Source organism: Geotrypetes seraphini, chromosome 19, assembly GCF_902459505.1.
Source record: "Geotrypetes seraphini chromosome 19, aGeoSer1.1, whole genome shotgun sequence".
NCBI lineage: Eukaryota > Metazoa > Chordata > Amphibia > Gymnophiona > Dermophiidae > Geotrypetes > Geotrypetes seraphini.
Window position 1 is genome coordinate 13662903 of NC_047102.1, and position 71872 is coordinate 13734774.

The 71872-nt window shown below is 44.4% G+C and overlaps 2 protein-coding genes across 14 annotated transcripts in view; both read left to right on the forward strand.

The window, feature by feature from the left end:
• The first annotated feature begins 207 nt into the window (after window positions 1-207).
• On the forward strand, window positions 208-45976 carry NR1H3 (nuclear receptor subfamily 1 group H member 3). 6 transcript variants are annotated; one of them, XM_033928419.1, is made up of 10 exons: window positions 209-381; window positions 13967-14065; window positions 30484-30710; window positions 32182-32448; window positions 35585-35793; window positions 39121-39300; window positions 39599-39698; window positions 40676-40789; window positions 43573-43667; window positions 45319-45976. In XM_033928419.1, the coding sequence occupies exons 3-10, from the start codon at window positions 30560-30562 to the stop codon at window positions 45463-45465; spliced, it is 1263 nt and encodes a 420-aa protein (XP_033784310.1). In that variant the 5' UTR covers window positions 209-381; window positions 13967-14065; window positions 30484-30559; the 3' UTR covers window positions 45466-45976. The 6 variants fall into 6 exon arrangements, with proteins under 6 accessions (XP_033784315.1, XP_033784312.1, XP_033784310.1 ...); XM_033928424.1 differs by lacking the exon at window positions 40676-40789 and having other exon boundaries at window positions 208-381; XM_033928421.1 differs by lacking the exon at window positions 30484-30710 and having other exon boundaries at window positions 208-381.
• Window positions 45977-50709: 4733 nt separating this feature from the next.
• Window positions 50710-71872, forward strand: part of MADD (MAP kinase activating death domain) — a 122307-nt gene continuing 101144 nt past the window's right edge. The window contains exons 1-2 of one of the 8 annotated variants that reach the window (XM_033928650.1): window positions 50710-51210; window positions 71774-71872. The exon at window positions 71774-71872 is cut by the window's right edge and continues 94 nt beyond it. The gene's annotated coding sequence lies outside the window, so the exon portion shown is untranslated. Of the gene's footprint in view, window positions 51211-52084; window positions 52268-71773 lie in introns of those variants that run through there. The other 7 variants (XM_033928649.1, XM_033928652.1, XM_033928654.1 and 4 more) reach the window with 7 other exon arrangements.

The window sequence follows — 71872 nt, forward strand, 5'->3', positions numbered from 1 at the left end:
TGGGGAACAGCTTTGCAAGGAGAGAGCTGGAGTGGAGGAGGAGGAACTGTACAGGGGGGTGGAGTTTAGAGCAGGAAGTAGGGAAAGGGGTGGAGCAGAGAACTTGGGGTGGGCTTTCCAATAGGAAGGGAGGGGGGCCTTGGAGGTGGGGTTTTCGGTAGAAGGGGCGTGGCGCTGTTTGGGGGCGGGGTTTGCGGCAGGACTGACAGATTACGGCACGTGACGGCTGTTGCTGGTCGCATTACATCTGAGAAAGTTGGGGCAGCGAGTTTGGCGATTCGATTTCTTGTCTTTCGGTTCAGCTTCTTGATTGCTGGGGGTAGAGGCGGAAGATTAGGGACTATGGATCGCCCCTAAGCCGTCGGTCGCCATTCTGAGGAAGTGAGTGGAACTGGTAACGGATTGAAAATGTCATGACTTGCACCCACTGTTTTAAACCCCACGTTTAAGGAACTCCTGGATCTAGGAGCTCCATGCCCGTGAGAGCACTGGGAGATGGTCCCGGCTTTGCATAGAAATTGCCTCGTCTAGGAGGTCTCTGTAATGGGCAAGTGGAAATCCTGGCCACCTTCCGGGGTGGGTCTTTCTTGGCTGTCATCTACTGTATTGTTATAACGCTTCTGTGTGCTTACTGAGGGCAACGCCTCCAAATGGGTTGGTTTTTTTTTGTGCAAAACCGCAATAATGAACCTCGCAGCTAAGCCAAGGTATGTGGTGCAGGATCAGGTCTTAGTGCTAACGTGTGTGCATGCTTTCTATGTGCATGGAGATTAATACTACCACTGGGGTTTTTTTTTTAAAGCATAAATAGATGCCAACAGTGTTGTAATTGTACCCATACACCTAAGATACTGAACTGGGGCAATGCATTTGTACAAACATGCAGTTCAAACAAGTATATGAGAGTCTGGTATGGCAAACTCTGCTGGTCTGGGCATTCTGTATACATTGGCCTAGAGCCCCATCGCTGTCCCCAGGGATGATGCTAAAAAGCACCAGCAAAGAGATCCCTGGCTGTTGCCTAGCAGTGACTGCAGGAGTTCACTGCAAGAGCCGCCCAGCATGCGTCAAACTAGCTCATTTGGGGACATTGGCCCCCAAGGGACAAGCCGAGCAGAAGAAAGGGAATATGTACAATTTCACTATGGGCACGGAAGCAAATTCTGACAATGAATACCGAAAGAAATTCTCGAAAATTCTACGGTCACCTGCGTGCTCATCGCTCAAGATACTCGAGTTATTTAGAGTGAAAAACGTTGGGGGAATCTTTCCATCTGTGTGGAAGTAGGATTATTTCTCTGGAGCCACACCCTCTGTTTGAAATGGGGGGTGGGGGGTGGGGGGGGCAGCTTACTAGGAATATCTGAGCTATGCTCATAAAAATACCCAGAACCAAGGAGTTTTGGGTCTTGTTTTATGGGGTAGGGAGAAAATGAGGAATTTAGGATTTAACTCGCACTGAAATCTTGAAGGCAGTCCAAGTTTATTTAAAATTTGATAAAATCGCTTGAGCAGAATTTCAAAGGATGTGCAATAAGAAAAAGCTGGGGGACAGACAATTATTGGGAAACACTGACTTACAGAGAATGAGAGGAAAATAAAGGCAGGAACTACAATCAATATAGGACAGAGAACAAAAAAAGTAAAGTTACTTACCTGTAACGTGGGTTCTCCAAGGACAGCAGGATCAGTCAGATGGGCTTGTCAGATGACATCACCAATGTGTGGCTGACAGACTGCTTGTCCATGGAGAAGGGATAATACACTTGGGAGGACGGGCTAAATGAATGAATGAATAAATAACCCTGACCCCCCTCTTTCACGAAACTGCGATAACAGTTTCTAGCGCGGGGAGCCGCGCTGCTCCCGATGCTCATAGGAACTCATTTAGCGCGGCTCCCTGCGCTAGAAACTACTATCGCAGTTTCATAAAAGGAGGCCTATATGTCATGTCTGTCTGTCCAAGTTAGATTGTAAGCTCTTCTGAGCAGGGACCAGCTGTAAATGTCAAAGTGTACAGCCCTGCGTACGCCTTTCTGTGCTCTATAAGTGATCAGTAGTAACCTCGCAGCTAAGCCAAGGTATGTGGTATACGATTGAGCCTTAGTGCTAACGTGTGTGGGTGTGTGTGCACCTGCGCTGTTTGCATGGAGATTAACATTACCACCGAATGGATATACTTGCTGTTTTTATCCAGCCAGTAGAATTATTGATAAAAATAAGCCATTTATTGTTTTGACAGATTCAAAACAAATGCAAGAAAGTTCTTCTTCACTCAACGGGTGGTAGACACCTGGAACGCGCTTCCCGGAGAGGTGATAAGCCAGAGTACAATTCTGGGGTTCAAAAAGGGACTGGATGACTTCCTGGAAGTGAAGGGAATAACGGGGTACAGATAGAGGTTTACCTCACAGGACATTGAGCAAATAGGATATGGACTTTTTAGGTTAGGTAGGGAACATTTTCAGGTCATGGACCTGGAGGGCCGCCGCGGGAGCGGACTGCCGGGCGCGATGGACCCCTGGTCTGACCCGGCGGAGGCAATGCTTATGTTCTTATGTTCTTATGTACTATTGTGTCATTTATAGCCTGCTTTAAACCAAAGCAAGTCACAGTGGAACATACATAATATCTTCAGATGGCAGACTTCGGGGATATATTTCCACTTTTATTAGGAATATGTTGTAATTGGTGCATTCTTGTTAGAGTAAGTGGCCTCCACTATTAGCCTTTATTTATTATTTTCACCTGTAGATCAAGCCAAGTTAGATTCAGGTAAAGTTGCTCTTTTCCTATCCTCGGAGGGCTTGCAGTCTGAAGGCTAGATTTGCCCACATGTAATATGTTTATCTGTTCATCCAATTGTCTCTACTGTTCTCCCAAGGGAACTCAAAACATGAATTTATTCAGGCGTTTTTCCCTATCTGTCCCAGTGGGTTTACAATCTTATCTAACACATCTGGGGCAATGGGGGGGGGATTAAGTGACTTGCCCAGGGTCACAAGGAGTAGCATGGGTTTGAACCCACAATCTCAGGGGACTGAGGCTGTACCTTTAACCGCTGCACCACTCTAGAAATGTAGTCAAAGTGAACCAAATGTAGGACAATAAAGCCACTGTGACATCACTGATGAGGTTGACTCTTAGGCATTATGATGTCACAATACCAGCTCTAGTTATCAGAGGCTGAAACTTCTCACCATTTATTTATTCAGTTTTCCCAGGGGAGCTCAGAATGGTTTATATTAATTTATTCAGGTACTCAAACATTTTTCCATGTCTGTCCCAGTGGGCTCACAATCCCCGGGGACAGTGGGGGATTACGTGACTTGCCCATGATCACAAAGAGGAGCATGGGCTTGAACCCGCAATCTCAGGGGGCTGAGGCTGTAGCTTTAACCACTGAGCCACACTGTTAAAATAACCCTCTTGATATTAATTATAAATTGCATACATAAATAAGTAAATGATACATGTGAGTAAATATAGCCCTAAAGTCACAAAGAGTTTTATCAGGATTTGAACCCTGATTTCTCTGCTGGTTTGATTCCCACTTCAGCTCTTTGTGACTCTGGACAAATCACTTAACCCTTCACCCCCTTCCACTACCTCATGCATGTGCCTCTTCATCATAGCTCTTTAACATTCCCGGCGGCTCTTCCTCTGATGTCACTTCCTGGACCCGCAACTAGAAAGTGATGTTGGAGGAAGAGCCGACACGAGCAACAGGTTGAGGCATGCTGCTCATGCCAGGAACATTCAAGAGGTGCGGGGGAAGGGAAGGGGTGCATGGCAGGAGGGGGCGGGGAGGCTGAGAAGAGGGCGGGAGAGGGGTGCCGCCACCCCTGCCTGGTGCCTCGCACTCTCGCTGCGCCACTGTAGAAAGTACCTGCTTTTAGTTGTGGTACAGTGTTCCCCGCAAATTAAGTTCAGGGGGTTTGCCAGAGGATAAACTGCTGGACCTGGAAGTTGGGGTTTAGTGGAAGAAATACACTTCTCCCTCCCCATTCGCGGTTTCGATTATTCACGGTTTTTAGCTTGCTGGCTCCTCTCTCCCCCCCCCTCCAAAATTGCATAGAGAAATCGCTGATTCCAAGCGTTTATATAGAAAAATCACTGATTCCCAGCACTTTCTTCACCGTGTTTTGCCTCTCCTTCAGGAACAGGCCAGGTCTCCCGCCATGTTATTCGTAGTTTCACCATATCCACGATGGTTTTTAATAGAAAACGGCGAATAACACATGAAAAAGTTATTTGTGGTTTTTCTATGTTTGCGGTTCTGTTAATCCCCTATCACAGCGAATAAGGAGGGAGAAGCGTACTTGTCTGGGACTCTGGGACTGGTGGCTTGGTGGCGCTCTGGGGCACACACACTACTGGCCCTAGGCCTAGGCCTTAGTGGTGAGGGCAAGAAAAGAGCTGCTGGTCCCTAGGGTGTGATGGGGTTGGCAGGATTGGGAATATGGTTCCAGAGGGCTGGATTACAGTAACAAAGTCACAGTTTGTTTCTAGAAGATGGCAATGTCTTTCCAACCCGCCCGCCACCCCCCAATTGGCATTTTTATCCCAATTTTACTTTTGGCTTTCTTTTTCTTTACCTTCTTCCATTATTGCATCATGGCTAGGCTTTCAGAGCTCCTGGGCAGTGAAAGATTCTTGCAGTTCATTGGAAGTTGATTTAAGCTCAGACTTAATATGTGAAATCTGGTTTAAGCTCAGACTGTTAATGAAAGGAAAACCAACTTTGTCTCTGGAAAAGATTCTAAGAAGAAGCTAAGGGAATGATGGGGTTGTGCCATATTCTCACTGGGAAGAAAGAGAGAGGTGCAGAGTGATTTTCTTTCCTTCTAGTGAGCGATTTGTGTCCCACTGTTATGGGAATGGACGTTATCAGCTCTGAAGCTCCTCTGAAAGGTTAAAGTCAAGCTGTTTCTATCATTTTCTGTGGTACAAAGGCCAAAGCTGATGCATTCATCAGTCCTAGCTTCTGCTGAAGTTAGAGCCACGCTCCCGGGGTTACTTTAGTTTAAATTCAGTTCTGCCTTGGTTTATCTCTCTGCCCCATTCAGAGAGCGAGCAAGAGCCCCCCCAAGAGAGTCAGGCAGGTGGAGGGCTGAGGAGTGGAGAGGGAAAGCAGCGAGAAAAGAGGTCTCGTACACAGACGTAGGTGGATAGAGAGATGCAGGAATATTTATGCAGAAGAGAAGATGGTGGATACAGAAAGCGGCATGGGTATAGTTTCCAAGTTTATTAAAAAAAAAAAATGTGTTATACCTTCAAATCAAAACTTATGATTATAGAAGCTAGGGTGACTTCCCCATCTTATAAAAAACAGTAAATTTTGGATGACATGGGAACTAGAGATTGACACGGTGACAAAATTCATCACTGTTCCCGTCCCCGCGGATAACCACGGGAAACCATCTTCATGCCATTCTTTAAGGAGAGAGGGAAGAATCAGAGTATGAATGGCCACAACTACTGACCCTCAAGCTTTGCTTTGAAGAATGCTGGTGTAGAAGGACTGAGGTTGAAACAGACACTACAGAATGACAGTCTCTGGTATCCAGAGCAGATATTGTGATGTCATAATGCCTCATTCCACCAGTGCCTAAGAACCAATCACATCAGTGATGTCACAATGGCTTCATTATCCTTGGCTCACATAAGAATCAGAGTATGAATGGCCGCAACCACTGACCCGCAAGCTTTGCTTTGAAGAATTCTGGTGTAGAAGGACCGAGGTTGAAATAGACACTAGAAAATGACATGGGATTATTTCCCGCGGTTATCCGCGGGGACGGGAACGGTGATGAATTTTGTCACCGTGTCATTCTCTAATGGGAACCTTATAGGGCTCCTTTTACTAAGGTGCGCTAGCGTTTTTAGTGCGCGCTGCATTGCGCACGCTAACCCCACGCTACACGCCAAGAACTAATGCCAGCTCAACGCTGGCGTTAGCATCTAGCACGCGGGGCAATGCAGCACACGCGAAAACCGCTAGCGCCTCTTAGTTAAAAGGAGCCCAAATTCATCAGTCGGAGCACGCAGTTTTGTATTGAACTCATTACATTTGTAATGGGAAAGTGAAGCACTATTTGTTAGTAATATTTGGGAATGGGGTGAGTGGGGGGATGGGAAGGGGGAGGGGGTGTTGGGAGGTACTTTATTATGGTGATAATTGATTTCTTTGAATTTATATATCCACAATGTATTAACTGAGCTGAGAGAAATATTCTTTGTAAGACTTTTGTTATGTATATTTCATTCTTAAAACTCAATAAAAAATGATTGAACATAAAAGTGTATAACACAATGTAAGTAATAAGGCTAAAAAACATTAAAGGAAAACCAGCAAATTAGTAACAAAAACAGACAAAATTACAAAACAAAAGGTATTGAGGTAGAACTCCTTAATCGATAGGAAAGAAAGGACAAGGGAGGCAGATTACTACTTAGGTGCATTTAATCTAATCTCCATTGTTTTGTTGGTCCAGTCGTTCACTATATGATACATTTTTTTCCCCTCCCCCAGCTTTGCTCTGGCTTTCATAAAGTGCAGAAACGAACATCACATGACTTACTAGACCAGGGGTGGGCAACGAGGGCCGCAATCCAGTCGGGTTTTCAGGATTTCCCCCATGAATATGCATGAGATCCATTTGCGTACAATGGAAGGCAGTACATGCAAATAGATCTCATGCATATTCATGGGGGAAATCCTGAAAACCCGACTGGATTGCGGCCCTCGTTGCCCACCCCTGGTCTAGACCCTTTATTCAGCTGTACTGTAAACTCCAGATATGATTGTATTGGGATCTTATGTAGCTGTACTTAGGGCTTCTGATTTTAGGGGTTTAGAGAACATTAAGAGCTTTGGCAGGGTCAGAAAATTAGAGGTTTATTTGTATATTTTTTTTAAAATTTGGATGTAACTCTCACATTTTTTCAGTGACTGTAAAATTAGTTAGATTCGGGTAAACTATGTATTTCCCTCTCCTCTTACAGTCTAAGGCAGTGGTTCCCAACCCTGTCCTGGAGGACCACCAGGCCAATCGGGTTTTCAGGCTAGCCCTGATGAATATGCATGAGAGAGATCTGCATATAATGGAAGTGCCAGACATGCAAATCCGCTCCATGCATATTCATTAGGGCTATTCTGAAAACCCGACTGGCCTGGTGGTCCTCCAGGACAGGGTTGGGAACCACTGGTCTAAGGGGTCCTTTTATAACCCCCCCCTTTTTTTTTTTAAACAAAACTGTAGCACAGTTTTTAGCGCCGACCATGGTGGTAGCAGCTCTGACACTCATAGATGAATATCAGAGCTGTTGCTGCCATGGTGAAAGGGGTGGGGGGTGGTTAATGCGTAGCACAATAATGCCTGTTAGCCCCCCTTAACTTTAATAAAAGGGCATTTAAGTTGTAATAAAGGGTTAAAGATCTAATTCTATAAATGGTGCTGAAAAAAATCTGCGCTAAGCGTTATTTTATAAATTGAGTCTTGAGTTAGGCATGGGTTTATATGATCTGCGTAGTGCCCATTCCCTACAATTTAGATGCAGCCTTTACAGCAACTGAAACCTGGCGTAAATGCGCATGCCTAACTTAGGCGTGGATCAGGCATACTCTGTAACGGTACGTGTAACTTTATAGCACGGGTGTCCAAGTCCCTCCTCGAGGACCGTAACCCAGTCGGGTTTTCAGGATTTCCCCAATGAATACGCATGAGATCTATTAGCATACAATGAAAGCAGTGCATGCAAATAGATTTCATGCATATTCATTGGGGAAATCCTGAAAACCCGACTGGATTTTGGCCCTCGAGGAGGGACTTGGACACCCGTGCTTTATAGAAACATAGAAGATGACAGCAGATAAGGGCCATAGCCCATCAGGTCTGCCCACTCTACTGACCCACCCCCAAGTCTACTATCCTAGGGATCCCACACCTGGTGACAGGTTCCCTTGGCTTAACCCTCTAAGGGATCCCACATAGGCATCCCATTTGCTCTTAAATTCTTGCACGCTGTTTGCCTCGATCACCTGCACCGGGAGCTCGTTCCAAGGATCAACCACTCTCTCGGTGAAGAAATATTTCCTGGTGTCGCCATGAAATTTCCCGCCCCTGCGTTTGAGCGGATGCCCTCTTGTGGCTGAGGGTCCTTTGAGAAAGAGAATCTCTTCTTCCATCTCGATACAGCCGGTAATATACTTAAACGTCTCGATCATGTCTCCTCTCTCCCTACGTTCCTCGAGTGAGTACAGCCGCAAATTTTTCAGCCTTTCCTCGTACGATAGATCCTTGAGCCCCGAGACCATCCTGGTGGCCATCCCTTGCACCGACTCTACTCTCAGCACATCTTTTCAGTAGTGTGGTCTCCAGAATTGCACACAGTATTCCAGTATGCCCACGGCCTGCCCTGAGCCCTTTTTTTTTATTATTTTTTTTTTTTAATTAAGCCATGGTAGAGGTTTCTACCAAGGCCCAGAGTGCTAAATGCTTCAATGCTGTTTTGATGCTCATATGAGCGTCGGAGCAACACTTGGAGCATTTAGTGTCTCTGGGCTGCAATAGAAACCTCTACTGCAGCTTAGTAAAAAAAAAAAAAAAAAGGGGGGGAGGGGTTTAGTTTTTTTTTACATGGAGCAATGGAAGATTACGAGGGGCCACTGAAAAGTTCTCATCCCAACCAATAAAGTTGGGGCGATCTCTATCGAGGACTATGCGCTTAGTCCAGCGATTTTCCACTTTATTTGTTCCATATTTTTCCAACGGAACAAATAAAGTAGAAAATCACTGGGCTAAGTGTATAGCCCTGGATGGAGCCTTCCTCAGCTTTGTTGGTTAGGTTGAGAACTTTTCAGCGGCCCCTTGTAAGCGACTTGGTTGGCAACACTGCCACATTTCCAATTCCTGCAAGAACATTATCTCCCCTTTTTTGGATAAAATTCACCCTTCTTGTAACTCGAAATATCTCGATTTGGAAGCTTGTAGAACATCTCTGAATATAAATTTGGAGGACAATATGTAGTCCACGGGGGTGGGTTGAAGGTTTATTTTTTCAAGCACTAATTGATTTAGGCCTGAATACTTGGTGTCCGCAGCTGTCTGAGTGCATGCGCTGACTTTCTAGGTGGTGGGGATAAAGCAAATAGTGCCATACCCAGATAGCTAGCTGGGCACAATTAAAGAAGCATTGTAATTTAGATTTAGCTCGTAGGTTTTCAGTACCAGCTTGAGGTTTTACCTCGGGCAGTGAAGGGCTTAAGGAGCTGTCCAAAATCAGAAGGAGCGGCGCCATTTTTTGCTCTGCCAAGTGCGGGTCAAGCTGTTCACACCTGAACTTACCGACCCCTGAAGAAGCCTTAATTGGCCTTTTTGTTCACGGGCTAGGCGTTGTTGCCATTAACGCAGCGACTTGATAAAAGATAAGTGTCGCCAGTTATATATTTGCATTTTTTGCTGCACAGTTTATGGTGTGTATAGATCAAGAGATAAAAATTATATGAAAACCCAATGAAAGATAAACTGTATACCTGCCATTAACTGTTTCAATGATAACATTGAGCATTGCAGGACTCTGAGGGTTTCATATTTAGTTTGAAATTACTCCACTTAGATTGTTCCAGTCAAGAGTGGACAATTTCGTTGATCATTTTGTCATTATATTGGTGGAACTTGATAACATTGTTATTGAAGCAGTGTTCCTTGGTTGTCAGCCTGGCCCTCTACTCTTTTGCAGCCCTGGATTAACCATTAAGCCTTAGGGGGACTAGGCAAAACAAGGATCCCGTGGACCCTACGGACCTCAAGGATCTCTACCGCACAGCCTTAAAAAGAATGTGGCTGTAGCATGGGGGTCCACAGGGATTCTTGTTTTAACTCCCGCGGACCTCGCAGATCCCACTCGCCCCATGTATCCTCATCTTGCCCTCCTCCAGCGAGATCTGTGAGGTCTAGGAGTTAAAACAAGGATCCGTAGAGCGAGCAAGATCTGTGAGGTCCACAGGAGTTAAAAAAAAAAAGAGAGAGAGAGAATACCTAGGGACCCTACACCATGGCCATTTTTTCTTTTTTTCCCCGAAATTTTTTTTTTATTTTAACAAACTCACATAGAAATGAAATACAACAGTCGGAACACGTACAAAACTTGTTCAAAACTAAAGATAAGACAGTCATCTGCGGGGTTTCTGCATGGAGACTAAAGAACTCAGCAAGACAATTCAAAGACCATTTCCCTCCCCGCACTCCAGTGTCAAAACGCAAAAAAAAAATAAAAAAAATTCAAAAGGGCACTTTGGGTTCCATGGGACAAACTATCCCAAATGGCCCGGAACTTTCTCCAATAACCAGGCTGGCCATTTTCTTTTTAAGATCATGCACTTTTATTTCCGTGGCGTGTGCATTTTTGAGTCCTAGCCTTGCTGGTTTCTTTTCTGTTTGTGGTTGGGATTGCTGGTGCCGAATACTGCATGAATTTCCTGCTGTCTCGCCCCCAGCTCATCCTTTTGTTGTGCTCAGCTTTTCTGCTTTCCAAATGCCTTCTACCTGGGGGGGGGGGGGGGCATGGAGCTAAAGCAAATGGCCTTAAAAAGAACGTAGCCATGATGTGGGGTCTGCAGGAATCCTCATTTTAACGCCCACGGACCTCACGGATCCCTCTCACTCCCTAGCTAAGCAGATTTTTAAGGACGTGTGGTAGAGATTTGCGAGGTCCGCAGGGTCTGCGGGATCCTTGTTTTACCCAGTCCTACCATTAAGTAACATAAGCATGTGCTTAGAGTACTGAGGGAAAAGGGTGTTGGGGGGCACCACAGAGTGGTTTTCCCCTAGTTATCATGCCCTTAACTCTTTCAGTGCCGCTGCCATACCCATTATCCAACACAAATGCTGTGTTTTTCTAATCATTCTAAGTATATATGATGTTTTCTGTCATACAATAATAATAATGATATTTCTCAGCACTTAAACCTTAATGTCTTGTTAGTTAAACAACGGAAGGGCCAAGGGGCACCATTGTTTGGCTGTGCATAGGGCATCAGTTGGCCTTAATCTGGCTCTGTCCTTCAGCCTAACATACTCTGTTTAGCTATTTGGTCACTAGCACTGAACATCTACCTGGATAACTCCAGCGTCTGCCCCAGGATAATGCTGGGGTGGTCACCCTTTGGTTAAGCTCCACCGAATATAAGTGCAGCCTAAGCAGGCAGGAGCCTCTCCTTTTGGTTCCTGAACTTTGTGACTGCTTTAGGAATAGAGTCGAGTTAGGATGAAAACAGGAAAGGCGAACAGAAGGGGCTGTGACTGACTTCAAATAGTGAGAATGACCTTCAGTAATCCCGTGCCCTCTCTCCGTGTTCTGGGTTGCGGCACTAAGGGCACCCAGCTACTGTGAGAACGAGAGAGAACAGAGAACCTGATTATGTGGAAGGAGAGAGAGAGAGGCAGTGTCCGATGGCAGAGAGACTCAGAAAAAAACCAAAAAAGATGAGAGACAAATGAGAAGGGCTGGATAAGAGAGAGAGAGAAAGCTAATGAGAAGAAGGGGTGTGAGGTGAGGAGCATGAAGGAGAGGATCCCAGAGACTGGGAGGTGTTGCATAAGGATGAGGCTGAATTTTGTGAAAAGTGAGAACCACCGTGAGCGATTAGAGACCCATGTCGCTGGAAGTCAGTAAAGTGTTGCTGGCAGCTCCGGTGGAAGAGAGGTAAGGCCGGTGCTGGGGAGACTTCTACGGTCTGTGCCCTGGAAATGGCAAAGCCAGATCAGGATCAAAATGACTATTATTATTTCTATAGCGCTACCAGACGGAGGCAGCGCTGTACGTTAAACGCACAAGAGACGGTCTCTGCTCGAAAGAGCTTGCGATCTAATTATGAAAGACACACACCGGACAAAAAGGGTAAATAAATATTGGAGTCTTTTACTAAGGCGTGCTAAATAAATATGCTAATAGAATAATATGCTAAATCTAATGCATGCAAGCTAAATAAATGCTAATGCATAGAATATAATGGGTGCGTTGGCATTTAGCACGCCTTAGTAAAAGACCCCCTATATCAGGGGTCTCAAAGCCCCTCCTTGAGGGCCGCAATCCAGTCGGGTTTTCAGGATTTCCCCAATGAATATGCATGAGATCTATTTGCATGCACTGCTTTTAATGCATATTCATTGGGGAAATCCTGACAACCCGACTGGATTGCGGCCCTCAAGGAGGGACTTTGAAATCCCTGCCCTATATGTATATATGTTCAGTTTATTTGATATATGGCTTTTCTTTACAATTATTGTTGGATCAAGGCGGTTAAAACTTCCCTATCTGTCCAAAAAGGCTCACAATCTAACTAAAGCACCATATTAAATATTCATTAACATAGCAAAATATGCAGTTCGTATGGGGAAATACAAAGGGAGAAAGGGTCGGGGGCTACAGTGGAAATGACAAGCAAATGTGCTTTACAAACTATGTAGAGCAGTGGTTCCCAACCCTGTCCTGGAGGACCACCAGGCCAGTCGGGTTTTCAAGCTAGCCCTAATGAATATGCGTGGAGCAGATTTGCATGCCTGTCACTACCATTATATGCAAATCTCTCTCATGCCTATTCATTAGGGCTAGCCTGAAAACCCGACTGGCCTGGTGGTCCTCCAGGACAGGGTTGGGAACCACTGATTTAGAATGTGTATTTTTATATCAGTCATATCACATGTTATGAGTGCAGGTGCTGGGTATTTCAGGGAGGGAGGGAAGACATCTTAAGCAGAGCAGGGGTGTATTCAGCCCTCCAATTGGGAGGGGGGGGGCAACGCATTCCCATCCTGCTGTCCCTCCTCCAGCGCACCAAAAATAATAAGTTTTCCGGTGGGGATGCAGAAGCCCTGCCAGCCAAACACTGTCTTTGCGCTGCTGCAGTACAGAAGAACTTGGCGGTGTTTCTCGAGCCGCTGATGCCAGGACTCTATTTAACCCCCCCTCCCCAATATAAAAGTCACAAAAAATCCAAGTAGTTAAAAGGCTGCATTCAGGCAGTACACACACACACACACAATCTTCCACCAATTGCAGCCTTTTAACTACTAATTCGTTCTGAAAACATGCTTGTAATCCAAAACACTTGTATGTCAAAGCAAATTTCCCCATAAGAAATAATGGAAACTCTGATTCATTCCACAACCCAAAAACTTTAATACAAAATACTATACGTACTTGTATTGCAAGACTTCGCTCGTTTAGAACAGTCACTACACTGTTGCAGCGTCAGAGAGAGAAGAACCATGGGCACAGTTGTAGTGATGTGATGTGTGTATACTGTATGCACTTGTATTGCAAGATATTGCTTATATATCAAATTAAAATTTAATGAAATGTTTTGCTTGTCTTACAAAACAGTTGCAAATCAAGTTATATATATATACTTGTATATATGAAAGACAGCCAATGACCCATTAAGATCCCTCTGAGGAAGCCATTTTTAGTTTTGCTGAAACACGACCCATGTCAGGTCACTTGTAATTTTATATTTTATTTGGTTTTTACTGTGAATGTTTTTACTTGTGAATGTTTATATCCTTTGCGGATTGCTTTTATGGTTTGTTTGGGGTTTTTTTTTTTGACACCTGGTACATCCGATCCTGTGCCACGATTTTTGTTGGTTTTCTGTTTCATTTCTCATGTGGAACCCTTTGGTGCTATTTGCATTGTAAAGTTAAGAAGGCCACACAGATCAAACCAACAGGCAGATCCAGTCCTGGTTTTTCTATCTCATGCATGGAGGTCTGGTTCTACTTATTTCCCTTAGATTATCAAAATCTGATCTACTGTTCCCTGCATACTGTGGACCAAACCAGGACTGGATCAGCCTGCTTGGGCTAAACTGACACATACACAGGAAGTATTAAAAAAAAGAATTTCCAGTTCTCTGCAAATGTAGTTAGCTCACAGAGTGTCCCTTCTTCTCTCCTTCCAGTGAACTGTACCTGTCTCCATGTCGTCCAGGACCAAAGAGAGGTGACCAGAATGATGAATGCCGCAAAGGGAAAGAAAGTTCATGTAAAACGAGCAGGAGGTAAACAGCAGAAACCACCTTAAGATTGTAAGGTCTTTTGGGCAGGGACTCTCTCTTGTGTGTTTATTATCCATAGCTGGTAGAAGCGCAGATTCCAGATTTCTAACAAAAACGTCCCATGAGCTCCTCTGAGCCGTGTCATCATATACACTGCAGAGGAGCTCATGCAGTGGCGTAGTGAGGGTGACTGGCGCACGGGGCAAGGGCACCCCTCCCTCTTCTCTGCCCCCTTCCCTTCCCGTGGGCTGTATGCATTGTCTTTTAAAGTGATGGAAAGTTGAGAGAGAGGGGCGCAGTGGATGGTGATTGAGGAGTTGTTTTGGACATGGTTGTTGTTTTTGTTTTTTTTTTGCCATACAGTTTGACAGTTTTGAAACCCTCTGTCTGATACCCCAATTATCAGAATCGACGTTTACAGAACTAAAATCCTTTATTGGATAATTGCGACTACACAGAGTGCAGTTATAATTGTGATTATACAGAATTCTGTAATTGGCGTTTGAGTGATGGTATGTGTGTGTGAATGGTGTATGAGTTGGTAGATGGAAGAAAGGTTCACCAACTGCAAAAAATCTTTATAAATTGTGAAAAATGATGTAATATTTATAATTGATTAGTGATATAGGGTGTTTGAGGGTGTTTAAGTTATATTAAACTAATTAAAAGGAAAAAGTGCTTTAGCAATAAATAATAGCCGAATTGTGGGTTTTAGCGGTTTTTAATTTTCCAAGCAACACCACGATTTTCGTGATGCTGCCCGCGCTGGGAAACGAAAGAAGTACAAGGGAAGGGGGGCACGCGTAGGGCAGGGAGAGGGGGGGGGTCAAAAAAGAGCGGAGGAAGGGCGCCATTGAGGGTGGAGATCGTGATGCTTCTTGAGAGAACACTAGATGTGTAGAGGGGCAGCATATTCTTTTGGAACTCTGGCCCATTTTAGCTGAGGACTTTGAAAATCAAAGATGCAGCCTTAAAATCTGGCCCTGTAAGGCGCTGGTAGCGAGTGTAATTTATACAAGAATCATATGGTGTGATCGCACTGCTGACATCTCTCAGCCAGTTGCGCTGCAGCATTCGGAATTAGTTGGAGCTGGTGCAAACTCGTTTTTGTACGGAGGCATCGCAGTAGACCAGTTGTAACATCATCATGGCACGGGCCGCTGAGTTTCTCCGCTGACCAGCCATTCCCTAACCAGCTGGGGTAGGGACGGTCTGGGGGTGGAGCTCGGGCAGAGCCAGCACTTAGCTGGTTAATGGTGATATTTACTCCGCTCACTGGCTAAGCGAGCGCATAGAGTTAGATCAGGAAAAGGCTGTCCTCTTTATCCGCTGAGTTAAGCGGACGCTGGTCTGAATATCTGCCGGTGCCCAGTTAGAGGGATGGGATATGATATATAGCCTTTTAGGAGGGAATTCTGTGATTGGCAGGTCATAGTAACATAGTAGATGACGGCAGATAAAGACCCGAATGGTCCATCCAGTCTGCCCAACCTGATTCAATTTAATTTTTATTTTTTTTTTAATTTTTCTTCTTAGCTATTTCTGGGCAAGAATCCAAAGCTTTACCCAGTACTGTGCTTAGGTTCCAACTGCCGAAATCTCTGTTAAGACTTACTCCAGCCCATCTACACCCTCCCAGCAAAGCAAAGGTTGCATCGGGAACCAGCACCGATTATAGAATTTTTAAATTTTATTTATTTTTTACCATGGCATCTTAAATGTATGCCAGCATTGTAGAAGTCTACATTTAAGGCAACCGTGCCACGCTTATGGAAGCGCCTGGGGCGCCTAAGGCCACTTCTTGTGCAAGCCACACCCATGCCCGCCTTAGGCATTCTTACGGGCCCTTAAGCACTTCTGTAGCATGATACCTGCGCCTTCATGAAAGGTGCCATTTGTACCTCTATTTTTTTAAGAAAATATGCTTCCGGATTGGTTGGTTAGCCAGTGGCAGGGCGCCCTGCCGCCAGCTAACCTTTCAGCACGTCTTCGAGAATTTCCCCCTTGGTGTTCACAATCAAAGCGGTTTATATATTATATACAGGTCCTTATTTCGTGCCTCCAGGTCACTGCATATACCTGGATATTCAATGCCGAAAGCCGCATATACCTCAGCAGTCAATATCCTGAGTTAGCTCAGTCCATGGCTGGGAACAGCTTACAAGCTGCTTACCACCATAGCCTGAATATTATTCCCTTAAATTTTTGATACTGTATCATTTCAGTCCTATTACTATGATCCATTTTGCCATCAAGTTTATCTCATTGATTGAATTTATGCTGATACGGTCAAACCTCGGTTTGCGAGTGGTTTTTGCAAGACGAGCAAAACACTCCTGCAAACGACGACTCGCAAACCGAGCGCTGACTCAATAGGCGAGCTCCTGGCCCCTGCCCGCTGCCCAAACCCTTACCTCGAGCGGACAGGACGCCGGCGCCCGGCACCAACCCGCAGGACGTGGCGGTGCCGAAAAGAGCCTGCTGCCCCTGCCGCTGATCTCTGCTGGGCTGCTGCGCACGCTCAAGGCCTTCTGGCTCCCACTTTCGCCGAGATTCCCGTGAGATTCTCGGAGAGAGTGGGAGCCAGAAGGCCTTGAGCATGCGCAGATGCTCAAGGCCCCGCAGCAGCCCAGCAGAGATCAGTGGCAGGCTCTTTTGGCACTGGTACGGTAACGGTTTGGGGCCCCTGGGGTTGGGGAGGGGGGGCAAAGCTGGTTCCCAGGGGTGAGGTGGAAGCATGCTAGTGGCCTCGGTGGGTGGGGGGGGGAGGATCTTTTTGGGATGTGAATGAATCATCCGAGTTTCCCTGGAATGAATTATGCTCGCAAACCAAGGTTCCACTGTATTTGCTCGTTCTACTATTGGTATTCTGCTAACCAACCTGCAAGTCCACTGCTGAATATGCCACCTTGAGTGAATCCCTTCATTAAGGTGGTCAAGGAGTCCTAATAAACAAATAAATACGAGGTTCAGTTCTGGGCACCCATCCTCAGCAAAGGATACTTGATATCCCAAGTTTGAAACAAATCGGACTTGACATGTGCAGAGATTCAATTTTCGTGGTGGTTGGCCCTTCATTGTGGAATGCTTTACCAAAAGAACATAAGAATAGCCTTACTGGGTCAAACCAATAGCCCGTTATCACGGTGGCCAATCTAGGTCCCTAGTACCTGAGCAAATCCCAAGGAGTAGCAACATTCCATGCAGAATCCCCAAAGAGTAGTAAGATTCCGGAATCCTCCAGAGTACCAACATTCCTTGCTACTGATCCAGGGCAAGCAGCGGCTTCCCCCATGTCTTAATAACAGACTATGGACTTTTCCTCCAGGAATTTGTCCAAACCTTTCTTAAAACCAGCTACACTATCCACTTTTATCTCAACCTCTGGCAAAGCGTTCCAGAGCTTAACTGTTCTCTGAGTGAAAATTTTTTTCCTCTTATTGGTTTTAAAATTATTTCCCTGCAATTTCATCGAATGTCCCCTAGTCTTGTAATTTTTGACGGAGTAAAAAATCGATCCACTTGTACCCGTTCTACTCAGGATTTTGTAGACTTCCATCATATCTCCCCTCAGCCATCTCTTTTCCAAGCTGAAGAACCCTAACCTTTTTAGTCTTTCCTCATACGAGAGGAGCTCGTCCCCTTTATCATCTTGAGGGCTATTAATTCCTTGCCCGTATTTGGGAATCAACCGAAGGCACATTCATTTTCTAGGGCATTTTTTTAAATTCCTTGAATTTATATCAAGATGTTTATTATACTGTAATTTGTTTTTGTTTTGCTTATGATTTTATGTTTTAGATTGTGTGTGTGTGTGTGTGTGTGTGTATTTTGTAAATCACCCAGATTTGTAGATGGGTGGTATATAAAAATTTTTTTAAATAAATAAAGATATCCACATGTTAGGAAAAATGCAAAAACTGGCCACTAAGTAGATTAGAAATACAAGGTTGTAGATGAGCCAAAATATGTCCAAATCGTACCTATTTTTAGAAGAAAAAAAAAAAAGCCAGTTGAAGGAGGATTTAATTACAGATGTATCAGTTGACCTCACGGACAAATCTTATATGCAACAAAGAAAACAAGGTTCACCTTCTAAGGCTGAGGGAAAAACGCATTTCATCAGCTTTAGAGAGTGGGATTCTTTATTTTTGGGGGGGACATTTCTACATTGTTTTGACTGTTTGGGGCCATCGAAGACTGCCATGGCTACAGCACTAATTGGACCTGATTTTGGAGGAAGAGCTCGGTAGATATCATGACGATGTAAATCGGCTTTTATGGAAAAATGCTGATGCAGAAGACTGAAGCTTTTCTTTGTATTTGAGAGTCAGCGGGGAATGTTTTATACTGTGCTAAAGGGCGGCTAGGCATACAAGAGGTGGGGGGTGGGGGGATGGGGGAGGTTCCTCTCCTAGATTAGGACATAGAGGGAGTTGATGTAACACTGCATTAACGTTTTAACACTTTTTTTTCTACTTTATTGCAGATGTTAGTTACTGGGCACTAGATGCACAGTCGACAATGGCAATATATTCAACTTGGAAATCGGCTTCCACCTCTAGGAGTCTCATAGGAGCTGAGGCACTCTGTCCCAGAATCCGAGAGTTACAGAACAAACACTCCAACCCACTAAATCCTCTTCCCATTCTAAAATATTCCTCACTTTCCTCATGGAAATACTTTTTTTTACAGAAAGGGTGGTAGATGGCGTGGAATAGTCTCCCGGTGGAGGTGGTGGAGGGAGAGGAAGAGATAGTGGATGCTACGGATGGGCAGCCTGGGTGGGCCATTGGCCTTTATCTGCCATCATGTTTCTATGTTACTAAAGTTCTATGACATCACAATGCAGGTGTAAAGAGCCTTAGCCAATAGGGAGAGGAGGAGATAGTGGATGCTACGGATGGGCAGCCTGGGTGGGCCATTTGGCCTTTATCTGCCATCCTATTTCTATGTTACTAAAGTTCTATGACATCACAATGCAGGTGTAAAGAGCCTTAGCCAATAGGGAGAGGAGGAGATAGTGGATGCTATGGATGGGCAGCCTGGGTGGGCCATTTGGCCTTTATCTGCCATCCTGTTTCTATGTTACTAAAGTTCTATGACATCACAATGCAGGTGTAAAGAGCCTTAGCCAATAGGGAGAGGAGGAGATAGTGGATGCTATGGATGGGCAGCCTGGGTGGGCCATTTGGCCTTTATCTGCCATCCTGTTTCTATGTTACTAAAGTTCTATGACATCACAATGCAGGTGTAAAGAGCCTTAGCCAATAGGGAGAGGAGGAGATAGTGGATGCTATGGATGGGCAGCCTGGGTGGGCCATTTGGCCTTTATCTGCCATCCTGTTTCTATGTTACTAAAGTTCTATGACATCACAATGCAGGTGTAAAGAGCCTTAGCCAATAGGGAGAGGAGGAGATAGTGGATGCTACGGATGGGCAGCCTGGGTGGGCCATTTGGCCTTTATCTGCCATCCTGTTTCTATGTTACTAAAGTTCTATGACATCACAATGCAGGTGTAAAGAGCCTTAGCCAATAGGGAGAGGAGGAGATAGTGGATGCTATGGATGGGCAGCCTGGGTGGGCCATTTGGCCTTTATCTGCCATCCTGTTTCTATGTTACTAAAGTTCTATGACATCACAATGCAGGTGTAAAGAGCCTTAGCCAATAGGGAGAGGAGGAGATAGTGGATGCTACGGATGGGCAGCCTGGGTGGGCCATTTGGCCTTTATCTGCCATCATGTTTCTATGTTACTAAAGTTCTATGACATCACAATGCAGGTGTAAAGAGCCTTAGCCAATAGGGAGAGGAGGAGATAGTGGATGCTACAGATGGACAGTCTGGGTGGGCCATTTGGCCTTTATCTGCCATCCTGTTTCTATGTTACTAAAGTTCTATGACATCACAATGCAGGTGTAAAGAGCCTTAGCCAATAGGGAGAGGAGGAGATAGTGGATGCTACGGATGGGCAGCCTGGGTGGGCCATTTGGCCTTTATCTGCCATCCTGTTTCTATGTTACTAAAGTTCTATGACATCACAATGCAGGTGTAAAGAGCCTTAGCCAATAGGGAGAGGAGGAGATAGTGGATGCTACGGATGGGCAGCCTGGGTGGGCCATTTGGCCTTTATCTGCCATCATGTTTCTATGTTACTAAAGTTCTATGACATCACAATGCAGGTGTAAAGAGCCTTAGCCAATAGGGAGAGGAGGAGATAGTGGATGCTACAGATGGACAGTCTGGGTGGGCCATTTGGCCTTTATCTGCCATCATGTTTCTATGTTACTAAAGTTCTATGACATCACAATGCAGGTGTAAAGAGCCTTAGCCAATAGGGAGAGGAGGAGATAGTGGATGCTACGGATGGACAGTCTGGGTGGGCCATTTGGCCTTTATCTGCCATCATGTTTCTAAGTTTTGAACCCCGACTCGCTCTTCAAACCCCCATTGCCAATACGTCAAGGTTAGATAAGCGATTGATCAGTAGGTTGGCTCAGGTGGCGCTGGGTAGGTAAAATTGGTGGGAACCCTGAACTTTGACTGCCTAATCCGAGGATCCTTGGGTCTGTGATGTCTCAAATAGGGACACCTAGAGATGGGATTTCCAAATTTACGGATCTCAGTTATTAAATGGCTGCTTCTTCTTCTTCTTTTTTTTTTTTTTTTTAACTCCCCGCCCCTCCCCCTTCCCTGTACCTTTTTTAGCTTCTCCGGTGCGAGCAGCATGCCCACGTTGGTACTGGCTCACCTTTTGACATCACTTCCTAGGTGCAGGTCCTGGAAGTGTCATCGGAGAGAGCTGCGGGCAGAAACCTCACGCCGGGGAAGTAAAAAAAGGTGCCGGGGAAGGTAAGGGGTGCACGCATGTGGCAAGGAGAGGCGTGTGTGTGTGTGTGGGGGGGGGGGGAGAGGTGGGTAACATAATAACATAGTAGATGACAGCAGATAAAGACCCGATTGATCCATCTAGTCTGCCCAAGATGAGGGGTGCTGCGCTCTTAGGAAGACCATGCCTGGGGCGAACTAACCCCCCCCTTCGCACCCTCCCTTACTATGGCACTACCCACAAACCACCTTGCCACTAAACATTTGTTAAAACATTATAAGATATATGTGGCATTGTAGACACAGGGAATTGTCTCTGCTCCGAGGTGCAAAGGGTCTCTTCATCACGTTTCACTGTTCACCCTCATCTGCATTCCAACCTGTGCCCAAATTCAGACCCCAGCTTGCCCGTCTAATTCTGAATAAAGCTCAGCCGCTGGTCTCTTTGGTGAGCGTCTGGGCGTTGACAAGCTGATCGGTGCCTGGCCTCCGACAAACCAGCTCTTCTGCCTCTTCCGTAGGGTGTGTCGATTCATTTCCCAGGATGGCTCTGCTGCTGTCACCTGGTGCTTAAGGTCATCACCTGCTGTTTCATACCAGCAAGCAAATTTCTCACAGGCTTCCTGAGCCGCCAGAACTGGTCGAGAGTCCTTTCTTTTTTTTTTTTATTTTTATTTTACTCATCTCAAGTTTCTTTTATTTATTAATTGTATTGGCCGGCTCTATCTAGGCGGCGTTACAATAATACATGCACAGAATATGACAAACAGGACTTTTACAAACGTGTTGGGTTACAGGTGAATAATCGCATTTTAAATAGATCTTTCAAGTACAATTCATCTTAAATCCAGCGTTCAATGTTTCAGCTTTATTGAAATGCTTCTAAAAATAGTGTGGTTTTAAGGATTTTTTTTTTTTAACTTCTGAATATCCGATAACGTTCTTAGCGGTCCAGTTAATTTGTTCCACAGCGTTACTCCCAATCTGCTTCAATCTTTCACTCATTGTCACTCGCTTTCTGTCTCTTATCTTCTTTACCCTGTATCTTCTTTGTCTCTCGTGCATCCTCGATTTCTTTTTTACTCTTGGTAAGGCTAAATCCCTGGTATACCAGTATAAAGTGTACTCGGATACTGATGGGAGCAAAACTTTCATTGTTTTTTTCTAAGGAGTCGGTCACCCTTCTCTGCTACTCTTTGGGATTCTAGAATGTTCCTACTCCTTGGGTTTTGGCCAGGTACTAGTGACCTGGATTGGCCACCGTGAGAACGGGCTACTGGGCTTGATGGACCATTGGTCTGACCTGGTAAGTCTTTTCTTTTGTTCTTACGTGAGCCAAGTATAGGACAATCAAGCCACTGATGAAGTTGGCTCTGAGGCACTGTGGAATGAGCCATTATGACATCACAATCTCAGCTCTGGAATGTTGCTTTCATTGGGGTTCCAGAATCTTGCTATTCTTTGAGATGCTGGAATGTTGCTACTCCTTGGGTTTGCCAGGTACTAGGGACCTCGATTTGCCACCGTGAGAATGGGCTATTGGGCTTGATGAACCACTAGTCTGACCCAGTAAGACTATTCTTATGTTCTCACGTGAGCCAAGTATAGGACAATCAAGCCCTTGTGACATCACTGATGAGGTTGGCTCTGAGGCACTGTGGAATGAGGCATTATGACATCACAATCTCAGCTCTGGAATGTTGCTCTCATTGGGGTTCCAGAATCTTGCTATTCTTTGAGATACTGGAATGTTGCTTCTCCTTGGGGTTTGGCCAGATACTAGTGACCTGTATTGGCCACCGTGAGAACAGGCTACTGGACTTGATGGACCATTGGTCTGATCCAGTAAGGCTATTCTTATGCTCTTATGCTACTGTAGATGTAGGAAAGATGACACCTACAGTCCTAGAAGTGCTCAGGACTGCGGATAGGTGAAGTGCTGCTGTTCCCAGGAAAAGCTTGGGCATGCCTGAAGTGGAAAATAGGCCAGTAGGGTGCAGAACCACAACACTCTGAGTTGAAGGCTTAGGGTTTCTGCTTCTGACAGCTGAACCCGTAAGTTGCACATGTGCATGTAAGACAGCTAGGCCCACTGGGTTCAGGAAGAGAGCAGTGGTTGGCTTGGTCCTGCGGGAGAGCTTGGACGGGGCCTTAAAATATCCTTTGGCTCCCCTGTGGTTTTGCCGTAGTGCCGCGGCAGTTTTGGAAACCACCACTACTGAGGAACTCGACAGCTTATGCAGCACTTTTAATGCTCGTTCTGTCGCTGATTTTTGGATGTAGTGGGAATGATGTAGGTTCACGTGGCCTCTTGCTAAGCGGGAGATTGTACGTTGTGTATCACTCATGAGGAAGGAAAAGTTTATCATGATGGGCAATCTTTTGGGAGACTGAAACTGTTCGACATTGTAATAAAACTTCTGATCTCTGAACCTTCAGCCTCTGAGTCGTCCACGAAGCTGTTTCCTGAAGGCGTGGGGGTGAGGTGGGAGTTGAACGAAATGACAGTCTGAAGGCGCCAGGACTGAAAAAGGATGACTAGCACTGATATTGGCAGATGTGACTAGGAAGCCGGAGGAGTTCCTGTCTCCTCCTTGACTTCTCACCCACATTCAGCCACGCTCTGGTACATGAGAGTCCGGGGGGTGGGGGGGAGGGGGGGGCTTGTTGTTGCTTTGTTAGCAAGCTTCAGGCCCAGCTTTGGGCATCTGTTCCAGCTCCGAATGCCTGCCATTGACCAGCACCTTCACTTTTCATTTCCTGTAGCAATGTTGTGGCAGATGTGAGTTGGGGAATGGAAGGGTGTGTGCTTCTGATAACATTTCTCTTCCCGTTAATACTCCGAGATGGACCTAGATGGATTGGTGTCTGATGACTTTGCATTATGTATATATTTATGCTGACTTGTAGAAACCTGTCCTCACTTAGGTTCTGTCAAAATAATGCAAAAAAAACCCCCAAACAAACAAAAAAAAAACCCCCAAAACCACATAAGGGAAGAGCCTGAGGTCAGAGGTCATATGGGTGCCATTGTGTCCAAACAGTAGCTGCTGAGAGAAGGATAGTTCAGGCTGGGAAGATTTTTTTTTTTCCTTTTCTCACAACTAATACTTACAGAAGGGTCCCATCCAATTGTTCTTCCCTTTTTTGGGTATCTGTGGCGACATCAGGGAATATCAATATTTTCTGTCCCTAGAATTGGAATATCAAATTTTGAATGAAACTTATTAAAATGGATAACTGTGCTAGCAATTAAAATTCTAGTTCAGAGCATCTAATAATTGCAGTAATAAATTTATTGTAGAAGCTGGGTGGCTTTGATCTTGCGGGCTTTTCATTTTTTGCAGATTAACTCACCATCTGTACAACTCACGTGGTTTCTCATGCCAATGATCGACGGGAGTATTTTGTGGATTTTATATCTGCCTCGCTGTCTGTAAGGGGCAATTCTTAATAGCCTGCACTATGTACAAAGTACAGAAACTAGTTAGCCTGCATGCAGTGGTATTCCCCTGTGAAAATGAGCAGGTGCAATGTACCTGTTTGTTACACCTGCTGTTTGTGTGGGTGGCTGAGTGAGAGCAAAATAAGATGTGTATGTGGGTTTTGTTTTGTGTTTTTTTCTTTCATCTCCATCAATGCTGTCAAATGCTCTCTCTACAAGTGGCTAACAGTGTGCGTGTTTTGGAAGCGGTGAATACTTTGAGCTGCATTTGGGGAGGGCTGTCTATCTGGGTAGATACTTTGGGAAGTTCTGTGTTATGAATTCGTATACAAACAATATTTGAGGTGAATATGGGACCAGGATGGTCTCGGGACTCAAAGATCTCCCGAAAGGCTGAATAAATTGCAGCTATACTCACTCGAGGAACATAGAGAAAGAGGAGACATGATAGAGACGTTTAAATATATCACGGGCCGTATTGAGGTGGAGGATGATATTTTCTTTCTTAAAGGACCCTCGGCCACAAGAGGGCATCCGCTGAAAATCAGGGGTGGGAAATTTCATGGCGACACCAGGAAGTTCTTCTTCACCGAAAGGGTAGTTGATCATTGGAACGAACTTCCACTTCAGGTGATTGAGGCCAGCAGCGTGCCAGATTTTAAAAGGAAATGGGATACACATGTGGGATCTCTAGGGGATAAAATCAAGGGGGGTGGGTCATTAGAGTGGGCAGACTTGATGGGCTATTGCCCTTTTCTGCCGTCATCTTCTATGTTTCTAAGAGGGGGGAAAAAAAACCCAACAACTGAATTGGACCAAGATATGAGGGCCTGAGTTGGGGCTGTGTGTCTGGCAATAAGAAGTCGCAGTCGATTGGGGCTGGCACTAGGAGGTGAAAACAGAGCAGTAGCCCTGGGCCCCAAACCTTCTCAAATCTGAAGGAGATACAGCTTGCTGATGGGCTTTGGGGCCTCCTTCCAAATTACTGTCCTGGGCCTTAGCACGTTCAGTACTGGCCCTGGGCTCCACGTCAGCACATCTGGCCAGCCAAGTTTCAATATATTTGATATACCGCAAATACAACCGCGGTTTACAATAATAATATATTAAAAATAAAAATTAAAAAGACATAACAAGGGAGGCAATAAACAAAAATACAACCCAAAATGGGTACAAGGGGGATAAAGAAAGGGAAGGTTGCAATAAAAACAAAAAAGTCGGGGAAGGGAATGAGTGCAACAAAAGGGAAGGGAAGTCACAGTGAAATTCTGCCCAAACTATTAACGATATAAGCTAAGAAGTCGAGAAGAAAGGGTGATTCATAGTATGAGTAAAGTAAGGGAACAGGTCAAGAGTGGAAAGCCAAAGACTTCAATTGCGCCTTAAAAGTCGCAAAAGATTTTTCGATGCGGAGGTAGTAGGATAAGGAATCCCAAAGGGCGGGAGCCATGACGGAGAAAGAGGAAGTCCTATGAAAATCGAGAAATAATTGCCGAAATGAAGGGCCAATCAGCAACTTTTGCTGAAATGGACGTAATGTTCTTTGTGGTGAATATGGGACCAGAAAACTGTATAGGAAAGAAGGAAGACCACAAGAGTGAGAATATTGTATTTGAAAGGAATAAGAGAAGACCCCGGAAGAATATGTTCTGATTTGTAAAGTGGCGTAACGTGATTCAAACTTAGCACAGTGGTACGGTAATCTGACTGCCAACACAAGGTTGGCGAGCAAAGTTCTTCTAAAAGGTGGCGATAAGTTATCCTACGTTAGGTAATGAAAGACATTGCATGATATTACATAACATTTGGGAGTTCTATTCCGCCATTACCCTGCGGTTCAAGGCGGCTTACAAAAGATTTATAAATGGGGGTTACAAAGGGAGAACAATTAATTTACTAGAGCAGTAAAGAGTAGGTCTTTTTTTTTTTTTCCCAATATATTTTTTATTCTTTTTTTTTTAAATTTCTTACAACAAGTGAAATACATGTATTACATTCATTTATATTAAACACTTGAAATTTTTTAATAATTGTTCTTACATTGTAAATTAACCCCCCCCCTTATCAGAGTTATATATCTAAATATTATTACAATAATTTCCCCTCCCTTCCCTTTTTATATGTTCTATATATGTGCTATGATGTCTGATCATTAGAAAAATTTGTCAATGGTCCCCATATTTTATTAAATTTTTTAATATAACCTTGTTGTAATGCCAATACTTTTTCCATTTTATATATATGACAAGTCGAATTCCACCAGAAAGTGTAGTTTAATTTAGTGTAATCTTTCCAGTTCTGAGTAATTTGTTGAATGGCAACCCCTGTTAGAATTAATAAAAGTTTATTATTGTTAGCTGATATCGGACTTTGTGTTCTCATTGCTGTTCCAAATAATATTGTATCATATGATAGTCCAACGTGATTATCTAATAGTTTATTAATTTGGGGCCAAATTAATTTCCAAAAGGAATTAATGCAGGGACAAAAGAATAGTAAATGGTCCAATGTCCCCACTTCTATCTTACAATGCCAGCATCTATTAGATCTACTACTATCTAATTTTTGTAATCTCGTAGGGGTCCATAAAACTCTATGTAATAAAAACAACCATGTTTGACTCATAGATGCTGACCTTGTAGTATGTATTCTCCAGGACCAAAATTTTTGCCATTGAGATGCAGAAATTGTCTGTCCTATCTCAATACTCCAAATGTCCCTAAGTCCTGTCCTTTTTTTTTATTTAAAAATCCATATATAATCTTATACCATTTTGCGGCTTGGTGTCCTAGAAAATCCGCTTGAAAACAAAGGATTGGTAAACTATAATGAGTGTCAAGATTCTTCCATTCAGGGAACCCTTCCTGAATAGCCTGCTTCAATTGCATCCATTTAAAATATTGTGTTTTGTCTAATTCAAATTTTTTTTGCAACTGTGAAAAACTAAGCAGTGATCCATTTAATATTACATCTTTTAACGTACGTATACCTGCTTTTATCCATTGTTTCCATACTATTTTAAATCCACCAAGAGTAGGTCTTTTGACAATTCACGGATTGTTGAGATTAGAGGTGGTTTACAGGAGATTTATGAAAGGGGGTTATAATGGAAGCAAAATTATCATAACTAGGGTAGTAAAGAGTAGATCCTTTGTCAGTGTTTGCGTTGTTAAGAGTACGTGAGGTTAGGGTTGTTTCAGGATAGCAGAACATCATTGTCTACCTCTGATGCTGGTAAAATTATTTCATCCTAATATTTGCAATTAGAGATACAAAGAAAAGGACTTTCACGTCTGGGTTAATAAATAATGATAAATCCGAAAGGCTATAAGTCACCTATCTAGTTTAATGCACCTGCTACAGCAGCAATCACCTGACGCGTTACTCGAGTCACCTGATATGGCGTTACTCGAGAGAGTTCAGAGGAGAGCGACACGACTGATTAAGGGGATGGAAAACCTCTCATACGCTGAGAGATTGGAGAAACTGGGTCTCTTTTCCCTGGAGAAGAGGAGACTTAGAGGGGATATGATAAAGACTTATAAGATCATGAAGGGCATAGAGAGAGCAGAGAGGGACAGATTCTTCAAACTTTCGAATAATAAAAGAACAAGAGGGCATTCGGAAAAGTTGAAAGGGGACAGATTCAAAACGAATGCTAGGAAGTTCTTCTTTACCCAACGTGTGGTGGACACCTGGAATGCGCTTCCAGAGGGCGTAATAGGGCAGAGTACGGTACTGGGGTTCAAGAAAGGATTGGACAATTTCCTGCTGGAAAAGGGGATAGAGGGGTATAGATAGAGGGCTACTGCACAGGTCCTGGACCTGTTGGGCCACCGCTTGAGTGGACTGCTGGGCACGATGGACCTCAGGTCTGACCCAGCGGAGGCATTGCTTATGTTCTTATGTACCCATGCGTTAAGAGAGCTTATTACACATGCCAGCGCCCTTTGTACACCAATGGGTCTTGTTTTGCTCTGAAGAGTCCTGTTCATTTTAACCCTAGTTGACTTATGTGTATCATAACGAGCTTATCAACCCAGCATCTAATCTCTCATCTTTGTGCTCAGTAACTCAGTCTGGAAGATTGGAAAAATGAGCAGGTGCACATCTAGAAACGTTGTTGCCCAGCTGTCTGCAGTGTTTTCTAAACCAGCGTCTCTCAAACATTTTTTTAGCTCCGGCACACTAAACGGAGCAAATATTTTTTTTTGCGGTGCATTAGAGCCGAAATTATAAAATTGCAAAAACCAACAACAAAAAAAATGAACCCCCTGTTTTTTACGAAGCCGTTTAGGCTTTTTTATTGCCGGCTTTGGCCGGCATTTGCTTCGAATTCTGTGAGCATCGGAACCAATACTGCTGCAGCTGCTCAGCCGGCGATTAAAAAAAAAAAAAAAAAAAAAAAGCCTAGCGCGGCTTCATAAAAGGGGAGTAAATTTGAGAGTTATTTTATTTAAAGTTCTTTAAGCTATGTATGGGTAATTGTAACAACAGTGAAACTAAAATGAGAGGGCACAGGATGAAGTGAAGAGGTGATAGGCTCCGGAGTAATCTAAGGAAATACTTTTTTACAGAAAGGGTGGTAGATGTGTGGAACAGTCTCCCGGAAGAGGTGGTGGAGACAGAAACTGTGTCTGAATTCAAGAGGGCCTAGGATAGGCAAGTGGGATATCTCAGAGAGAGAAAGAGATAATGGTTACTGTGGATGGGCAGACTAGATGGGCCATTTGGCCTTTATCTGCCGTCATATTTCTATGTTTCTTTAACCATAAAGTTCTATGACATCACAAAGCAGCTGTAAAGAGCCTTAGCCTATAGGGAGAGGAGATGCAAATGTTAAGATCCTTAACCATTAGACAGAGGAGGAGATATTGGATGCTGCTGGATGGGCCATTTGGCCTTTATCTGCCGTCATGTTTCTAAAACAGAATTGTTAATCAATGTAATGGATGTACTTGTTTTTGAGTGCAATCGAGCAAAAAAAAAAAAAAAAAAAGAAGAGAAAAACCTTGCCTTAATATAAAAGTAGAAATCCACAAATTAACTGAAAATGCGGCTCGACAGTTGACAAGCAAACACGCATCTCATCATCCACCATCTGCAGTCACTCTCTTTTTTTCAAATTTAATTTATGTCGGAGCTGAAAATCCAAGTTGGCAAAGGTAAGAAGATCCAAACGTTAACAAAGCCTGAATAGCTTAGGATAACTACTGCAAAAAAAATAAAAATCAAACTACAATTACTTTCTGTTAATTTTCAAGGACTAATCGCGTCAAAGAATGATGCTTCTTTTATGCCCACAGACGCTCACGTCAACAGACTCTTGCGTACGCAATGTCAATTTCATCTATTCTAGAGTATACTTATGAAGGGAATTAAAAAAAAAAAAAAAAAAAAAGGAAAATTCTGGAATCTCTCAAGGCACACCTGGAATCTCTTTTTGCCATACCACTGTGCCATGCCACCTAGTTTGAGAGAGACTATTCTAAACCATCAATGTACAGGATGAACAAAACCTGAGGAACTCCATTTGTTACTGAACACCAGAATCATTTACCTTTCTCTGTTTATTTTCACAAAGCCATCAGAACTGCTGGACATTTAAAAGGGGAAAAAATCTCAGACCCTCTTCCCTGTACATAGAAAGTTGACTATTTGGGATTCTGTGCTTCATGGATGCGGCAGGGAATGAATGGTATCGTTGTGTAACTCTAATCCCCCATCCTTTCCGAGTTGAGGCCCTCAGGAAAAAAGCAGGCCAAGTCCACTTTGTTATAGTATTTTTTTTTTTTTAAATTGGCATTTATGAACTGCTTTTTCATGAAGAAATTCACCCAAAGCAGTTTACAATACATTACATCAGGTTCTCTTAAGTATTGAGGAGATGTTGGTAATTTAAGTTGTGAGGTTATATGTGAAATGAGGGCGTGCAGAATAACTGTTTACAACAAATCCCTTATACTGGTTAGGTGTGGATGTGACCTGATTTTTTTTTCTCCTCGGTCTTTAGTTTTTGGAGGCTATGAATCGGGGCATAGATGAAATAATGTAAAAAGTGGACATGGCCCGCTTTTGCTCTGAAGGGCTCGATTTTTGTGTAGCCTGAATTCTGTGGAACTCAGATGTAGCTGTTTTGATCTTATAGGAAGTGAGCAGCTCTTCCTTGGACAACCAGCAGAGAGGACGCCAGTCTAACGGGGAACAGGCCTGCTCGCATATTGATGGGCTCCTCAAGCATGGCCTCAATGCATCTTACGGCACAAGGCCACGAGAAGGGGCTACAGTGTGTGTTTGGGATGGAAGAAGATGGACCAGCATTTAGTCACAGTTCTGAGATTCCTCTCGAGCACAAAGATAACATCAATATCGCTGGTATGTCCCCGGTGCATCCTAGTCGGCATACATTACACTTCTCCCTCCGTATTCGCAGGGGTTAGGGGCAGAACTGACCCGCGAATAACTTTTTATATGGCGAAAGTGAAGCCGAGAGGTGTGGTGAACAAGAGTTCAACTGGTGAAAAAGGGGACAAAGAAGATGGAGAGGTGTAGAAATGACAGAAACAGAGGGGGTGGAAGAAAGGAGTAAGAAACGAGGAAAAGAGACATAAAAAAAAGGGGGGAGCTTACATAAAGTCAGAGCGCAGCCAGCACGGTAAGAATCAAGCGGTAGCGGCAAGGATGAAATGGGGAGCGGAGCGTGACACGCATCGCGAGGGGCGATGCAAAAACTGCAAAAAAAAACACAAAAAACCCAACTAATTGAATGAAGGGAGAAAAGAAGGTTCTGTGTGAGCACATCGGTGCTTGAGAGACCAGAGGTGAGGGGGATGCGGAAAGAGGGGTCCGTAGCAGGAAATCAGGGGTTAGAATGGACCTGCCTCAATGTGGATTGCACGCCACAGTTACAACAGTAGGACGCTGGTGAGACAAGGATGATGTCATTTGGGGAGGAGCCAGCAAGATAAAAACTGCAAATAATCGAAGTTGTGAGTAATAAAACCACAAATATGGAGGGAGAAGTGTTTTTTTCTTTCTTTCTTTCTTTTTTTTTGTCTCCAGTCAGTACAGCTGCAATCCCACAATATTGGTGAAATAGTCCCTTCATTCATCCCTGCTGTCCTTTCTGCTAGAACCTCTGGCTATCGCTGCTACTTCTCAGATCTCTTCCTGTCCGTGTTACCTCCTGGGCAAAGGCCTTCATCCATACATGCTGCCACTGAGTCAGGGCTTTGGCCTGTCTTTGCGGTCTGATGGTAGATTATTATTTTTTTTTGCCTAGCTTCATGATCTTCCAATCAGGGAGTTTACATATTCCTGCTGTCTCCTGGGCTAGGGATTCTTTTGCTTCTTAGGCAAGGACTCCTGCCTATCTCTGCTACCTGCTGAGTAGTTCTCTTACCTATTCTCAGTTCCTCTCCACTCTCAAATAATGTTCCAAGTTATTACTGTCCACTTATCAATGAATATCTTATTTTTTTGAAAAAAAAAACACCCAACATGTCAGCATGTTGGAATAATCTTTGATATGAATGATGGTGATCATATTGAAGTCTATAGAGGCCTAGGGAAGTGGATGATTCCTTAAAATTAGGATGTTGCTCCAAGAGAGAGTAAGTTGGATGGTCTTCTAACAGACAAAGATACTGCCTGTCCTAGCAGGTTTGGAAACTCCCAATTTCATTTCAATGATAGATCCGAGGCTCCAGTCATTAATCTAAAGGTGATATGGTGGCTGTCAAAATGTTTGAATGTATTCTGGTTTTCTCGCAGCCTTGCTTTTTTTTTCTGATCAAGCCCCTAAATACAGATTTGTTATTCTTTTCTTGTTATCGTCTTGCTGTAGAGATTTTTCCCACGAAGAGGAAGAAGGGGCCAGCCCCAAAGATGCTGGGGAACGAGGTGTGCAGCGTGTGTGGAGACAAGGCGTCCGGCTTCCACTACAACGTGCTGAGCTGCGAGGGCTGCAAGGGCTTCTTTCGACGCAGCGTCATCAAGAGCGCGCAGTATGTCTGCAAAAACGGCGGCAAGTGTGAAATGGACATGTACATGCGAAGGAAGTGCCAGCAGTGCCGCCTGCGCAAGTGTCATGAGGCAGGCATGCAGGAACAGTGTGAGTTTGGCAGCAACGTGCAAGAGTCGATGGAGACTGTGAAGGAGAATGCTGCGAAGGGTAGTGAAAGCCACAGAATGTGTGTGAGCGAGAACAGTGTAAGGCGGCGCTCATCAACCCAGTCCTTCGGAGGCGCCCAGCCAGTTGGGTTTTCAGGATAGCCACAATGAATAACCATGAAAGAGATTTGCCGACTCGTAGGGTTACCAAGTAGGTCCTGGAGTATCTCCTTGCAAGTCAGGTTTTCATGATAGCCACAATGAGTATGCATGAGATTGATTTGCATACACTGTTTCCGCGTTATGCAAATCACTTTCATGCATATTCATTGTGGCTATCCTGACAGGGGCTATTTCAGGACCGGTTTAGGAAACACTGCCATATGGCCCCAGAAAAAGGAGGACGGATTGAGACGTCCACGGAAAGCAATGGAAGTAAAACCCGGAGGACGGATTGAGACGTCCACGGAAAGCAATGGAAGTAAAACCCGGAGGACGGATTGAGACGTCCACGGAAAGCAATGGAAGTAAAACCCGGAGGACGGATTGAGACGTCCACGGAAAGCAATGGAAGTAAAACCCGGAGGACGGATTGAGCCGTCCACGGAAAGCAATGGAAGTCTCAATCCATCTTCCTTTTTCTGGAGCCATTTGGTAAACCTACCTACGCTGCCTCCTTGGCATGTAAATCTCTCTCATGGCTATTTATTACGGGTATCTTAAAAACCTGGTTGGGTGTCTCCTGCGGACTGGGTGGAGAAGCATTGCCTAAAGGGTGAGTGGCGCCTCTCCCCCGCCACACGTGCACGCCCCCCCACCTCCCTTTCCCCATACCTTTTTAACTTCTCCGGCGTGAGCAACAGGCCCATGTTGCTGTTGGCTTGCCCTTTGATGCCGCTTCCTAGGTGCGGGTCCCGGAAGTGACATCGGAGGGAGCGCCCATGTGGGCAGCAAGCTTGAGCCGGAAAAGTAAAAAAAAAGGTACGGGAGAAGGCAAGGGACATGTGCGCACGGCAAGGCGAGGAGCGAGGGTGGGGACAGAGAGGAGAAGAGGTGCCGCACCCTTAAAACCACGCCTGTGGCGGATCCCCCCTCCCCCACTACGCCAAGGGCCTTGCCCAATTCTTTCTCGCACGTTACATATTGCTTTCATTACCCTTCACACTGCCCTTCTGTGTGGCAGTTTTAAAATTCCTACTGTACAAGCTAGGTCGGCCTGATGTAAAATTATTCTCCCTGTATTTATTTATTTATTTAGATTTTTATCCCATCCTCCTAGTAGTTCAGAACGGTCTATAAGCAAACATTCACAGTGGAGTACATTTGGACAATACAAAGACTATACAGAAGATTAAAATACAAGGATTGTACAGTAATTTAAGTATAGGTTCAGAATGGACTGCACAGCAATATAAGTAGAAGTTTTGAATGGAGAAGAGAGGTTAGAGGGGAGGGGGGCTTAAGGGGGGTGAGGCGTAGACTGTGGTTGAATTTTAGTTGAAGAGGAGGGTCTTTACCGCTTTCCGGAAGGTCATCAATGAGTTCTGTAGTCTGATTTGTGGGGGGAGTTGGTTCCAGAGTTGGGGGATGAAGTGGCTGTAGGAGCGTTTGTAGGCGGTTTCTGACAGGAGGGACCTTCTTGGGGGGGGTGCATAGGCGTTTTTCTATTTCTGAGCAGAGGGGGCGGGTGGCGGTGTACAGGGTTAGCTTGGATTTTATATACATTTTATATATATATATATATATATATATATATATATATATATATATATATATATATATATATATATATATAGCTTGCTGGCATCTCCCCCCCAAAAAAAAATAAATATTATGTCAACTTGCATAGAGAAATAGCCGATTTCAAGCATTTATAGAGAAAATTGCCGATTCCCGGCACTTTCTTCACCATGTTTTGTCTCTCCTTCAGGAACAGGCCAGGTCTCCCGCCATGTTGTTCTCACCATATTCACGATGCTGTTTAATAGAAAACTGTGAATAACATATGAAAAAGTTGTTCGCGGTTTTTCTATATTCATGGGTCAGTTAATCCACGGCCCTATCACAGCGAGTACGGAGGGAGAAGTGTATCTGCTTGTGCTCTGTGAATAATTCCAGTCTTCGTTATTGGTGGAGACAGTGTTGAGAGAAGAGACATACTGAGGGAATCCTGAGCTTCCACTCTGTTCACTCCTGAAGCGAGAACTAGGGGAGCGGGAGATTACTGCGATGCGTATGGCAGATTGGAGCAGGGGAAATATCTATCCAGTCGGGTTTTCAGGATAGCCGCAATGAATATGCATGAGAGAGATTTGAATGCGCCAACTCCATTGTATGCAAATATCTCTCATGTATATTCATTGTAGCTATGACGAAAACCTGACTAGGTATGTCCTGAGGACTGGGTAGGGAATCCCCAAATTAGAGGCTCTGTTCCATAAGAATTTTGGCTTTCTGTGGTAGGAGAAGCATGATGTTACTTAGCTTCCTACCAGCAGAAAAGACAGTGGGAACAGACGATGAACACTCCGCAGGAGCCAATGGTGTGAAGTAGAACCTTGTTTATTTCAATCCGGGATTTACAGTACCATGGACCTGACACCGTACTGTGTTTCGGCAAATGTAAACGCCTACATCAGGGGTTACTGTAACATGGGATTCACAAATAAAAATCCAATCTGACAGAACATGGGGTTTGTACTCCTGCGGGGAGTGTTCATTGTCCATTCCCACTTTCTTTTCTGCAGTTCAGTACCTGTGGGATCTTGTCCTGTCGGACTTCTTGGGTTGTTTTCACTTAACTTCCTACCTCCATCTCTACCTTTAAAATATTTTACAATCCCTGTCATCATATTTCTAAGACTGCCTTTCCAATTGGTAGCCCTAGGCCAGTGATCCTCAACTCTGTCCTGGAGGACCACCAGGCCAGTCGGGTTTTTGGGATAGCCCTAATGAATATGCATGAGAGAGATTTGCATATAATGGGGGTGACAGGCATGCAAATCTGCCCCATGCATATTCATTAGGGCTATCCCAAAAACCCGACTGGCCTGGTGGTCCTCCAGGACAGGGTTGGGGACCACTGCTCTAGGCGGTATATGACATTTCCCATCATGTGTGCTCTTGCCTGCCTCTAGGTGTGCTATCCGAGGAGCAGATTCGGCTAAAAAAGATGAGAAAGCAGGAGGAGGAGCAGGCTCGTGGGGTCCCATCGCAGCAGAGCCCCTCACTCAGTTTTCCAGAAATTCCATCACTGACTCCAGATCAGGTCCTAATGATAGAAAAACTCGTGGCTGCACAACACCAGTGCAACCAGAGGGCGTATGCGGACAGACTGAAAGTGACGGTAAGAGAGCAGAGCAGCAGATAGAAGTTACTATCGGTGATCTTGGAACCCTTGTTCCTGGTGTGAGAGTCCTTGTATGTCTTGATTTTCACACCAGGAAGTCTGCGGTGATGCTGATATGAGGAGGTAACCATCAATAAAAAGCACACGAGCTCTTCTATAGTACTTACACATTTTCTGCTACTTTTTTAGTGTAAAGGTTTCATGAGGGAAATTTCTCTTGTGACTTGTAGCGTAATAATCCAGCTGCCATTAAACTTAGAGATTGATGGCTCTTGACCTCTCAGCCAATGAAGTGATTTGATTGGCTGAATGCTTCCTGGAAATGTTCACTACGCTCTTTAGAGCATATCCCATACCATACCACATACTGTCTAGTGAATTTTAAAAATGTATATCTGGCTGATACTCAGCCAGCAGCAGTCAGCATTTTTTTTTTTTTGGGGGGGGGGGGCTGCCGGCAGCTTTATTCCTGGACTAGTATTTTAGCCCGTTACATTAATTGTCTGTGTGTCTTTATTTCTGTCTCTTTCTCCCTCCCGCTGTCTGTCTCTCTCCCTGGCCCCCTTTGTCTCTCCGTCTTTCTGTGTCTCTCCCTGCCCCTGTGTCTTTCTTCTTTTCTTTCTATCTATCTGTCTCTCTCCCTGCCTCCTATGCAGCAGCATTTCTCTCCCACCACTTCCCTGTGCAGCAGCCACAGCAGCATTCCCTCCCCCCACACCACTTCCCTGTGCAGCAGCAGCAGCGTTTCCCCTACCCCACCTTTCCCTTCCCGCAGTCTGGCCGGCTCCCTTAGTCCCTTCCCCCCTTCCCTTCCCGCGGTCCCGACAAACCTTCCGATTCCAGCAGCGTCTGCAGCACTCTACACACGTTGCTTCGGGGCCTTCTACTGGCCAGCAAATCAGGGCAGTAGAAGGCCCCGAAGCAGCGTGTGTAGAGTGCTGCAGACGCTGCTTGTATCAGAAGGTTTTCAGGACCCGCAGCCCTTGCCGGACCCGAAGCAAGCTCTGGGGGTTTTTGGGTTTTTATCCTTCAGACGGCAAGAGCCGCCACGGCCGACAGGCTCCGTGCCGCCACACGCATGCGCACTCCTACCTGTGGGTCTCTACAGCGCACGGAAAATGGGAGCACGCAGGTGGGAATGCGCCTACGCGCTTAGGGCTTTATTATATTAGATATTCAATATCGGGCCATGTCCGGACACCGCCTCATTCTGCCCCCCCCCCCCCCGAACCCCGGCCCCACACAAACCTCGTCTCTTTGGGGCCCTGTCTGCGTATGCGCAGATGTGACCCAGTGATGTCGCAAGCAGATGCCCTCCAGACGCGGCCCCAAGCTCAATGGTTTTCAAAACCTGGACAAACTGTCGGATTTTGAAAACCCGTCCGGACAGTCCTCGAAAAAGAGGACATATCCGGGTACATCCAGACAACTGGTAACCCTACACTGTCTGTTTAAGTGCAGCTGAATATTTGTGGTTAACCTAGACAAGTGATTTAAGCAGCCAGAAGCTTCTCCTGGCTGCTTAATAATTTTGAAGATTGGCCAGTAGGTGTACAAAATGCCTGTGTACTTCCACCCTACGTTTTCAGTGAAACCAGGATCGATAAGAGTACATTTTGGAAATGCAACTGTACATGCATTGGTTAACACCCTCCCCCCCTTAAACCAACCACTCTTCTGACATTACCGTAGCCTCCTTGGAGCCATGCTGAGGGACAAATTTTAACCAGGGAAATCCAGCTGGGTAGGTCCTTCTACCTAACTAAGGGCCTGTCAATCTGGGAGCAGGAAGAAGAATCTTAAAGTGGTGAAGTCTGAAGCCGGGGGGGGAGGGGGGGGGCGTGACTCCGACTTTAATGGTTATATCTGTGTGGACTTGACTGCGCTAGTGGAAGATTTGATGCTGAAGGGCTCATGTGGCCTGTTGCCTCTGCAAAGAACTTTCCAAGTTCTGTATTCTAGAATGTACAACTCTGCTTAGCCATCAAGAATCGACTTTTTCAATACAGGCAGTCCCCGACTTACAGACGCCCGACTTAAGTACAGCTTGTACTTAAGAACGCAGCTGCGGCTTCATTTGATTTCACTGAGCAGTATTTCCAGTGGCATCGACTCCTACGCTTCTCCTGCAGCAGATTCAGGAATTATAGCATGGTATAGCATGCACAACCACACCTTAAGAACAGTGTGTGGTTGTGCATGCTGTACCTTAGAGGGGACTCTGGTAGGGGCAGTAAGGCAGTGTAGGGTAAGCAGCAAGAATCTTAAAATCTATAAGTTCCGAGTTACATACAAGTCTGATTTAAGAACGGCTTGATAAACGTAACTTGTTCTTATCCTGGGGACTGCCTGGATTTCGTAACCCTTGCAAGCCCAAGGTGCACCTATATTTTCAAAAATGAGTAGCACACCGACCTCCACAGAGCCAGGCAAGTGTGGATATGGGAGAGGAATCATATACAGTGTTCCCCCATGCATTCACGAATTGTGGACTCGCTCCTTCGCGGTCTGCTCCGACCGCCTCTTCCTGCAGTAAAGTCGGCTACACCAATCAGGAGCTGCGTGTCAAAGCAGCTCCTGATTGGTGTAGCCCGACTTTACTACAGTAAGAGGTGATCTGAGAAGACCGTGAGTGATTTTCTTTGCCCGCCGGCACTCCAACTGCCCTCTCCTGCCTCTTGACAGGCAAAAAAACGCATTGGGGTGTCTACTATTGGGGTGTCTACTATTGGGGTGGCTTATCTACGATGTTGTTAGATAGACCACCCCATATAAGGAAGCCGCACCCACTGTTTGGATTGCAAAACCCATGTATAGGCCATGGCTTATATATGGGGAAATACGGTATGCTTGTCATGGTTAACAAGTGGGCAGCTGGTTTCTGGCAGCTTTCTGATTTCTAGAATTCCCATGAAAATACCACAATTAGAGAACAATTACACATGTACCCAGTCAGTGGCATAGCGAGGTTAGGAGGTGCCCGGGGAGGTGGTTCCTCCCCTGTGCCTTCTTCTCTGCCCCCTCCCCCCCGGCTCCTTCTGTGCTTCCCCCACCCCACACACACACCCTCCCTTCCCACCCCGTACCTCTTTAAATCCTCACCAACGCAATCAGCTTCTCCAGCCGGCACCCCCATGAAGTCGGCGCCAGGGGCAGTCTGCCCCCCCCACACACACACTCACCACACCACTGTACACAATTCTTTCCACTTTATATCCTGTGTGAATGTGAAGAATGTGGTGAGGCAGCATGTATTTTTCTTTCTGAGTTAGGGAGTCTGGTCTTAGCAGAGACAGAGGTGTAACTCTCGCTTCCTTCTTCCAGCCATGGCCACTGATTTCTGAACCTCAGAATAGGGAAGCACGGCAGCAACGCTTTGCACATTTTACAGAGCTGACCATCATATCTGTGCAAGAAATTGTTGAGTTTGCAAAGCAGCTTCCAGGATTCCTCGACCTTACCAGGGAAGATCAGATTGCATTGCTGAAAACCTCCACTATTGAGGTAACGGGTCTGGGGAGGAGAAAAGAATGCAAAATCTACCTGTAAAGTGATTTGTGCAAGGGGAACTTATGCGAATAGTGTAGGTGCAGGGACTGGGGGTGGGGATGACTGTAAAATGCATCCTGTGGGGGAACTAAGGAAATAGGAGTGCTGGCTGTAAGGGAATGCCAGGAGGCTGGACTAGGAGCATCCTCAAATTCTTAGCCCAAGTCCTGATCCATGCAGTTTCCTAACTTCCTGCCGAGTGACAGAGCTCAGGATGTGACCTCTATCTCCTGTCGTGTGGATTTGTTTTCAGGTTATGTTGCTAGAAACGTCCCGACGGTACAACCCAGAGATCGAATGTGTGACTTTCCTGAAAGATCTGAGCTATAGCCGTGAAGACTTTGCTAAAGCTGGTGAGATGCAGCCTCAGCATTTCCCTCCATTTAACTAACAACTACTACTGTTTATCATTTCTATAGCGCTGAAAGGCGTACGCAGCACTGTACATTAACATACAATAGATAGTCCCTGCTCAGAAGAGCTTACAATCTAATTTAGACAGGACATTTCGGGGTTGGGGAGATTATGGTAGAGGAAATGTTACAGTGGGTCTAGGTATCTGACAGCAGTGAGTGGGAGTTAAGAGTTGAAAGCAATTAAAAAAAAAAAGGGCTTTTAGCTTGGATTTCAACACTGCTAGGGATGGAGCACGATGTATTGAGTCAGGCAGCCTGTTTCAGGCATACGGTGCTGCAAGAAAGAAGGGACGGGGTCTGGAGTTAGCAGTGGAGGAGAAGGGTACAGATAAAAATTAAAAATTTTTAAATTGAATCAGGTTGGGCAGACTGGATGGACCATTCGGGTCTTTATCTGTCGTCATCTACTATGTTACTATAAGAGGGGCTTGCCCGATGAACGGAGTTCACGGGAAGGAGCATAGGGGGAGATAAGTGATGAGAGATATTAATGGGTTCCTTTTATCAAGAGCGTTTTACCGTGGGCCAGCGAGGCAAATGCTCTGACGCTCATTCAATTCCTGTAAGCGTCGGAACATTTGCCTCTCCGGCCCGCGGTAAAAAGCTCTACCACTGAACGATAAAAAGAGCCCAATGTTTTGGATCAATCGTAGGAATTCTGACTGACCAGTAATTGACACTGTTATCACTGCTTTCTTGGCATTTCATATCCTATTATTTTAACAGGCCATCTATTTTCTCCTCTTTCATCTCTTCTCCCCTGGTCCCACCTTCTTCATTTTCTCTCCCTCTTGCGATCACTATTTTTCTCTCTGTATCTCCATTTGTGTCTGCATGTCCCTCTCTTGCTCCATTCACCTGCCTGAATGTGTCTCCCTATCCCCACCTGTGCATGTCTTTTCCTGGTATTTCAGGTCTTCAGTTCGAGTTCATTAATCCGATCTTTGAGTTCTCCAAGGGAATGACTGACTTAAAGCTGGATGATGCAGAATTTGCTTTATTAATTGCCATTAATATCTTTTCTGCAGGTAAGGGGCATGGCAGGGGATGGTAGCACCAAAGAAATGACTGCTTTTCCAAAATGGATTGGTTTTTTGAACAAGTAGAAACAGAGCAATAAGAGCAAATAATACAGTACTGATATCGCTCTATTGATAATGATGATCGTCGCGGTGACTAAAGAAAGGGCACAAGTGATTTTAAAGTATTATGAATTATTATTCTAAAATGCATCAAATGGTGCTCTGTTATTTTAGTACCCGAGACATTAGGATGCTTTAAGGCTGCAGCTTTTTTATAATTCCCTCCTTTTACAAAGGTGCGGTAGAGGTTTCTATCATGGGTCAGCGAGGTGAAGACTCTGATGCTCATAGGAAATGTTTATCTCACTGGCCTGCAATACAAATGTCTGCCACAGCTTAGTAAAAGCAAGTGTTGTTATTGTCTTTCTAGTAATGTACTATGAGTAGCTAAAGAACAAATCTGTAGTAGAAGATTTAAATATAGGTAGTCCCTGGGTTAAGGACGAGTTACATTTTTAAAGCTGTTAAGTCGGATTTGTATGTAACTCAGAACTTGTAGATTTTCAGATTCTTGTTGCTTCCCTCTACTCCCAGCTGACAAAAGGGCACAACCACACACTGTTCTTAATGTGGCCATGAATCTGCTGCAGGAGAAGTGTAGGAGTCTATGCCACTGGAAATACTGCTCAGTGAAATCAAATGAAGCCGCGATCGCGTTTTTAAGTACAAGTTGTACTTAAATCGGGCACCTGTAACTCGGGGACTGCCTGTGTAACATTTTTGTAGGAGATGGGTACAGAAATGACCATTACATGAGTGGCAAAAAAAAAAAATGTCTCAAGTGGAGGTGGCTAAATTGTAGCCTACAGGCCAGACTTGGCTCTTGGGGCCACAGCAGGTTTGAAGATAGGTGCTGATTCACCCTGGCTCATGGCAGTGATGTCATTTGCACTATGTAGTGAGGGAAGCACAGTAGTGGTGTTGGCGAGTGGCAGGCTACTGACAACTGGTAATGATGGTGAGTTGCAAGAACCACAGACCACCTCTTTATCTCCGAAGAGGTCCCCTACCTTAGCGTAGCCCTGCCGATAAAAGGTTTGGCACCCTTACCCAAGGACACCATGGATTCCTATTTAGTAACATAGTAAATGATGGCAGATAAGACCTGAATGGTCCATCAAGTCTGCCCAACCTTACCCTCTCTTTAAATTACTGACTTGGTGGATCTCTCTGTCTCCCTGGGAAATGGCTGCATGCTCAATGGATGCTTGGTGTTTTTCTTAGGGAAATAACATAGATACATTTCTGTCTTTCAAAATATATTGTTGGACTTTATAGGGATTTTTCACACCGGGAGTTGTACATAAAACAAGGCAATGGCCTCTACGAGGAAATGCCTACCTTCCCTCCCTTAGAGAACGGTGTTCTTCACTCGAAGGCTGGTGAAATTATGGAACATTTTGCTTGCAGGGGTGGTCATGGCCACAACACAGGATCAAAGTTTTTAAGTGTGCAAGATTTTGGAAGAGTGGCATCAGGGATCTTAAAATGAACATCATAACTGAGTTGGGGGAATTAATTTATTTTCACTATAGCACAGTTGTGCCTAGATGCGTAGTGGTCCTTTCATAGTTTTCTGGATTTTAACCAAAGAGGAAATTACTGAAAACCTAGAAGGGAAGTGGACTCTTATCAATGACAGGGGGGACAAATTTTCCCCGCCCCCAGGGTATCTCTCTATCTATCTCTCTAAAAAATAAAATAAAAAAATAAAAAATAATAAAAAATAAAAATATCTCTCTATCCCATCCCCACGAGCTCTGTCCCATTCTTGAAAGCTCTGTCCTCTTCTGCACAGGCCTCAAACACTTTAAAATCATAAATGTTTGAGGCTTGTGCGGTTAAGGAAGAGCTTGCAGGACTGGGACAGGGGCAGGCAGAACTTGTGGGCATGGGATGGCGATATTGAGATCCCACGGGGACGAGGACAAACTTGTCTCTGTGTCATTCTCTAGGGTCCTCATGAAACTGAGCTAACACTGTAAAGTAACAGGATTGTGAACTGGATCCAGGTTTGCCTGATAGGGTGACCCGGTACAGATTTTATCCCACTGCCCGCAAAGACTTGTAATCTTGCTTTACTTAATGAATGCAGTGGGAGTTGAGAACTTTGAATCCCTGCAGGCTGTTGGGTAACCCCAGGATGGGATCAACTTGTCAAACAACTATGGAACCAGTCGAATCCAGGCTGGAAACAATATTCTACAAATAAGATTAATCAGCAGCTATACTGCTGGGTCTTGCTTGGACTAGACTAGAGCAAGAATTTGGGGTTTCTAGGTGCAACAAGAATTATCAGGTTGCATTAGGTTGAGCGAACAGGCTTCATCCAGGTTTTACCCCATTGCAAGCATGGAGATATTGTTCTGATTATTTTCTAAGGCAGGGGTAGGCAATTCTGGTCCTCGAGAGCTGGAGCCAGGTCAGGTTTTCAGGATATCCACAATGAATATGTACAAGATGGATTTGCATGCACTACCTCTCCTTGAGATGCAAATCTATCTCATGCATATTTATTGTGGAGATCCTGAAAACATGACCTGGCTCCGGCTCTCGAGGACCGCAATTGCCTACCCCTATTCTAAGGGAAACCACTGAACCCATCAGAATTACAACTCCATGCAGGCAATGGGGCAAAACCAGCTTGCTGGATTGTGGAAGGGCTGGCAATGCTAGGTGCAATAGAATTTGTACGATTGTGTTTCTATTTTGAAAATCCTTCTCTGCAGATCGTCCCAATGTCCAAGATCATCGCTTGGTGGAACAGCTTCAGCAGACATATGTGGAGGCCCTTCATTCATACATTTGTATACACAGACCCAATGTGAGTGCTCCTGATCCCTCACTGGCATCAGATGATCAATGAAACACTTAGAAGGTTGAAGAAGTGGAATAATAATAATAATAACTTTATTTTTGTATACCGCCATACCCAGGGAGTTCTAGGCGGTTCACATCAATTAAACAAAACTTGATAAGAAATTACAATAAACTATATTTACAGGTAATGAAGATATTGGAACAAAAATTAACCAGAGATTACAACTGATCATAATTACAATTGATCATAATGAGTAGGTCCTTGGAGTTAGTGAGATGGGGGGAGATCAGAAATAGGGGGGGGGGAGGGGACCGGGAGAGTTGGGTCGTTTGAGGGGGGAGAGAGCTCCCCCAACATTCCTTACATGGCCCACAGAGTGTGATTTCCATAATTCTTACAGTTCTTCTCTACTGCACCATTCTCTTCAACTCTATTGAATATTATCTGCTAGAACAGGGCTGCCCAAGTCCGGTCCTTGAGATCTACAGGAAGGCCAGGTTTTCAGGATATCCACAATGAATATGCATGAGAGAGATAACATAAGAAATACCTGCAGTGGATCAGACCATGGGCCCATCTAGTCCGGCGATCCGCACACGCGGAGGCCCAGCCAGGTCTACCCTGGCGAATGCCTTAGTTCAGGGGTGTCCAATGTCGGTCTTCGAGGGCCGCAGTCGTCTGGTTTTCAGGATTTCCCCAATGAATATGCATGAGATCTATGTGCATGCACTGCTTTCAATGCATATTCATTAGGGAAATCCTGAAAACCCGACTGGACTGCGGCCCTCGAGGACCAACATTGGACACCCCTGCCTTAGTTACTCAATGTGTCTTTCAAGAAGATATGCATCCAACTTGCCCTTAAATCCTGGAATGGTGGTTTCCTCCACAACCTCCTCCGGGAGAGCGTTCCAGGGCGTCCACCATTCGCTGTGTGAAGCAGAACGTTCTGACCTTTGCCTGCACTGCCTTCTTGGTATGCAAATCTCTCTCATGCATATTCATTGTGGATATCCTGAAACCCTGGCCTGCCAGTAGATCTCGAGGACCGGACTTGGGCAGCCCTGTGCTAGAAGCAGGTTGCTGGAACGTACTGCTACTACTTAACACTTATATAGCGCTGCAAGGTGGACACGGCACTGTACATTTTGACATTTATAGATGGTCCCTGCTCGGAACAGCTTACAATCTAACTTGAACAGACATGGCATAAGAGGGTAGGGGATGCAGAACCCAAGGTGAGAGGAGTTAGGAGTCGAAAGTGCTGAAAGGCATATGCAGCACTGTGAACTGGGCCTTGAACACTGCCAGAGACTGAGCCCGCTATAGTGTTTTGGACAGCTTGTTCCAAGCATACAGTGCAGAAGGGACGGAGTCTGGAGTTGGCAGGTGAAGAGAAGGGCACAGATAAGAGGGACTTACCAGCTGAGCAGTGCTCATGGGGGGGGGGGGGGATCATCATAGGGAGAGATAAGCAAAGAGCGATAGTGAGGGGCAGTTGATTGAGTGCATTTGTAGGTCAGTAAAGTGGGGAATAGTTCAGCCAATCTAGCTCTAAAATGGTTTTGTAGTTGCAAAATAAGTTGTCTGATTCATCTGCCTCCTGTAATATAAATTTGGCTTTTACTAATTGTCCATTTACTTTGTCCTCTAGGATCAACTCATGTTCCCACGTATGCTGATGAAATTAGTCAGTCTACGTACCCTCAGTTGTGTCCACTCGGAGCAGGTGTTTGCGCTTCGACTGCAGGACAAGAAGCTGCCACCCCTCCTGTCTGAGATTTGGGATGTTCATGAGTAGGACGCGGATGCTCACACCCGAGTTCCGCTTTGCATAAACATGGATGTGGCGTCCCTACTCCTGCATAAGATCCATCTTCCAAGCTCTGCAGATTCAACAGAGGAGCTGTTGAATCTGGGTCTGTCTTCCTCCTCCTCCCCCCGCTGCACAATGCAAGTAGGAGGAACGGAAGGGACTATGGCAGCAGGGAGGTAAAATTCTAACTTGGGAGAAAAGACTGTGTTTACTGCTACTTTATGGTTCCCAGAACATGTGAAGTGTCTGTGGTGGAGGGGGGCAGGTCCTAAGCCCTTCCCCAGTCATGATAATAATGCATTGGGTCTGCATAAACCTTTGAGAGGAACAGAGAAGAATATTTTATTTTCTTAACCCTACAAGATGGATTACTTTTCATACTCAAAGGCATCTTGTGTCTATGCTTAGAACAATTCCAAAATCCCACTGCTAGAGGTATTTTACAACTTTTTTTGAGGCAACTTCTAAAGATGTATAAAGCCAATCTTTATTTGTATATTTGTGTCTCTTTTACACACTTATTGATCCTGCGGGATACATTTTGTGCCCCCCCCCCAGTGCTAAGGGATATTTCTGAGGTCAAAGTTGAGGGAACAGGGATAGGGATGATAATTTTGAGGTTCCCGGGGACCGTCATTTTATCAAAGAAGGGAACTGAAATGTGGAGCATCTCGGATATCGCGACGGCGGTGTATCGCAACTGTGCCTCCTGAGATTCCAGGTGGGCCGCAGTACACGGGACAGGAGAGGCACTGGTGCCAGCTGACTGCCTACAGGATGTGCCTTTCTCGGCACTTCCTGTAGTCAGTCAGCTGGCAACAGTGCCTCTCCAGCCCTCTTTAATGCTGGCATCCCTCACTGGCATGTCGGGGCCCATCTGGAGGGCCTTCACGCACATCAATGTGTAAAGGATGTCATGGTTCTACCCACAAAGAAGCCGAGACTGCTGCGGGCCAGGTCTCCTATTATGCCTCGTCTCCCCAACCGCTGGAGCAGATGCAGGGGTTATATTATGCTTGTCCCCCTCAAAGCTCTTGGCTTGTATGGAGCCAGCAAAGTACTTTAAGTGCTATGTCACAGCTCCCGACTATAAAAAATATGGGGGTGATCTGAGGTTAAGTGGCGATAGTGCATAATTCATCCCTGTTGGATGCTACTTTAATGATCTAATTATTCACACTTTAATTCAGGCTTTTCTTATTTCAAGACTTAATTACTGTAATCTATTCAGGAACAACTTTATCTAATGTCAAATGGCTTCAGACGTTATGTGAACTACTACCATTAGGCTTCTGTGTCAATTTGCTTATGTAAAACAGCTTCTTTTTAAGCACCGAGGAAATGTGATTAGTGAAAGATAAATTGATAATCTATTATGATTCTGAAATATTTAAAAGAATTGGCCACTGGTACAAAGGAAGCTATAGTTTTGTCCAGGTTAAGAACAAGCCACTGTGGATTCATCCAAGCTAGCACAATTTAGGGTTACCCCCTCCCCCCTTTTTTAGGGGGGGGGGATTGTATTCTTTAGCCATATTGCTGTAACCAAACCTAGGCCCAGATTCACTAAAGATAGCGACTCAATCGCTGTTGGCCGATTTTTAAACAGCGATTGATTCACTATCTTTTTTTGTATGCAAATGATTTGCACGCAAACTCCCTGACTCAATCGCTCCATGGACGATTGAGTCGGGCAGAGCCCTGACTGTAGTGACAGGAGAAGTAGCCTCCTGCCACACTCTCTAGGAATATGGAGTGATGACCTGAGAAGCACAGATAGAATTCTTTCACATTACAACTAATCTCACTCTCTGGTAGATTTTTGAAGTACAGTGGTGCCTCGCATAACGGACGCCTCGCACAGCGAACGCTGCGCATAACGAACTTTTTGTCTTGCTCCCTATAACGAACTTCGTTTCACACAACGAAGTCGCCCGAGGGGGGGGGCGGAACTACTCTCGCCGCTTCCTAATGTGAGCCGGGAACAGCAGCACCCTCCTGTCTGAATGCAGTGTTCCATCATCTCCCTCCACCTTACCTTAGATGCCGAGTTTTCCGGCTTTCTTTTTCGGCCAGCCACACACTTTCAAAGAGCAGCACATGCGCGCATGCTCTGTTGTTCAATCTTCTCCTCTGACGCAACCGGAAACCGGAAGTTGCAGGAGAGGAGAACATTGATCAACTTCAGCAGCTGCGCGTGCACAGCTTTTTGAAAGCGTGCGGCTGGGTGAAAAAGAAAGCTGGCAAACTCTGCATATAAGGTGAGGTGGAGGGAGGGAAATGTAGGGCTGCAGAACGAATTATTTTGTTTTACATGTATTCTTATGGGAAAACGCGTTTCACACAACGAACGTTTCACATAACAAACTTGCTCCTGGAACGGATTAAGTTCGTTGTGTGAGGCACCACTGTATATTAGTTCTCATATATTAGGTTTCCAAAGGCTGCTTCATATCTCAGATGGTCTCCCAGACACTGTACCAGCCCGTGGAGGCTACAGTGAGGGTAAAAGTAACTGCTCTGTCCAGCCTTTCAGTCTCCAGTTCAGCTACTTCTCAGGGAAGAGAGAGGAGAAGGTCACAGCTTGGGAACAAATCTACCTTTTTTTCCAACCTGTCTTCAGGCCTTAATAAACCACATACTGTTTCACCTTAGCACCAGCACAAGTCTCATACTTTTTGCCAGAAGGCAGCAAGGAGCATGCGCAATACTGGCGACCTGTAGCAGCTACGGTGACTTTGCAGGCTGTGACATTTCAACAAATATACCAACGAGAGCTGCATTCATCACATTGCAAAAAGTTTGGTTTTTCAGGCACATGGCTATTCAATCGAGTAAGACAGCCTATACCCATGGGACACCTTTTCTACCTCATCACAGAGAGGTAAGCAAAAGTCCTAAAAATGTCTGCTCAGCTAGGACTACGGCTGCTGCCATAAGTGCTTTTCCTGTTCCACATTCAGAAGCATGCTATGTGATCTTGCAATTTACTACCTGCACTGCAAGTGGTTCTGACTAGCGGTTCATTGTTATCACTTCAGATGTCACCTTTGATACTTTCCTGTCATCACAAGCCTTTGGGGGGGGGGGAGGAGGAAATTAGGCAATTGGGTGAATAGAACAGGTGCTGATAGTGAAGAGTGGTCTGCATGTTAATAGTTTAATCCTGGCAGAGGTGGCATCAGTATAGCCAGGGGCCAGGAGACTCAAACAACATGCGTTCTCTTCCACTGTAGTTTTCACCTACTCTTAAAGCCACTGAGGATTCCTCACATCTACTTGCTCTGCCACTACAACTATTCATTATTTCTATAGCACTACCCGATGCACACAGCGCTGCACAGAGTCACAAAGAATAAGAAAACAGTCCCTGCCCGAAAGAGCTTACAATCTAAACAGGCAAGACAGACAAACACAATGTCATGGATACAGTTAAGTGGAACGGTTAAACAAGAGGCTGGGCTGGAGGGCAGAGGAATATAAGGATTGAAGGCTATATCAAAAAGGTGGGTTTTCAGTCTGCTTTCAAACAAGGGAAGGGGCTTGACGGACAAACTTGGGTAATTTATTCTAGGCATAGGGGGTAACTAGATGAAAGGAATGAAGTCTGGACTTGGCAGTGGAGGAGAAGGGTAACGTTAAGAGTGACTTATCTGAGGAACGGAGTTCTCTGGGAGGTGTATAAGGAGAGAGAAGCGAGGAGAGCTATTGAGGGGCAGCAGAATGAACACACTTGTAGGTCAGCAATAAGATCTTGAACTATATACGATGGAAGATAGGGAGCTAGTGGAGTGACTTAAGGAGAGGGGTGACATGAGCGTAGCGAGGGTGGTAGAAGATGAGTCGTGCAGCAGACTTTTGCTGACACCTTTAAATGATGTCAGCCAGTTGGAGCTGGGCTGGACTTTGTATGGCACGTTACCTTTGATCTTACTGCCGTGACTATCCCTACCAGGAAAATAAGGATGTCAAACTGCAATCCAGTCAGATTTACAGGATATCCTTAATGTATATGCATGAGTTAATTTGCATACCTTCCCACTGTAAATCTCTCTCATGAATGAATATTCATTATATTCTGAAAACCAGACTGGGTTATGGTAGTTCAGGACTGCAGTTTGACGCCTTTTCGTAGAGTCTTTTGTACACACACATTTCTCCACTATGCCAAAGGCAGAATAGAAGAAAAATGGGAAATATAACCTGTTACTTTAAAGTCATATAGAGCTGGAGATAAAATATAACTATCAGAGATTCAAGAATCGGATATTGGATAATACAGATGACTCAAGAACGCATTGGGGTTCATTTTTAAAGCAATTAGACTTGCATGTCTTCATCTAAGTGAAGTGCTTCCATGACCCTTTCAAATTCTATTAATTTACATTCTGTTTTGGGTTTCGTTCACGAGTATGCTTGTAGATCAGAGATCTCAAAGTCCCTCCTTGAGGGCTGCAATCCAGTCGGGTTTTCAGGACTTCCCCAATGAATATGCATGAGATCTATGTGCATGCACTGCTTTCAATGCATATTCATTGGGGAAATCCGGAAAACCCGACTGGATTGCGGCCCTCAAGGAGGGACTTTGAGATCCCTGTTGTAGATGAAGTATTGTAATGGATCCCATAACCTGGTCCCACAAGAGATGGGAAACTTACCTTGAAATTGCCCATTATTTCTTAAAGTGCTGTTAGGTTCATCAGGTTATGGGATCCATTACAACAGTGGTTCCCAACCCTGTCCTGGAGGAACACCAGGCCAATCGGGTTTTCAGGCTAGCCCTAATGAATATGCATGAAGCAAATTTGCATGCCTATCACTTCCATCATATGCAAATCTCTCTCATGCATATTCATTAGGGCTAGCCTGAAAACCCGATTGGCCTGGTGTTCCTCCAGGACAGGGTTGGGAATCACTGCATTACAATACTTCATCTGCAAGCATACTCATGAACGCAACCCTATGCAGAGAGTAAAAGTGGCACGAACCTCAGGGCACATTTGAAACCTCAGCTGTCAAGAAACGAAGATTTTTAAGGTCGTGCGGTTGAGATCCGCGTTTTACCCCTTCCCTCTCAATGCTACTTTCTCTTGTTACTTGGAATCCTAAATGTGTCAGTCCAAACTTGTTCATAAGTCCCCGTTAAAACGGCTCTCCCAGGTTTCAGCCTGTGCTTGCAGCTCCTGGATTTAGCTGACCACTGCAAGCTCTGTCGACCTCACTGGTTCACAATGACACAACTCCACTTTCGGTTTTGGTTTCGGATCCAGGAGAAACGTTTCACTCTTTTAACGTCTTTCACTTGGCCCGTTTCGATCGCGTCACCTCCCGTTATCCACCCGCAGCGAGAGACCCCCCCGTACAATACACAACCAAGATGGCGTCTTCGCCGAGACGCATTCCACTTCCGGTGCGCAGCGCCTTTTCCCCCTCCCTCTGCGCTGTCTCCGGGAGGACCAGAGGTAGGAACGAGTGAACCCTTCTTTCGGCATCTCAAAACGGTCTTCGCTGTCCTCCCAAACTGGCAAAAACCCTACGAGACAAACGAGCGGAAAGAGACCGTTTGGAAAGCGAACGGAAAGTCTACCGGCGAGACGCGCCCCACTGCTGCCTCTTCCCCCCGGGCCCAGTGGCCCTGCGCTGGAGTTCCGGGGGAAGGAAGGCGCGACTCTTCGTCTCTTGCTTGGGTTGTCCCTGACTGAAGCCCGGCAGCTCCACTTGGTCACCCTGGTGAGTGAGAGGGGGGGGGGGGGGGCAGAGAAATTCCGATTCCTTGTCGTATCACATGAGCTTACTTAGGATTATGATCTGGGCAAATTAACGTAATCCATCGAACTTGTTGCAACCGTGGCTGCTTCGGTCAGTGACTCTGCAAGCAGAAATAGGGCAGAGAATGTAATGTAATTTATTTCTTATATACCGCTACATCCGTTAGGTTCTAAGCGGTTTTCAGAAAATATACATTAAAATTATAAGTGAGAAAGGTACTTAGAAGTTCCCTAACTGTCCCGAAGGCTCACAATCTAACTGAAGTACCTAGAGAGTAGTAAGGAAGTGCAAAGTAAGGAAAGAGAAAAAATGAGAAAATAAACAATCTAACAGAACTATGTGCTTTGAAAGATAGAAGAGAAGAGATATAGAGGAGGAACTGTTGAAAAAAGAATTCTGGAGAAATTTAAAAGATAGAAATAGAACAAAATGGTAAAGCAATGAATAAGATTACAAATAATTCATTAAAACTGGAAAAAAATTAAAAGTAAAAAATATTGACTTCAATCCACAATTTCAGCTTCCAGATAAAGAATGAATCGGATTGGTAGAGAAGCTTTAATTAAAAAACAAACAACCCAATAAACCCGGTGCATTGCATGTTTATAGACTAGAGTAAGGCATGAGTTCTGGAGCCACAGAGTTGCCTAGAGCTTTCAAGCCTTAACCTCCGTATCCCTGACATCCTGTTTAGATGGTAAGCTCTTTGGAACAGGGACTGCTTTCTTCCATCTTTGTGACTTTGCGCTGGAGACACAATTAACAGGAGCGGTAATAGCGCGGTAGTGGTTGAGGGGGGCGGCGGCCAGCCCTGCAGCCCTTTCTTACGCGCTCCCGCCCCCCCCCTTCTGACGCAAACGCTCGCGCGGCCGCGTCCCGCCCACCTCTGACGCGCTTTCCGTTTCCGTCGGGGCGGAGGGAAGGTTTGCGCCGTCGGCCGTCCCTAGGCGGAGGAGGAGGAGGGGGGGGAGTGTATGCGACTCGCTGCCGTCGGCGACCTCCGAGCCCAGCCTGAAAGGTAGGACGGGAGAGTTTGGGGAACGAAGGGGGGTGGAGAAGACGTGCCGGGGGGGGGGGGGAAGGAGAGATGCTGCACTGCGGGTGCTTGGCTCTCTCTCCCATCCACCCAGTGCTCCACCCCTAATACTGCCAAGCCTTTTTCTCCGCACACATTCGTACCTAGCACTACTCCCCCTCCCCCCCCCCACTATGAATTATCATTCCCCTTTCAGGTGTTCTTTTCTCTCCCCCTCCCCCCCCCACTATGAATTATTATTCCCCTTTCAGGTGTTCTTTTCTCTCCCCCTCCCCCCCCACTATGAATTATCATTCCCCTTTCAGGTGTTCTTTTCTCTCCCCCCCCCCCCCCCCCCATAAATCTCTTTTTTGGCCATATTAACATTTCTGGAACCGAATTGAGCCTGCAGGGGGGGGGAAAAAAAAAAGAAGGTTCTTTGTAGGCTGGAGTCACGTTAAAGCTGATGCACCTTTGCGATGGCATCATTTTCTTCGCATGTCAGGCACTGCCCTGTGGGTTTTATTCCTACTCTTGTGCAATAGAGCTTGAAAAAGGTATTTCTCACGCTCCCCCTCCGACCAGATGCATTGCATCAGTGCAGTAAGAAGTGCAATTGTTATGCTTTTTTCAATCAAGTTCCTTAGATTCAACTTGATGTATTTGATCTGTTCTATGTATTCCTTCTTTCCCTGCCATGCCTGTATTTTCTGCATTATATTGTAAATGCTTTCTGTCTTTATCTGTTTTTAAGTCCATTATTCTAATTTGTATTTTATCTGTATCCCATGTATTAGCTCACCTGGTTGTGAACCGCCCAGAACTTTTTCGGTATGGCGGTATATAAGAATAACATTATTCTTCTTATTCTGCAGCATATTTTAAACAGACTGTACGACTGAACTTCTGGAGTCATTTATTTAGGATTCTTGGTTGACTTTTGAGGATTGATAGTATTGCTGTGGTTTCTGCAGTTTGAGGAATCGGTTGGTTCGTTTTCCATTTAATGCTGGGGATCAGATGGAACTGGTGCTTGTCATTCTGTTGGGTTTTTTCCCCACAAATATTTGGGGAAAACTGGTTCATTAAGGTTATTGATTTGTTTTGGTTTATAATGTACATATTTGCCATGACTACAAGTAAATGCAGCAACAGAGATTCATTAAAATAAATATTTTTATACTGATTGCTGCTAGTTGGTGTTGGGGTGGACTGAGATGTGCCTCTCTCCTTCTTTTTAGCTTTATTGAAGCTCAGACCTCATCCCACTGTTGTAATGGAGCAGAGCAAAAAGGAACCAGCGGGTACTGCAGTAAAAAATGCAATGCAAAATCCCAAAACAGAACTGCAGAACAGGGGTGCAGGAATTTATTAAATTAAAAGGTCATAAAACATATGTATAGTGACATCAGTAAAAAATAATAAAACCAAAATAAAAATAATTATATCCAAAAGCTGGTTCTTATTGTAAGACATGCTGGACCCGACACGGTCCATATTTCGAAAAACACTTCTTCCTCAGGGGTCCAGGATGTTCAGTACAAGAATATTCAAGAGCCAAATGGGATGGAAATAATTATGCAAAAAATTACAAAGAAATCAGACGAGGAGCTTTCCTGAACGCAATACTGCACTGAGAAACACTGAACATTTACAACTGTTTTTCAGTGTTGCTGTTGGAACCAATGCTTGAGATTATCAGGACACTGAAAAGGCTTTGCAAGGTCAATCTGTTACTGACAGGATGATTTCTGAGCCGGCTCTGGTTAGCTGAGTCAGCTTTAGGCCTTGCATACAGAACTCTGGTTTTAATCATCTGATGCCTGCAGTTGATATGTAGTGTTCACTTTGTAGTATTAATAAGAATATAAAGCTTTTATTGAGATTTGATAGGAGAGGAAGTATTCTTTCATAGGAAAATAAACTTATCACGATATAGCTGGCTGCATCTATGCTCATACTTCTCCAGTCAACAATGAAACCCCATGGAATATAACCACATGGCCCTCTAATCTGCCAGAAGTAATCTCTTGACCTGGTTGAAGGAAAGAGGTAATCCTAAGAGTAAGGGTTAGTGTTAGATATTTCTTCATTGACAATTGTACTTACAGGTTGGTCAGTAACTGTTCTTCCAAGCAAAACTAGCCTGTCTAAAATGGTCTATAGTAGAATAGTAAACAAATAATTTAAAACAAATATTAAATGAAAGCAGTACAAATAAAACTAAATCAATAATGAGGACTATGCTTGAACAGGAAGGATCAAAGACGCATCACTTCTTGCCTCCCTTTTAGCACTTTTAGCAAAGCTTTTGCTACTGAGTACATTGTGACATATGGCTCTAGACATGAACACTCACGGATGCAGATAGAATAAAAATCAATGCCTTCGGGCTGTGGTGCTAGAAGAGACTTCTACGAATCACATGGACAGCTAGGATCATCAACAAAGATGTTCTTGATCATATAAACCCAGAGTTGTCCCTGGAAGGCAAGATTACCAGACAGAAATTGACCTATTTTGGACATGTGATGAGGGTGAATTCACTAGAAAAGGAGGTGCTACTTGGATTTATCAATGGTAAAAGGAAGGAGGGGAGACCAAAGGCCTGTTGGCTGGATACCATCAAGAATGACATGGGATTGAACATCAAGCAATTGAAAGAAGCCATGCTTAAGTCTGGTGCCCAAAATTAGGGCATGGGGATTGGTGCAGTTCTATAATAATAACTTTATTCTTTTATACCGCCATTCCCGGAAGTTCTAGGCAGTTTACACTAAGAAGAGCTGGACAATCAGCGAAATACAATCATACAATAAAAATACAATTACAAATGATTAAAACCCTTATGAAGTAATACATTTGTCAAGCAAAGTGGTCTTAATTAACTTCCGAAAAGAACAATAAGGCATAGCTTGGTGAATACATTTATCTAGCCTATCTAAGAAGGTCTTATATTTACATCCATTCATTTTTGGATAGGCAAATAATAGGTGAGAACTTCTCATTTCCCTTGATGGTCTATGCAACACAAAATGAGGAAAAAGATAAACTGGATGCACAGGGCCTATCTTTTTTTTTTTTTTGGCACCTATTTTTGAGTACCATTTGTATAATCCGATGTATAGAGTGCACATAGCTGTGGTGGGAGGAATTTGCACTGTCATTTGGTCTCATTTATGCACTGGAATGACTGTTTTTCCTGTGCTTATTATGTGCACCTGTTGCTGACTGCTTTAATTTGGGTAGGGATTTGTGGCCTTCATAGCAATAAGGAAATCCTTAGCTATCTGAGCATCAGCCAGTTCTTCTCTCACTGCGTAGCAGAATCCTCCTGTCCTAAAGCTAGATAGCAATGTGTAGAGAATGACACGGGGACAAGTTTTGTCCCTACCACATTCTTGTAAGCTCTGCCTTAACTACACAAGCCTCGAACACTTATGATTTTGAAGTGTTTGAGGCTTGTTTCGATGAGGACAGAGCTTGCAGGAATGGGGCAGGGACGGGAAAAGAACTCTCTGGGATGGGACTGGAAATGAGTTCCTGCAGGGACAGGGTAAAAATTGTCCCCGTGTCATTCTCTGTACTGTGTCAGTGAGTTGAGAATTACACGATGACAGAATTAATCACCGTCCCCATCCCCTCTAGGATAAAATTATTTTAAAATTAGAGATTTGGGAAGGCTATATTTTAGTTATTCAGTTTTCTATACCATTCTTCCAAGGGAACTCAAAACGGTTTACTTGAATCTATTCAGGTACTCAAGCATTTTTCCATGTCTGTCCCAATGAGTTCACAATCTAATGTATCTGAAGCAAGGGGGGGATTAAGTGACTTGTCCAGGGTCACAAGGAACAGTGTGAGTTTGAACCCACAACCTCGGGATGCTGAGGCTGTAGCTTTAACCATTGCACCACTCTAGAAATCAAAATGTAGTTGGACTGCCGTAGTCTTCGTTGTTGGGTCACAGCGCGAGGAAGAACTTTGTATGTTTTGTCATGGCAGATGTGAAGACTTATCCGTGAAAGTACGCCAGAGGTGTGTGATTGAATTTTGGGTTAAACTTGGAAAGAGCGGTGTTGAAAAATTGGTGTTGAAAACAATAGTGCAATTCTATATATGGCACGCAAAGTTGGGCACTGTTCCTAGCACAGCAAACCGCACCTAACTTTAGTTGTGGCCCTTTACACCGACTGAAATACGGCGGGCTCCGTCTCTGGCAGTGCTCAAGGCCCATTTTAAAAGCCCACCTCTTTGAGTGTGCTTTCGACTCCTAACTCCTCTAACCTTGGGTTCTGCATCCCCAACCCATTATGTTATGTCTATGTCTAAGTTAGATTGTAAGCTCTTCTGAGCAGGGACGGTCTATAAATGTCAAAATGTACAGCCTTTCAGCTATATAAGTGATAAGTAGCAATCCTCATCCCTAAATTATGGGCGGACTACCTCCTTATTCTATAATTGCTTGCGTAAGTTGCAGGAGCACCCCTTTTTTGCCCATAAATTTTAATTCCAGTTAGCACCAATAATTGCGTAGGCTCCCAATTATTTGCGCTAATTGGCTTGGTCAATTAAATTGTGCATGCAATTTGAGCACACACTGAAATTTGCGTTCACAATTTTTAGTGCTTTATAGAATTCAAGGGACGATGAGCCGCAGAGAGTTTGCAAAGGAACATTTAAGGAATGCCGCTGCAGACGTGTGGGAGAAAAGTTTAGTCTGATGAGACGAAAGGGGAACCTTTTGTTCTTGTTGCTAAGTGATAATGTGCATAATAAAATGTCACACTATCCTACAAACATCATCCCTATAATATAACATAGAAATTAACCTAAGCCTAAGCTTGGGGTATTTTTTTCCAGTTACCGTATTTGCCGGCGTATAAGACGACTTTTCAGTACCTTAAAATCCTCCCCAAAGTCGGGGGTCGTCTTATACGCCGGGTACAGTTTACATGCCCTTACTTGCGGGGCTGGATGTACTCAGTCGCGCGGCTCTTCTTCTCCCTACCTTCTCTGCTTGCAGCACAGAGCCGAACGGAAGTCTTCCCGACGTCAGCGCTGACGTCGGAGGGGAGGGAGGGCTTAAACAAAGCTTAAACAAAGCCCTCCCTCCCTCCGACGTCAGTGCTGACGTCGGGAAGACTTCCGTTCGGCTCTGTGCTGCAGGCATGGCAGGTAAGGAGAAGGAGAGTAGCCTCGCGGTACCAAGAGAGAGGGGCGGCCGCCCCGCCCCGGTTGCAGCACAGCCGGCCAGGTTCCCTTACTTTTGTGGCACTTCCCCGACCGACCGATAACAGCCCGGGTCCGACAATCCTCCCTGCCCTGTAGCCGCGAATCTAAATACCTTCTTACAGCAGCTGTAAGAAGGTAATTTAGATTCGCGGTTAAGGGCAGGGAGGTTTGTCGGACCGGGGCTGTTGTCGGTCGGTCGGTCGGGGAAGTGCCACAAAAGTAAGGGAACCTGGCCGGCTGTGCTGCACCCGTGGCGGTAGAGAAGGTGTGCGGAAGAAGGGGTCGTCTTATACGGCGAGTATAACACAAAACTCTATTTTTTAACTAAAAGTTGGGGGGTCGTCTTATACGCCCAGTCGTCCTATACGCCGGCAAATACGGTAGTTAAATAGCTGCCTATTGGATAACTCAAATTCTTAAAACCAGCTATTAAATGTTTAATACAAACAAGTATTATCTGAATCAATTCAATTTTAATCTTATTTCCCACAGTTCATTTCATTACAGTACTTTTACAACTTACCAATACTTAATTTATTAATAAATATCCTGGTAGATGGTGTGTTTCCTGTATGTCAGCTGATCCCGGCTTGTGTCGTACCCTGGGTCCCTGCTCGAGTCATGCTTAGTTTACTGGTGGAGTTGTGATGAAGGTGAGCCTTGCAAACGCAGCTCCTGAAGACGCCAAGTGGTAAAATACAGTCTTGTGTTGAGCTGAATGCTTTATGAATTGAAGAACAGGACCATCATGAGGACAGAGAGGCCTGCCGATTGTGTTTAAGAAACTGAGATTTTCATGTGCAACTCTCAGTTTGAAGCCTCTCTGACTAGATAATCATGGAACTAACCAAGATCCAGTTTCGGATAAAAGTAATCACAATGACTGTAGTATGTGTGTGAAAGTTGGGAAGTGAGTGTGAGTGATGGGGATTAGGTTCACTGACTAAATTATTCTGATATTTATTAATGAATTGAGTATTGGTAAGATGTAAAAGTACGCTGAGCAAGATGGACCTCTGGTCTGACTTAGCGGAGGCAACTTCTTATGTTCTTATGTACTGTAATGAAATGAACTGTGGGAGATAAGATTAAAATTGAATTGATTCAGATAACACTTGTTTGTATTAAATCCATAATAGCTGGTTTTAAGAATTTGAGTTATCCAATAGGCAGCATTAGGTTGCAGGGGGGCTGTACTGCACTGGGGATGGGGCGGCTTGTGAAGATTGAGGGGAAAATGGCCAGTGCAAAGTACAATTCAAATAAAAGAACTGTCTTCTCATTCAAATTGGTAACCAAACTTCAGGATTGCAACCGTCACGTTTGAAAGTCACTCAGAGGTATAGAGTTCTTCAAGAAGAGAGTTGCGCCCTCTAGTGATGAAGTGCAAAGTGCAGGCAGATCCTGGAGGAAATCTGTTCAGTGGGTCTGGGGAGAAGTCACCTCTCAAGAGTACAATGATCCTAAGCACGAAGCAAAAGCAACAGTGGAACATTTTGGCAAGAAAAAAAGCAATTGTACTTAAACGACCCATAAAAATTCTCTGACAGGACTTGGGACTATGATCAGCCTCCAACCAAGTTGAAAGAACTTGAGCTAATTTGCTGAGAAAAATGAGTTAAAATTGTGCCTGCCCACTGTGTAAAGTTGGTACATAATTATCTTAAACCAGTGGTCTCAAACCCTTTGCAGGGCCACATTTTGGATCTGGAGGGACTTGGAGGGCCGCAGAAAAAAGAGTTAATGTCTTATTAAAGAAATGAGGTAAAACTCTTTATAGTTTATAAATCTTTCCTTTTGGCTAAGTCTTAATAATAACATTGTCATTTATAGCTAAAGAGACATGTGATCAAGAAACGGTTTTATTTTACTTTTGTGATTATGATAAACATACCGAGGGCCTCCAAATAGGACCTGGCGGGCCGCGAGTTTGAGACCACTGTCCTAAACCATTTGTGGTTGCTATTGGTGCAATAGGGCTTCCACCATGTATTGTCAAGAGGTGTGAAGAATTGGTTTGTTCCACAATTCAATGTACTGCCTTTCAAAGCGTTTTACAGATTAGTATAGAAACGGAAAGGTAGCCATCTACACGGTGAGTCACATTATTATGACCACCTTCTAATATCCAGAATAACTGCCTCTGGCAGCACTGACGGCAACCAGACACTGTGAGGGTGACTCAGTAATATGCTGGATAGTTGCTAGAGGTATCTAGAGCCACACGGATTGCGGTGCATCCAGAAGTTGCTGACGGGTGCTTGGTGGTAGATCCAGTTGTCGAGCATGTCAATCAGGGTGGTCCCAAATGTGCTCGATTGTGTTAAAGTCTGAGGAATTTGGAGGCCAGGGAAGTAGCTGGAAGTCTTGGTCGTGCTCTGCGAACCATTCGCAAACAATTCTGGTGGTATGACATTTCGCATTGTCCTGTCGAGAAACCCCATTGGCCATAGGGAAGACCATCAACGTCTTCCCTATGGCCAGTGTACGAGGGTACTTGATTGGCAAGGAGAGATACCCATATTGGTTAAGAATGCCTTCCAGAAGTATCAAGGGATCCAGTCCATAATGCTGTTGCCAACAGCCTATGCACTTCCAATAGTGGTTGCTGGGTGTTTGTTCTCAGTGTTTTCACACCTGGCATGCCAAAGCTCATCTGTTCGATTGAGCTGAAGACGTGACTCATCGGAGAAGGCAACCCTCTGCCAGTCGGTGTAAGTCCAATGTCGGTACTCCTGTGCAAATTGCAGCCGTTTTTGCAATGAACCCTTGGGAGCATGGGTGCAGTCACCAGCCGTCTGCTCCGGAGCCCCATTCGCCACAGGGTTCGTTTTTGGACACACCTCTGGAAGCCTCCCTGGCTCTTTTGGATGTTGAGTTGCTTCACAGTGGCGTGCCAATCTGCCCGTTCCAACCTGCGTATCCTTTGTTCGCCTCTCGCAATCGATGGCTTGTGCTGCCCCACAGTTGCCATGGCGGGTCATCAAAAAAGTTCCGTTTGTCAACTCGCCTACAAACAGTTCACAAACTACGCCTTCTATACAGTTATGGTTAGTTTATTGGATATCCCGCATTTCGTAACAATTGCCGTCAAATCAAGGCGGTTAAAGTTAAAAACAATGGGTACAAGATTAAAAAAAATAAACAGGGGAAAGACGGATACAGTAAACAAACTGGGACCAAAGGATATTCAGGGAAGGAATGAGTTACAATATTTATAAGGGAAAGGGGAAATTAATAAAACAAAGGAAAAACACAAGAGGTTAAGAGGATAAAGGGTTTTTTTTTGTTTTGTTTATTCCGGGATATACCCACAAAGTCTGTGTGTGACGCATGCATTCGTTCATTGTCTGTGTGTCCCTGACGTAAAGAGGTAGGTGGTGTTCATAATAATGTGACCTGACCATGTAATTTGGAAACAAAGAACAGGTCTTCAGTTTTCCCCCTTCCAGCCTCAACTTCTCTCTTTCAGCGAAACATCCCCATACAAACTATGGTTTCTTCAGACGGTACGGTTGTGGCTGATTAGTCTTCCTCTAAGGATGTGGTTTCTCAATATTTGTTTGCATAGTACTTCTAGGGCAGTACTTATTTATTTATTTAAGTATTAATATACCACTTACGTAAAAATGATTTTTAATGCAAAAAAGTTTGACCATGTAACCCCCTCTTTTAAAAAAAGGCCCATTGGTTGCCCATCTCCCATAGAATTACATTTAAAATTATTTTTCATGCATTCAGTGTTTAGATCAATCACTCCCCCTCGTTTATTGACAGACTTCTGATTCCATACGAAATCTCGCGTTCACTTGCGATCGTCTTGGCAACATCTTCTTACAGTCCCATCCGTTCGTCAGTTATTTTACGACCATTTATTCTGTAGTCACTCCTACATTATGAAATGCCCTCCCCATAGCTCTAAGACTGGAAACTAATTCTAATCATTGCAAATCTAACCTTAAAACCTATCTCTCTAAGGATTCTTTTGAGATTTAGACAAATGGTTCACTCAGGTCTTTCCCGTCTCCATAGCGTTCTTTTCATTACCTCCTCATTTTTATTTTAAGAATTGTAACTCTGCTCATTTCCCTCCTGTACTATGTCCTGTCGATTGAAAATTTTTTGTATATATGTCCTTCCACCTGTTTTTACTTATCCATTTAAAAAAAAAAAAAATTTTGTACAGTGTAAACCGCTTTGGTATAATAAACTTGAAACACTTATAGCCTAAGTCAGAGATCTCAAAGTCCCTCCTTGAGGGCCGCAATCCAATCGGGTTTTCAGGATTTCCCCAATGAATATGCATTGAAAGCAGTGCATGCACATAGATCTCATGCATATTCATTGGGGAAATCCTGAAACCCCGACTGGATTGCGGCCCTCAAGGAGGGACTTTGAGACCCCTGGCCTAAGTGGTTTACATATAGGTATTCAATCATTTTTTCCCTATTTGTCCCAGTGGGCTCATACTCTATCGAATGTACCTGGGGTAACGGGGGGATTGAGTGACTTGCCCAGGGTCACAAGGAGCAGTGTGGGATTTGAACCCACAACCTCAGGGTACTGAGGCTGTAGCTCTTAACCACTGCACCACACACTCCTCACTTCTCAATCATTCTCTGGAGGCACATAATTGAGACTTCTTTTTGTTGTTCTTATTTACAGAAATATTTTTACTTTTAACGTAACTCGGATCTTGTTCTACTGTAGAAGGTGGTCAGTCAAATGATAGACAAATATATTTTTGAATATTTTTATAATGGTTTCATATTGAAAATGCAGAACGTGTTAGAACAGACTCCTACGTTAATATATTTGGAACTGGATTTCAGGCTGTAGAGAAAAGTACAAGAGTGTGATTCCTTTACAATGTATTGCATGTCACAAACCTGCAAGCAGTGGACTCTTCATCCCGTTTTTGGCTTTATCTTGCTGTGAGCCAGAGAAAATCCATGAGGCTAGTTGTTTTGTTTTAACTGTGCTGTCCTACAATACGCCTTTACTTGTTACATAGAAACATGATGGCAGATAAAGGGCCAAATAGCCCATCTGCAGCATCCACTATCTCCTCCTCTCTATAGGCTAAGGCTTTTAACACCTGCATTCTGATGTCATAGTACATTATTGTTATTGGTTAAGGCTAACACTTGTATTGTGAGTTCATAGAGCTTTATGGTTATAGAAACAGAGAAGCATGATGGCAGATAAAGGCCCATCCAGTCTGCCCATCCCCAGCATCCACTAACTCAGACATGGGCAACTCCGGTCCTCGAGGGCCGGAATCCAATCAGTTTTTCAGGATTTCCCCAATGAATATGCATAAGATCTATTTGCGAGGACCGGAGTTGCCCATGTCTGCACTAATCCCTCCCTCTCCCTCTAGGCCAGGGGTGTCCAATGTCGGTCCTCGAGGGCCGCAATCCAGTCGGGTTTTCAGGATTTCCCCAATGAATATGCATGAGATATATGTGCATGCACTGCTTTCAATGCATATTCATTGGGGAAATCCTGAAAACCCGACTGGATTGCGGCCCTCGAGGACCGACATTGGACACCCCTGCTCTAGGCTAAGGCTCTTGACACCTGCATTGTGATGTCATAGAGCTTTAAGGTTAGAGAAACATGATGGCAGATAAAGGCCAATCAGCCTGCCCATGCCCATCCACAGCATCCACTATCTCCTCTCGAATTTCCCTCTGCTAAGCCTTGTCCTAGGAAGTGTGTGGGAGTTGCTTTGTTGCTTTTCTGTATGAGTCCTTGAGGCTGTTGGAAAAATCTCTCCAGTCCTAGAAATAATCAGTTGTTTTCATTTCCTATAGTAGTTTTCATCCAAAGAGGATTTAGCTATATTACGCAGTATTACCTTGATTCACTGGGTGCATCTCTGTTATGACCAACGCATGTTTCCTAGACATTCTGTTTCTAGGTCATTTTATCCGTGGAGCTATAGTTCCAATAAAACCAGTCCTACGCATCACAGGTTCTATATAGTGGCTCATCCGTCCATATGACATTAAGGCAGAAATCCATCAAATGGCGCTATGGCCTTAATGTGTTTTAAAGGAATTAATGAGTGCTAAATGCTAAACGTTCATTCTACCAATGGGCTTTTAGCATTTAACACACATTAAGGCCAAACGCTGCTTGATGAATTTTCTCCTTAGTGTTAACACTGAGCCTTGCTCAGAAGGCTCTGATGAGAGGAGGCGGGATGATATCCTGCCCTGTAATGGTGCTTGGTTAATATTCGTGAACAAGTTTTCCTCGTTTGGTGCTTGCAGTTTTTCCAGCATTGCTCGTGAGTTGATCTGATGGCAGTCTTGAGAGTTTGACCCTTGCCTGAATCCTGCTGTTCTCAATATTTTAGTAGTCACTGTCAATGGCCCATCTATTATTTATAGGGCAGGTTTTCCGAGAATGAAAGGACTACTTCATGCATAAGGAAGCAGATCGTTCCTGTGTCTTGACAGTGGGGGGGAGGGAGGGGTTATAATATGCTGCCTGCGAGACCCAGCTCACACTCTGCCTCTTCCTGCTACTAATCATTGCAAGGCTGTGCAAACAATAATCCCATTTATTACAAATGCAGTCTAGTCAAAATGAGATTTCAGGGAATACAGTGGTACCTCGGTTTGCGAGTGTTTTGCAAGACGAGCAAAACATTCGCAAAATCTGTGCCTCGATTTGCGATCCGGCACCCCCCCCCCCCCGCCACTTCTTACTGTCATCTAGGCTTGGGCACCGGCACTGGCATGTCATATGCGTTGGTGCCCGTTCCCAAAGATCGGCCTCCTTTTCTTGCTGGGCCTTGAGCATCTGCGCGTGCTCAAGGCCTGCGAGTTCACGTTCTCTCCGAGAATCTCGGAAAGAGCGTGAACTCGCAGTCCTTGAGCATGCGCAGATGCTCAAGGCCCAGCAAGAAGAGGAGGCCGATCTTCGGGCACCGGCACCAACGCACAGGAAATGCTGGTGCCGGTGCCCAAGCCCAGATGACAGTAAGAAGCGGCGGGGGGGTGCCCAATCACGAGGGGGGGAGGGTGCCGGATCGCAGGGGGGGCCTTCGTGAAGAGCAATGCTGGTTCTCGTGGGGGGGGGGGGATAGAGCAGCGCCGCTGGCCTCGGGGGGTGGGAACGTATCAAAGTGAGTTTCCATTATTTCCTATTGGGAAACTCGCTTTGATAAATGAGCATTTTGGATTACGAGCATGCTCCTGGAACGGATTATGCTTGTAATCCAAGGTACCACGGTATATTTATTACACTCATAGTTAAGAATGATGAGACTCTGCTTGCTGGCGATGTGGGGTGGGCCCTGGTTCATTTTTACATATTTGGTGGGAGCGCACGGTCTTGAAACCTTTTTGAAAACAGGTGGTGGGATGTCTGTCTCAATTGCTGCAAATTCTTCTACCCTTTACTCCGCAGGGCTGTTTGTTGGGTCTTTATAATGTGTGCTTACATACCTGGCAAACTAAGCTTCATCGATGGGGTCTGGCAGCAGCTAAATGCTTGATTGCCAATCATTGGCGACAGGCAATGCCGCCTACTATATTGGATTGGCCTTAGAAGCTTCAGACTGTGAGCGCCATGGAACGTTCAATTGCAAAGAGTCATGGATATTATTCGTTGCATAACCGGACTTGGTCTTTGATAATGGACAAAGTGGACTCATTGACTTAAGTTTATCAAGAGGGGAGGATTATATTGTTGGGGTGATCTCCTGAAGAACCAACAGGGGGTTACCTCTCATTGAGTGCTTATGTTCAATGGAATTGAGGGAGGGGGGTGTTGGGTGATGTTCGAGAGTGGGTATCGGGTTTATTGCTATTGTGCTAGGAGGTGCATTTCGTGTACTTTCGGTTAGAATACAGTTGTTTGGTATTATTGCTGGTTTATTTTTTTGCATTCATAATACTGGTATCCCATTTTGTTGTTTTGTATTTTCTTTTGTAATATTCAATAAAAGTGTATAATTAAAAAAAACAAAACAACAATGATGAGGCTCTAATTGGTTCGGCATTAGAGGTGAATTGGGTCCCCAAGGCCACGAAGGGCCCTGGAGCCTGCCTGAAGCTAAAGAAGACACAACCTTTATGTGGGCTTTGAAGGGAATAGATTCCGTACAAATGTAAGGAAGTTCTTCTTCTCCCAGAGAGTGGCAGAAATCTGGCACGCTCTTCCAGAGGCTGTTATAGGGGAAAGCACCCTCCAGGGATTCAAGACAAAGTTAGACAAGTTCCTGCTGAACTAGAGCGTACGCAGATAGGGCTAGTCTCAGTTAGAGCACTGGTGTTTGACCTAAGGGCCGCCACGTGAGCGGACTGTTGGGCACGATGGACCACTGGTCTGACCCAGCAGCGGCAAATCTTACGTTCTTATGTTCCAAAATGTCTATCCTAGTACCTTCTATAATCACAGCTAAACTTACAAAAAAGTTATATTTAATTAAATATTGTGAAAATCTCAGACCCAAAACCCGTGACTGGTGATAACACCAAACTGGGGTTCATTGGGGGACCATCATCGTTTTTCACTGTCCCCACAACCATCCACATAAATTATACATGAAAATCCAAGTTGAAAAGACTTATCTGTGGATTGGATGGTATGATCCCAATAATGATCCTCAGCGGTGAATAAATAGTCTTGTGTTTATAGTGTGCTAAAAACAACCACTGTTAATCCTCCATAATATGTCCTTGTCCCCCCGACTCGAGTTTCGAGAAAATTCTTCTTCAGGGAAGGACTCTATTTGAACAAACATACAGTGAAGTAGATCAGTGGGATTATTAATCATACTAAATCTTAAAACCAATATAAACGGGAACCTCTTATTCTATTTATCTTCTCGAAGTAAATGTATGCCATACTATATCTAATTCAAATCACAAATCTCATACCTATTGCCGGCTCCACATTTCGGCTTTGTGCCGAGTACTAGGCTGAAGAGAACTTGGACCGCGGGTAAGCTAACCTTAAATAAGAACCCTATGGGCTTAACGCCACCTTGTAAGACGGCGGAAGTGATGTCGCCAGGGGGGAGGAAAAAATTTGTTCAAAAGTTAAAAGAAAAATATTCAAATTAAAGGGACAACCACTCGATCTCGTGATTCAATCCATTTGGCACTAAAGTATGCCATTCATAAATGAACCTTTGTTCTTTTCTGATCAAACATCTGGCGAGGTCACCGTCAAAGTTCTTAATTTGTATCAACACGGTGTACCTCAAATCATGGATTGAATGCGATTTCTCCAACCAATGACTTGTGAGGGGGGCGGAAACTCTTTGATTGCGAATACCACTAATGTGTTCCGTTATCCTGACTTTGATTTTGCGGGAGGTCTGTCCTATGTACAGTTTGTGGCAAGGACATTTAATACAATAAACCACTCCCACAGAATCACAGTCAGTCCCAGAGTTGAGTTTAAAATTATTGCGATTCGCCCCTGGAATATTGATTTGAGAAATATCCCATACATACTGATACAGTCTACATTTACCACAAGCTTTATGTGGAAGTCCTGGGTGACTTTCACGTGTGGCCGGTCTGTATTTCAACTTTTCTCCAAGGTTGGAAGCCCTGGAGAATGCAAATTTGGGTTTGTCTTGCAAAGCTTTATGATATTGCACTATAGGCCAGTGTTTGAGGATAATGTGTTTTATATCATTACTGTTGTTGGAATACGGCATTACACATACCGTCTGTTGTTGGTTTTTAAGATTCTTACTATTAGTTGTCATAACCCATGTGCGATGGCAGTTTTTAGCCCTTTTCCATGCCCTCTTAATGATTCTATGTGGATAACCTCTTTCCAGAAAATTTTTATACATGATAGAAGCCTGAATGTCAAAATCTTCCTCTGAGGAACATATCCTTCTTATCCGGAGAAATTGTCCAACCGGAATGCTGTTTCTCAGGGGACGGGGGTGGAAACTCCGATATTGTAAAAGAGCATTTCGGTCTGACGTTTTTCTGTGCAGAGTGGTGGATGGACTACCTTGATGAATTTTGATTGTTATATCTAAGAATGAAATTTGATCTCTGCCATATTGATAAGTAAACTTGATATTAGAATCAAGGGAGTTAATGTTATTCATAAATTGTTCAAATTCTTCCAACCCACCACTCCACACAAAAAATACGTCATCTATAAATCTTTTCCAACTTCTAACATGTCTAAAGAGGGGAGATTTATATACCAAAGATTCCTCGAACTGTGTCATATAAAGGCATGCCAGTGTGGGGGCAACTGTGGCCCCCATTGCTTCTCCTTTTGTTTGCAAATAAAAAATGTCTTCAAAGCGAAAATAATTATTGTAAATAACCACTTCAGCCAGCTTATCCAACAAATGTTGTTTAGATTTGGACATGATCATTTTGGCCGAAAAAAACTTTACCACAGTGGCAGCAGCACTTTGGGGAATGTTAGTATATAATGCTACCACATCTGCGGTGACCAAAACACATTGGTCCCACTGAACTTCTTCAAAAACTTCATCTATGTATTGTAGAAAATGAGTAGAATCTTTGATAATTGATTTAGCCAAAGACACAAATTGTTTGAGAAACCCATCAAGATATTGAGAACAGAACCAGACCCTACTACTATGGGGCGACCTGGTGGATGGGTATGAGATTTGTGAATCTTAGGGATGAAATGTATAAAAGGAATCCTGGGATGGTCAACAGTAAGGAATTTCAACTCTTTGGCCGTAATGACTTCATCTAAGTGGGCTAAACTCAAAATATTATCAATCTGTAGTTTGATTTGATACGTAGGATCCTGTGGAAGGGTGGAGTAATATGATATATCGTTAAGTTGATTAATTGCCTCATTATGGTAATCACTATAATTTTGAATTACAATTCCTCCCCCCTTATCAGCCCTGTGAATTATGATGGACTTGTCCTGACGTAAAACCTGTATTGTATTCCATTGTTCAGGTGAAAGATTAGAATGAAACCTGTTCTGTTTGTTCTCAAGCTGTTGTATATCCTTTAACACTAAACGTTCAAACGAAGTAATAGACGGATCCAAAGCTCCAGGGGGCATCCAAGACGATCTACTTCTGAGGCCTGGGGGTAAACCCGAGTCCATTTGATTGAATTCTTTATCTTGAAAGAAGACCTTCAGGCGGATGGATCTAAAAAACCTCTGGAGATGGGACCGAATGTCAAAACCATCATACTTGGTACTTGGAACAAACGACAACCCCTTGGACAACAGTTCTTTTTCTAGTTTTGTTAAACAAGGACAAGGACATATTATGGAGGAATAACAGTGGTTGTTTTTAGCACACTATAAACACAAGACTATTTATTTACCGCTGAGGATCATTATTGGGATCATACCATCCAATCCACAGATAAGTCTTTTCAACTTGGATTTTCATGTATAATTTATGTGGATGGTTGTGGGGACAGTGAAAAACGATGATGGTCCCCCAATGAACCCCAGTTTGGTGTTATCACCAGTCACAGGTTTTGGGTCTGAGATTTTCACAATATTTAATTAAATATAACTTTTTTGTAAGTTTAGCTGTGATTATAGTAGGTACTAGTTTAAACACAGTATCACAGGGTAGTAAATTATATATCTCTCCACATAAAAGTGACCAAAATGTCTATCACCAGACCCGGCCCTGATTTTTCTGATCATATCTTTTACAGAACCTGATAAGAGCATAAGAATAGTCTTACTGGATCAGACCAATGGTTCATCTAGCCCAGTATCCCATCTTCATGGAGGCCAATCCAAGTAACAAGTACCTGGCAACCCCCCCCCCCCAAATAGTAGCAACATTCCATGCCACCGATCCAGGGCAAGCAGTGGCTTCTCCCATGTCTGTCTCAACAACAGTTTATGGACTTTTCCTCCAGGAACTTGTCCATATCTTTTTTTTTTTTTTTTTTTTAATTAAACCATCTACATTAATTCTCTTACCACAATGTGGGGTTTGTGTATTCATGTGGCTGCCAATGTTCTCTTTGGATTGTTGGAGAATTTCTAATGATGCTATAAAAACAGTTGACTCCCTTTCCTGTGGCGCTTTAGTTTCTCTTTCTGGGAGTATATAATCCTGACAGTGCTTTGCTTGCTTGGGAATGGGGGGGAGGGGGTGCTGTTATAGCTCTCCTTTTGGGATCAGGGACAGGAGGTTGATTGCTGTGGGAGCTGAGCTGAGTCACATTACTCACAGTCCTGTGATCTGTTTGGCTTACATGTTTTATAAATCTTGGTATATCATCTGTGTTGTCACTTGGTGTTCTGATGACTCAGTTCTAAACCTGACACTGCTAATTACAATTTCTACTTATTCTGCCTTCACTCATGATCGTGGTTACATACTGTAGTTGCTTCCATCCCTTCACTTTACCTTCCATTCTAGTCATGTAGTCGGCGCCCGCTTGGGGACTGATTACACAGTCTCATCTCTTCTCTTCCTCACAGTCCTGATAGTTTCTTCCAATCCTACATCCTTCTTGCTGATTTTGGATACTAATCTTGGACTGTGTGAGGGGGATGTGTCTGGTTTGTAAGAGTAAAACATTTGATAAATCTAGGGGCAGGGGTGTCAAAGTCCCTCCTCGAGGGCCGCAATCCAGTTGGGTTTTCAGGATTTCCCCAATGAATATGCATGAGATCTATTCGCAGCGCATGCAAATAGATCTCATGCATATTCATTTGGGGAAATCCTGAAAACCCGACTGGATTGCGGCCCTCGAGGAGGGACTTTGACACCCCTGATCTAGGGATACCATAGGGCCCCAGAAAAAGGAGGATGGATTGAGACATCTGGGTTTTACTTCTACTGAAAGCAATGGAAGTAAGAAGGACTGGGAGAGAGCGAGCTGGGCTTTATTTCCATTTAAAGCAATGGAAGTAAAACCTGGATGTCTCAATCCACTCTCCTTTTTCTGGAGCCATATGGTAACCCTAGCTATACCGTCTTTCTGAGGTACAAGCAAAGTGGTTTACATATTATATACATGCACTTCTTCTGTCCTTAGTGGGCTCACAATCTAAAATGAGGGAGATGGGAGTGAAGATGGGCTGGCCCTGGTCTCAAGGGTTGATTTTGTGATGTAGGGTACAGGATACCCAGGGCTCTGCTGAGTTCTCAGTCATAAGGAAAACTGAACTGAAACTGTCAGTGCGCACACATGAAGCTTTCACTTGTGTGTTCTGTTCATACGTAAAGCCTGCGTTCCGATCTTCCGTGCAAAGAGACATACATACCTATTTATCATAGTCCATAAAGTTATTTTCTAGCGAACACTTTAAATCATACTGAGCCTCTTTAAGCTAGACCACCCTCCTCCCCCTACCAGCAGATGGAGGTAGACATACTGAACTATTCCATTGACTTCACCAGTTTTTGGATGTGCTTCTCAGGACGTCCAAATTGGACTTAGACGCACTGTCAGAAATAGCTCTTCACATACGTAAATATCGTATGAGCGAGGCAGAGCAAGATGGTATATTTCAATGGGGTGTTTGAGCCCCATGCTTGCCTTATTAGTTCTTTGTACTGTGATGGGGAAGAGGAAAGGATGGCCCCAAGTTTCCAGGAGTGCTCTTTCTTCGACTCTGGTCCCTGGCCCAATTGATGGTTTTGTCTTTCTTGGCTCAAGTCCTGGAAGTGAGACAGCTATGAGTACTGCTATATAAGGGAAAACTATAGTATTTATTCCATATCTTTTTTAACTCCGTCACTGTTCAGGCATCCACCATCCTTTCCGTGAAAAAGTCTTTCATGATGTTGCTTTTAAGCTGACATCTTTCTGTATTTGAGTTCATAACTTAGTTTTGCCCTTTCCAGACGAGTTTCTTGTACATGTTATCACTTGCTAATGAGAGAGAGAGAGTGGAGAAAATTTAAGGCTGAGAAATAAAATTAAAATTGCAGTCACCCTTTAAAAAAGGTGGACATTTTCTCTTTAAAGAGTGCAAGAAAAGTTTCTTGTCTAAATGACCAATAGAGCTGCCCGCTAGGGGGGTGTGGGCCAAAATGTGTTGTTTCCTGGGTCATTCATGGGGATGGGACGCGAGGCACATTTGGTTGATATGTTTGTGAGTTTGTCTGCGATGGATTGATGGGTTGTGAGTGTGTCGCTGATCCTAGAGTACAAATGCAGGTAACAGCTGTTGCATGGAAACTTGCTTGTGCTGACAATGCTGGGAGTCGAGGACAATGCTTCTAATTGGGGAAGACATGATTCACACCTGTGATGACGCCTCTTCATCATCTGTCTTTCTCTTTTTCCCCAGATGAATTCCTCTGACGTTCTTTGTGGGGATGATCACGTATGGAGCAGTCAGTTCCTGCACTTTGCGTTTTGGCTTGGCGTCGGGCATTGAGTGAGGGAT

What these genes read in the sequence shown, in the direction of transcription:
- NR1H3 (XM_033928419.1), top strand. Translation starts at nt 30,560, where the DNA reads ATGGGCTCCTCAAGCATGGCCTCAATGCATCTTACGGCACAAGGCCAC. An exon ending in GGCAGGCATGCAGGAACAGT is followed by an intron (nt 32,449 to 35,584) that starts GTGAGTTTGGCA and finishes GCCTGCCTCTAG; the next exon opens with GTGTGCTATCCGAGGAGCAG. An exon ending in TGAAGACTTTGCTAAAGCTG is followed by an intron (nt 39,699 to 40,675) that starts GTGAGATGCAGC and finishes CTGGTATTTCAG; the next exon opens with GTCTTCAGTTCGAGTTCATT.